Genomic DNA, 55562 nt, shown 5'->3' on the forward strand with positions numbered 1-55562 from the left:
TGTGCCTCCGACCACCCGGACAAGACGCACAGAGAGGGGCTTATTTGGGAGCTATAGGGTGTCACCCATAGCAATAAAAGTACCTCAATGTTACTGTAGTTATTATACAGTTCTGCTACAAAAAAACGCAAGGCAATGTGCCAAGATTTTTTGTATTCCTGGATGTATATTTGGGATGACATGTTTTATATAAAAAAAATATCATGAGGCGTCTTGTTCAACTCTCATTTTGTGGATAGAGATTTTTTTTCTTTTTCTATATGATATAATTTTTCTATAATAATCAGGCTAGTCTCCCCTACAGAAGGATCTCAATGGCCATCTTCTGCTGGCAAGATCACTCATGCATCCAGTTTATCATCATCCTTTTTCTGCACCTGAAAGTCTGAAATTGAGATTTAATATAGTTTAATATAGTTGTTGGAGTTGGAAACCTGCTTCCCCATCTAAATGCATGAATGAAGAATAAATAAAACGATGAATGAAATGGCATTTCTTTGTGTTTGGTGCCTTGTTAGAAAGTGGTACCGCTACTATATGTAGTTGGTGAAATACCAAATATTTCAAACCTCTAAAACTCACAACAGGATTATCCTCAATATCTTACACTAAAACATTTAAAGCAGGGCTGTCAATCGATTCAAATATTTAATCGCGATTAATTGCAAATTAATCACATTTTTTTCTCTGTTCAAAATGTACCTTAAAGGGATATTATTTTTTAAGTATTTAATACTCTTATCAACATGGGAGTGGGCAAATATGCTTGCTTTCTGCAAATGTATGTATATATTTATTATTAGATATCAATTAATAACACAAACGACGACAAATGTTGTCCAGAAACCCTCACAGGTACTGCATTTAGCATAGAATAATATGCTCAAATCATAACATGCCAAACTGCAGCCCAACAGGCAACAACAGCTGTCAGTGTGTCAGTGTGCTGACTTGACTATGACTTGCCCCAAACTGCATGTGATTATCATAAAGTGGGCATGTCTGTAAAGGGGAGACTCGGGGGTACCCATAGAACCCATTTTCATTCACATATCTTGAGGTCAGAGGTCAGGGTACCTCTTTGAAAATGGCCATGACAGTTTTTCCTCGCCAAAATCTTTACGTAAGTTTGGAGCGTTATTTAGCCTCCTTGACGACAAGCTCGTATGGTGGTTTGCAATGGATTCATTAGGTTTTGTAGTTTCATATGATACCAGTATGTTCACTCGAGCTTTAAAACTGAGCCCGCTACAACCTAAAAATCGCAAGTTGCTTTAATGCGTTAAAGAAATTAGTGGCGTTAAACTTAACTTTAACTTTGACATCCCTAATTCAAGTTTAAGAATAACTAATAAACATATATCATATCATTACAGGATGATCTGCTTGAGAACCTGTAAGTCGCGTAAGTCTGAGACCGTAATCCACATGATCTCCTTTGCCCAATCATTTTTGTTGTAACCTAGATGTTAGATTTTACCTATAACATCTGAGCAGCCGGTTCACATCCGGCTCATAATGGATGGTGAACATCACATTCACGGCCACTGACACCCACTTTTGTCACATTATTCTTCACAAGTGACAATACTTATAAAGTCCTCAGAGATAACTGCGTAATTGATGGTGTGACATTACTTACTGCAACAGAAAAGGTTATGCAACTGGTGTTACATTACTTGCGTGTGGAGGTCCCGACCTGCCGTTCAAACGTGGGATGTTGAAAAATGTCCACTTCTTCCAAAGTCATTTGGTTAGATAACACCTCATTCCAAAGTCATTTCTATTTCCACAGCAGAAAGCTCAGCTCCCTGCAAACTGACAGCTTGGGAAGTTAATGATCCAAGAATTTCAGCTTTCACACATTAAAAGACTTTACATCTGTAAACTGGTTACTCATGATATGAGAATCAGGTTGCATGTTCTGGAGAAATGCTTTCAACTTAACCGTCAAAGAGGAGATGTAAATCATTGTCAAGTGTCACTGAATCATCCCGAGGTTCAAATCTCTGACTTCCCTCTGCAGCCGCTGTGATTCCAACACACTGAAAACCCATTTACCTCAGTGATTCACAGTATGACCTGTCTTTGGAAATCACTGTGGCTTTTTTTTTTTTTTTTGATGCAAGTCATCAATTAAATAAAGTGCACATCTGGCTGTGGTTTGGGTTTCTTAAGTTTTTATGAGTGTAAAAAAGATTTTAACTCAGCATTCAGTCTCGACAAAATGCATACTAGGCATTTATCCAGAAAACACCAGAAGATCTTTAATTGCAGAATTTCCCACATTAGATCTCTTAAAACTCTTTTGGGGAATCTCATTTTCTGCAGACACACAAATCCAATGTGAACAGAGGAAGAGGAGAGTTAAGGTATGAAGGGATTCAGGCGGTGTGTGTGTGTGTGTGTGTTGGGTTACTCTGTGACCCGTCTGCTCTTCAGCCTCGGGGCAGGAAACCCCCACACTGTTAGTGTTACACCTGACAGACATCAGTGAAGCTTATGATCTCATCAATCTGTCCACTCTTTTAGTCCGGTACCATCTGTTTTGCGAATTCTGAAACACATCAAATAGTACCCGACAGGAATGATTGTGACTTCTCACAGGTTAATAAATGAATGAAAAGCACTTTATTGACGCATATTCCAGCTAAATAATTAAAAATATATACACATGTAATGACAGAGAATGAAAAAATACAGTAGCACAGGCTGATAAAAAAGGCCAAAGAACGAAAGTTCTGTCATCATTTAACTGCAACAATTAAAAAAAGTTTTAAAATGTGTTCAACGGAAACAGAATCGTTTGATGATTTAATTCCCCCGGTGAGGGAAAGTTCTTGACGAACAATTCAAATTTTCTCAATACGATCCAAACAATAAACCACCATAAAATGTGGCGCAACAGCAGTGATTACAATCAATAACAAAAATAACCCAGACAAAACGCGATCATAGCGTGACCTGTCTTTGGTTCACTGACTTCTAGCAATAGATTTAAAACCGTCGAAACTATATACATCTGTTTTTTTTTTTGGTATGACTGTCAAATTTGAATACCAGATGGTTAACAGGAAATCAGATTATTTCAAGGGATATTTCAGATGAAATTCAGATGTGCCTCTTTTATAACCGTTATCGCATAAATTAGAAAAAGTGGAAAATAAATCATATATGAGGAAATCAAATTGGATTTCATGACAGGGCGGTTCTAAATGTGTAAAACAGTATTCTGGATGTTTTTTGAGGGTAAAGCGCAGCAGCTCTACGTCAGTCAGTTCTGCTGTTCCGCTGCAGCCGATTCATTGTCCTCGTCTGTTATGTGCAAGACGTCCTGAAACATGGAGAGGACGCGACCGTAGTGAGAGCCTTCCCAGAACACCTTGCCACATCTGGTGCAGACGTAGAAGAGCGGTATCCTCGGCAGGAGGGCAGGGGGCACGGTGTGGAGCTGTACGGGCGCCCCCCCGGGAAAGGTCAGGGTGTCGGGGTCCAGCCCTGAGAGGGGGGCCCACTGACACTGAACATACCTGGGGATTTCAGGGGTCGCGCAGGGGGTCAGAATGTCACCTCGCTGTTGTTGTGTGTGGTCAGTGTTGTCCTGGTCCGGCAGAAATCCTACAAAGAAAATACAGACATTTAATGAATTTATTCTTGAAATGTCAAAATTAAGTGAGGTTAGCCATACCAAGTTCAACACTACACTAAACAGAAGTGAAAATATGAACTAATGGCATGTAGATACAGTACATCCTTATATACTCATATTCTACTCAGTATCATAATGAGTCCGCTAAAAGTGTGGTTTGACTGACCTTTCTGTTTAAGCATCCTGACCATGTCCTTCCTGGGCACCTCCGCATACTCATCACTGTTACACGCCTGGACAATAGGATAAAAACCGTCATTAGCAGCAGGGTTAAAAGAAGTGTTTTCAAGATCTTTCACTCATCAAAAATGTCATGAAGAGAAAAATATGAAGAAGAGGAATAAGAGGACATATGTTATATATACAGTATATTACAGCCTATTGAAATATAGATTAGTATGATCACTTCACAGTCGCTGGCAACTCCCATGTGCCCAACTACCAGGGCTGCAACTAATGATTATTTTCATTGTCAATTAATGTGTCAATTATTTTCTTAATTGATTAATGGATTAGTTGTTTGGTCTATAAAATGCCAAACAGTATTTTCCAAAGACCAAGATGACTTCCTTAAATGTCTCGTTTTGTCCACAACTCAAAGATATTCACCCTACTGTCATAGAGGAGTAACAAAAAACAGAAAATATTTACATTTAAGAAGCTGGAATCAGAGAACTTTTTCTTAAAAAATTACTCAAACTGATAAATTGATTATCAAAAAAAGTTGGTGATTAATTTAATAGTTGACAACTCATCGATTCATTGCTGCAGCTCTGCCAACTACGCACAAACCAAGTGTATGAAACAGGATGTTGAACACAAGTTAATTAAGCAATATTTGCATCCTAATGGTCACTGGCAAATTACTAGGGCTGCCCCCTCTTAGTTGGTCGTTTTGGTATTAGTCGACTAAAATTTCTTTAGTCTATTAGTCATTTTTTAAATGTTTTTTCATGCTGAATGACTTATTTCCAAGAAACTTAAGAGCACATCTCTGGTAAACACAAGATTTAAAGTGCTGCTTGGTGTGATTCTTTGCGAAGTTTTACAGATCTGTCGATTAAATCAACTAATCGGTTAGTCGACAAAATCATATGAGCGTTAGTCGACTAAGAATTTCTTTGGTCGAGGACAGACCTACTAATTACTTGGTTGTCAGTGTTCACACAAAGCCTGCATCTGAAACTATAGACACTAGAGATGCCGGAGTATGCTTGAAACAAACTAGTTGTGCGACGTCTGAAGGCAGAAGTGTGTATAGCTGTTCCAAGCAGCTACACCCTGAAGACAAGGTGAAAATCCCGCTGTCACAGAGAGGCGGGAGTCGTGATAAAACAGCTCAGTTAGGGACAACAGCGCACATGTTTTGACGATCTTTCCTCGAAGGCATTTCTGGCGTTGCACTTGTTTGTACATATGAAAGGTGACAGTATTAATTGTGTGAACAAAGAGCTTGAGAGAGAAATTAAAACCCTGACTAATGTCTGACTCACAGTTCTGCATACCTGTTTGTGCATGTTTGTTTTTTGAAAACTACAAAAATTGTTGGACAGCCTCCCTCCAAGTCTGACGCAAGAAGCGTGTGGGGGGGCGGTGGGTTTCTTACGTTGTTTGACAAAACACACTGAGCCCTCAATCCTAATGGAGTAGATAGAGACTTTTATCAGTCACATAGCAGAAATCAATCTCGGAACCCATCGGCGATTGATCTGACGACGGATAAGCCTCTGGGGGCAAGGGGCTATATTTCTGGGGTTTTAGTGTAGCCAGCGGAAATCCGGGCCAAGACCAATCCTTTTCCATGGTGCTCATTGTTTTCCAGTCCGATTAGCAACTTGAGATGTGTCACTGGAATTGGAGTTGAGAGATGATATGTATGATTGCTTTTTCTTCCACAAGTAGCCAGTTTACAAGCTAATTTTAAACCAATAAAAAGCGGAATCATCGTCAGACGATAGCAGGTGGGCTCCCAGATTGCATTTTGGCCCAATGCGTTCCGCCTCTTTTGCTTGCCGCACGGACGGTTTACCTGCATTCAACCAAAGCCTGCTCGAACGTGATTGGTAAATGCTACTCGGGCTACAAACGAGCTTCCGATACCAAAATATTGTCCTGTTGCCTACAGATTCTACATGTGTATTCAGAATCTGTTTATAGAGATTAAGCAGACATGTGTGTGAAACTGTAAGGCTACATCCACGTGTGAAACGTGTAAAACGATCTTTGTCCAGACAAGCTTTTTTAGGGCCGTTTCAGAATTGATCTCCGTTCATATTACCACGCCTGAAAATGCATATCACATGACCATTCACGTACACTGGGCATGCGCGTGCCGGTGTAAACAGGAAGCAGTGCTGGACACAATAATTGATGTAAAGCGCTCGAATAATAGCTTGCCTCTTGCGCATGTAGGCAGTAGTAGCATTATAAAAGGCAGAATTTAACTGCGAAACAGCTGCTAGCATAGACAACAAGGACAGCGACGCTTGTAATTAGTTATCCATGTTGAAATGAACCACTGGTGGTTTGTTTTCTTCTTGAAAAGGTTCATGTGATGGGGTGTGACGAATCAGGGAAGGACACGTCATGACTGATAATACCCAATGAAGAAGCAAATATTGGTGTCTGCATCATCGTTTTCAAAGCTCAGACTAAAACGCAACCCCGGAATTTTAAAACTTAAAGGGCGCGAAACTTTAGGGGCGCGAAAACGCTGGAGTAGTGTGGACGCTAGGCATAAACGTCGCAAAAGTTATGCGTTTTAAAACGAAAATGTAGTTTAAGTAAGTGTAACTTTACTTTAGTAACGCTATGGTATCAATAGTGACCAGAGTTCACCTTTTCAAGTCGTAAAGTGTCAGACCTTTGTTAAAACCAGGTGTAGACCGGGGTCTTAGAGCATGAAAACCTGTGTTGACCAATTCACACACAGACATTTTTCCTTAGTGGGTGCTTTGGCGTGAAAGGGGTGCTACAGAAAGATCATATCAGTGTGTGAGTGTGTGTGTCGAGAGAGCGTTTACGCCTCACTAACGTTCACATGGCCATGCTGTCCTGGCTCTTCATGGTAAAGGTGGTAACGGTCTCCCATGGTGGGACATTAGTAACCTCTTGTTTGCCGGCCCCTAACGTGCGCACACACACACACACACTCGTCTGTAGGCCGTCCTGACAGCATGTCAGTGCTAAAAGCCTTGTAAACACACCTGAGCTCCACCCAGCAAACAGCATTCCACTTAGAGGTGGGCTGTAAATCAAACCACTCCAGTCGCTCACTTAAAGCCAGTTTGTCTCTCTTTATCCAGGAAAAGTTTAGCGAAGACTGCAAAATCGGGAGCAGACACCCACCCACCCAACGCAACAGTGTGTCCTCTCCTATGTGTGCACATGCAGAGCGGTGTTTGCCTCTGCGGTAACTGAGGTCGGGACGGGAGAGAGCGGCTAGACAGTGGAGGTGTGGGAATAGCAGAGGTGTCATCTCCTGTGTTGTCTGTGGGAATGAAGCTCATCTCTCCCTCAGTACACTCTGTATTCTCCTCTTTGTATTCTGCCTTACACACACACACACACACAAATTCACCACACAGACACAACACTTTACAATTCGCACACTACAGTGCGCATAGACCGCATGCATACAAGTGCTCGCAGCGCATACACATGGCTCACGAGTGCGGCGGCAGCCAGGAAAACAGACCCAGCTATTTGCTCAGCTCAAAGTTTCCCAGAGTAGAGCAAGCCAGAACCTGCTCTGAACTCTCAAGGCTAAGCCACGGACGGGCAGGCACGACACGCACACCGTCTCGCACACACGCAAACCTGGATGGAAGCAAGTTCTATCCATAATTAATCAAAAAGCAGCTAGTTACAAATGCAAAGATCCTGCAGAGATCTAATAGACAAGTAAATAAAGCAAAGGAGTTATGAAGAAAGTGAAATACAAAATGACAAATGTCTCAGTGATATTAACAAATATGCATTCTCATGGAAATGGACACGACAAAACAAGCTTGGTCAAAATGGTGAGGTCCTGCGGTGCCTTATGTTTTTAATGAACACAGATGGTAGCTCTGAGCCTTCATTTAAGATTTGAAGACGGCTGATTTCTTGGCTTGCTGCAGGACATGAAGATTTTTCCACGGCGCCACTTAACTACTGGAGTTTTCAGTTGTCACAGAGAGCCCGAAGGAGGGCATGATGGTGCCTCCTCCGCAGCTCCTGCATGTCTAGTGACACAGAAAGCATTAGACTGACAGTGTTGTCAAACCAATCATAGCTTGGCATGTTTGCACAGGCAAAAAATATCATGTTTGTGATCATCAAGAAGCACGACATGTGGCTTCCGTCACCACAGTCTGGAGTTTCTGAAGTTTTTATAGGACCGGCGCATGCGACATGGTCCACACTGCCATGTTATTGATTATGTTTTAAAAGACCCGTCCTTTGGGTGCATGTCTTCTCGAACCGCAACGCACAAGCTTCTCCCTTTGACCAAGCTGCACGTGAGGATACTGTTTTTTCCTCCCAGTTCAACAGCATTTGCAAACAAATTATTTTTCAATACTGGCTTTAAGTCAGCGTTCTCACAAGGTGTTCTTGCAAGTTAAAGGCCACAGAAGAGCCACCAGCAAACATAAATAAAACCATTTTTCTTATAGGGCTGTCAAAGTTTACATGATAATAACATGTTAACACTAATTCGTTTTTTTCACCACCAATTTCTTTAATGCATTAATGCATAATTAAATTTACCTCTTAAAAATCCGATGGGCCACCATCGGGCCCGGCTACTATTTGATCTTTCGGAGGTTGTAGCGGGCTCAGATTTAAAGCTAGAGTGATGATAATGGAATCAAACGAAACTAGAAAAACCTAAGGAATCCATTGGTACCAACTATGTCATACTTGCTTGTCGAGATCCTTGTCGAGAAGGAGGCTAAATAACGCTCCAAACTAATGCCAAATTTTGCCGAGGTAAAACTTGCATGCCCTTTTTCAAAGGGGCTCCTTGACCTCTGACCTAAAGATATGTGAATAAAAATGGGTTCTATGGGTACCCACCAAGTCCCCAGGAAGTGTGCCGATCGCCGATCCGGACTTTCGTAGTGGCCAAACGGCGGTACTGCAACTTCCGTGTCAGTCACGTGATGCTGTTGGGCCCAAAAATACTTTTCCCCATAAATTTACATTGGGAAAGAGACGTCTGTAACTCAGCGGATAATTTTTTTTGAGTTGAATCAACTTCCCAGTACGAACACTTTAATAGCCCTTATTTAAAAAAAATAAGTTTTTAAAGTTGTAAAATGCACTAATAGCTGTATCCAGAGTTATTTCCCTTCCTCCGTTCATGTGAATGAGCGCAAGCCGTGACGGCGGCGTGACGTTGTGACCCCGTGACCGAGTCACGTGACTGAGCGGACGCAACTGTCCCAGTTGCCCAAGATCCGCCAAGATCTGGGTACTTTTCCAGACGGAAGTCGAGCCATTTATGCTTCATGCGCCAATGAGCAACTCTCATAGGAATGACCGGGGCCCCGCCTCCAACGCTGTATCCAGTTCTTTTAATACATCCATGGTACCCATGAGACATGCCTTGACAGACATGCTCACTTTATGATAATCACATGCAGTTTTGGGCAAGTCATAGTCAAGTCAGCACACTCACACACTGACAGCTTTTGTTGCCTGTTGGGCATGTTATGATTTGAGCATATTTTTATGCTAAATGCAGTACCTGTGAGGGTTTCTGGACAATGTTTGTCGTTGTTTTGTGTTGTTAATTGATTTCTAATAATACATTTATATGTACATTTGCATAAAACAAACATATTTGTCCACTCCCATGTTAATAAGAGTATTGAATACTTGACAAATCTCCCTTTAAGGTACATTTTGAACAGATAAAAAAATGTGTGATTAATTTGTGATTAACTACGGACAATAATGCGATTAATCACAATTAAATATTTGAATCGATTGACAGCCCTAGTATTTCACTCTACAAAGTTTTAGGCAGTTGCTACATTGCTGCATTTCCTTACTCCGTCTGTCTTTTGTGCTTTCTGTGTTTTTCAGGGAACCTCCTGCATTCTCACACTCCGTGTGGCCGCGCCAGAGAAAGAATGCTCCTTGCCGTGACAACAAAGGCTATCTAAAAGTGTGATACTGTGTTTCAAAGGATGGGAGGTGGTGGAAAAAAAAAAGAGGAGAAAGGGGGATAGTGGAGAGGAGGTAGGAAAGAGGGAGGGTGTGGGGTGGGAGATTTTCCCCTAACGTTCTCAAACACACACACACACACACACTGCGCTGGCTCTGTAGGCAGCTCCCATGGGAAAATCCTAGACCAATCTCAAAAGGCGGTGCTTTTAGGGCCGATGTAGGTCACATGGTCAGAGCAGCCAATTGGGAACCAGTGATTTGATTCAAATTGTGGTAAGTCAGGTAAGGGGGCAGCGTGGGAACTGGAGAGAAGACGAGCGAGAGGGGAGGAAGAACTGCACCACCGTTTCCCTTTGAAAATGTTGTCTTTTCAGTCTCAATGTGAATTTCAAGTCCAAGTTAACGTTAAAAATACTTAATTCCGCTGTCCAAGGTTGCTGTGGTCTAAAACATATACACAGTTTATAAGAAATGGACATCTTTTTCTAGAAACTGCAGTATTCCTTCCAAGGAAAGAAATTAAAAACACCAGAGATTCATTGTTTGCTCCCATCATTGCATGTCTGTGACATCCTGCCATCTTTTCTTCCCTGTCATTCTGTAAATTATGTAGGTCCATTGAAAGTGGGATGGCACGCTGAACTGGAAAAAGCAGCCTCATACTACTTCAAAAATGATGAGTAAGGTGGAGCTAACTGGCCCAAAGCATTAACCTTTTTCTCTGCTTTCCCACACAGTCCCAAGGTCGTGCTAGGTGACTTGGATACCTTCCAACAGCGATCGACAATCTCACACATGAATTTTTTACTGACGGATGCAAACTGTGGAAAAGTGACCCGTGTTAATTTTCTTTGGCCGGGCAGAAGGAAGGAGAAAGTGTGGAGAGAGTGGAAACATCTTGCTTCATTTAGCACTCTTCCACTGAAAAAGCTGACATCATTTCAGTGTTAATCATTAAATCAAGTTATCTTTGAGTGGAGAACAAAGCCGGGACAGCAGCCGTCAGTCTGCAAAGTCAAACCGGTGACCAAAGAAGTCAAAGAATTCTCTCTACTGATAAAACAGTTACTCATAAATATGTTGATTTAAAATTAAAGAGGCAATCGTGTGGTTCAGTGGCTGCAACATCCTACTATGGTTTCAAACTAGGTCAACATTTTTATTTTTTTTTACTCTGCAAACAAGCTAAAGGTGTTTCGATTTTGAAACGCAGCCAAACTGAGGTGAAGTTAGACATGTACAACCGCTCTTCTCATGTTGAAAAAAACTAAATGATAAGATGAGGGTGCATGGGTAAATAATTTAGTTTATTCAGATGGGCCATATGGGGGTTACTTGATGAGGTAAATCAAATTTATAAAATGGGTAGCTAAAAATCAAGCAATCCGATTGGTTCATAGTCGTAACACAAATACCCACATACCACTGCTATGACGTCTAAATCCTTTGCACTTTCAGTATCACTCCATGTCTGAGAAAAAAAACCCATTATCATCATTATGATCACTTCCTCCAACGCGGAACATATACAACGCACAAAGTAACAAAGTTAGCTGATAAAACCGGCTTTGAAATGGAATTTATTTATGGTTAACGTCAATGGAGGAGTGGATTGAGGTGTGTCCATCTCCGGAAAAATTCCACCTGACAAACGACATGCAGCGCTACGTAAAGAGGAGGTTCCACAATGTTGCTCAGAATATGCAAGCAAGCAGGAACACAGCAGAAATACACCAACCACTGCCTCCGCAGCGCCACGATTCAGCAACTATCTGATGTGGGTCTTGACACAAGAGAGATTATAGCCGTAAGTGGGACCCAGGGCTGGCTTAAGGCACAGGACATATAGGCGGTTGCCTAGTGTGCCACCTTCTGAGGGGCTCTAGTCGCCCTCTAAAAAATTTAAATCAAATAATAATAAAAAAAAAAAATGCAGGTGGGCATCCTTCTTCATTTTCTGCTTTGAAGCAACAAATAAATAAATACATAAATAAGAGGCGGGTTGGGGCTCCAAATCCAAATTTCGTCTCGGGCACCAAAAGAGCAAGAGCCAGCCCTGGTCGGACCAGAGAAAAGTGGAGCAACATCCTCGCCACGCCAAGCAATACATCTCCACCTAAAGAAAAAAGGCTTGCTGCAAAATTAGCATACCACGGCCTGTCGTGGCCTATTGCTTAAGTATAATGTAATGTTCAGAGAGACGGGATTCCACAAGAAACATGGGGAAATACAAATTATTAACACACATCAACAGTACAATATGATTAACACAGATTTCAAAGAAAGAACCAAGCATGTCTACAGCTACGTAAAACTTTCTTATAACTCATATTACTACTCTTGTACTGCACGTGCATTTTGTCAATTTTTAAGTAGTTTGATACATCCTTTTTAAACCTAAATTCTTCCTGTATATACTGTATGTAAACACCTGGAGTAGGGGTCACTTTTCTGCTGCAGCAGGAGGAGCATGAGGGGAAACACTGCAGTAACCTACTAAATGTACTTTCCCACAGTATCCTGAGGGTATCTGGCCAGTGTCTCAGCCCGACAGTCTGAGGTAATTACCAGCTCTGTTAACTAACCATTACCACCTGACAGCAACCTGAACTTGGACCACAGCAGAGCCTGTCTGGGCTTGACATCACACACACCTTCCTCTGACTCACACACATGCACAAACATACACACTCGCACATACTTCGCAGGCATGCAGAAGATGTAAAAACTCACAGGCAACTCTCTCTCTCTCTCTCTCTCACACACACACACACACGCACACCCTTCCCTGACTCACGTTGCACCCACTCATTTCACCTGCAAGTCACATTATTTCCTTCCTTGAATTTCCCAGGGATGCATCCAGTTGTGTTAAATAGAATGTGACTGCGAAAGTCTGCGGTTCATTTTATTTTGTGCATACGTGCTGCATATGTAAACAATATGGAAATTGGCACGCATAAAGACAATTTTACGAAACCAGCGAACTTGTTTTCAAATCACCGACCCAAGACAGATGTGCTATGGTTTTCTATGTCAAGTCGCTTTATTATTTCAACACTGCTTAATTGCTCCTTGTGCTCTACTCTTTCATTTTCTCTGAGGGTTGCGCCAACATCCATTTCTTATTGCCAATGAATAATTTCTCTGATGGAGGAGGATGAGTCCAACAAACACACGACTTTGAACCAGGAGACCGGTGATTTGTTTTGTAAGATACGTAAGTGACGTTTGTCACATTTCTAGTGACGTTTGTGACATATCCGTACTTATGATACGTTGTTTCCATATGTACTTTACTTAGTTTACATACTTATTTTAAGCCCAAACCAAATGTTTTTCCTAAACCTAACTAAGTGGTTTTGTTGCCTAAACCTAAGTGAGTGGTTTTGTACTTAAACCTAACTGCGGACATTACCGTAGTTTTGTTGCGTGGCGTACAAATGATACACGAAAAGCCTAAAATGTGTCCTCATTACTCGGAATGTCCTTGTAATGTCATGCAATTTATACGCCTTCCCGTGAGGCCGGGTTGATTTAGTTGACTGCTAAAAAACCCAAAATGTAATATGATATTCTAGTTACTACATTAGGTTATGATACATAACATTACAGGTGAAATGTATTATATAGATTGTTTCATTCTTACCACACCCTTAATATTATACGTTATGAGTTGTAACAGGTCATCAGTAGCAACGCAAGATGAGGCACAACCATGCATTCATGTCTCTGCCCGTCGATCGATAAGCCCGGCTCCCTCACTCTGTTTAACTCTTGCTCAATCCCTTTTTGTTTCTTTCTCCCGTCAACTCTGCTTTCCACTTTCGACCATTTTCTCACCCTCCACTTGGCCTCAACATTTCTGCCTTTTCTTCCGTCCCTTAGTCCCTCTTCATTGGAGCTCACTAAAAGGGGTAATGAAGAAGATAATCGTCTAGAGCCTAGCAGATAACAGTCTAGCCGTCACACAAATAGCACTAATGCTTTCCCTTGGCTTGGCACAGTCAGCTCATTCTGTTTTTCACCCACTCAACCTTCAACCTTAACCTCCATCTCACCCTCTCTCCAACTGAACCTATGTCTTCTCTCTTGTTCTATGTCTTGCTTGAAGCTCCCATCTACCCCCTTCCAGTGCTCCCTTCAATCTCCCTCTCTCCTTCTCTCTAGTTGTCTCTCACCTCTAACCTCTTTCTTTCTCTCCATCTCCAAGTACTCTTTTTTTCTCTCTCTTCAGACGCCAGATAGCTGGGGCCGGTCTGAGCCAAACAGCTGAGGAAAACAGCGTACTGAAAAGGTCCGTTGACAATGCTGCTCACTGGGCAGTGGCTTTTGAAGAGGGATAAAAACGGCTCATCTCAAAAACATAAAAAGCTGGATTAAACCGCCAGCCAGCCTCTATTGATATGTTGCTTTTTTGAGTTAAAATTAAAACAGCCAGACTAAACATTCTGAGTTGGAGGGGCAATGTGATAGGCGGCACATGACATTCAACACTTGCCCTACTGTGCTTTTCAATTGTAGTAGTTAATTCCCATGTCAGTGTCGGGCTGGGTTGGGTCACGACGGAAAATTGCTCTGTGCTTCAGACGGAGCAGACCGGCCAAAGGTGAAACAATTAGTCCAATAACTGATAAACTGAAAATTAATCTGCAACTATTTCAACTCTCGATTAATCGTTTCCATCATTTATTAAGCAAAAAATGCAAAACTACAACATGACTTTGCTCAACAGTTCACTTCATTTGTCTAGACAGCTATAAGTCTTTTAAAAAAACAAAAACAAATGAATGGGTAGAAATATTTAGAAAGCAGAGATTGCTGCTAAAAATATGTTGGTAAAGACGGCATTAAAAGAAAGCGTTGGTAGAAAAATCATAGCTAAGGGACATACAGTAAGTGATCATGTATTGTGTGTGTTACGATGAACATTTTTCATGGAAGCTGTAGTCTTTCGAAGGCTAACAAATTAATCGGTAACATCTGTTAACATCACTAAGGGATCAAATCCTAACAGCAAATGCTGTAGTAGATTGTAATTTAGTAGAATGGCAATTGACCCTTCACTAAAGCCTACAGATCACAGTGTAAAAGTGAACCACCACATCACCTTGCGATCGACACTGTTCCTGTAAAGCCGGAACACAGAAACTCCTTCCAACCTCTCCAGATAACAAGTATCACTATTACATGGCCCCAGGCACAACGTTTTAACCATGACTAGCTCGAAATCCACAAAACCAGCCTGAAAATAATGAGAGTGCATGAGAGTCTATGGAGCAAAGCCAGATAGTTGTCAGATCCTAGTCAAAGCTGGCCAACGCTAGAAACCCTTAATGAGAAATTGCATTAAGTTACAGAAGTTAGAGAAACAGTGGCGAGCCTAGGAGTGACGTAAGGACTTTGCTTCTCTATTAACTGTAACAGCAGGTCCAAGTCCATTTAAGCACTCTCTGGTTTGAGCCAGAGAAATAAAAAATAATCCTTGCTGGTAGATTCACACATGAAACAAAACCGTACTCTGAATTGTTCTCACAACTTATTGAACAAGGTTAAACTTCAAAGAAAACTTTACAAACCCTGGGACCCATCTCTGCCTGTTTCCATTTGACTGTTGAGGAGACAAATGGTGGGGTTTTTGGCACTGTCATATGTGCAATAAAGACAACTGGTTCTCTCAGATATAAAGTATCCATGCAACTGTCACTTAACATTTGTCTTTTCGAGGCAGACGTGGTGCTCCAAATGTCCCCCTCCACCCCCATTTGCCTATGCAGTGTGACGTTTACACACGCTCACACACTAAAACTGTCTAAATATGCTAATTCCTCCCGAGCCTTCACTGAACCCATTCAACCTTGATATTGTTACGACATCCGCAGCTTTCCTCGACATGCGCTAACAGTTCTCAAACTGTCATTACACACACACACACACACACACACACACCAAACTGAAATTCCACCCACTCAACCTGAATCCATCAACCTGAACTACATCTGCACACACACAGAAAGACAGAAAGACAGACAGACAGACAGACAGCGCCGTCATGGGAGAGACAGTGGCAGATTCCTTTGCTCAACGTTTATCGCTGCTGGCGCATATTTCACCCTGCAGCCCCCCCCTCTCATTTTTCCTTTTTTTTTCTCATGTCTTCCTGATGTAAAGGCATGCAGGCACGCAGGGAATGTTATTGTAATGCAGAGTGATTCATCCAGGACTGTAAATATTGACAGTGGTGATGGTGATGGCTGGTCTGGTGTGTTCTCTCCTGAAGAGCTACGAGTGAACGGAGAGGATACAACTCTCTCACATGGCTTTTTGACAGACAAGGTGTCAGGCGTCAGGTTGGGATACCGGCAAATCATTTTACACACTGATCGGCCTTCAAATTGGCTAATTCTGTGGCTTGAGGCACACACTACTGGCCAGATTCAAACAGGTGTGGGCTGGTTTATTTTCTCATCAGCAGAATCCCAATGAATCAAATATGGTCTCTCTTTTTGTTGCAATCTGAGAAGTGGGCAGGCAAGTGATACTTTCCGCGTACGTATGTGAGGGTCCGCGTGACGTAAAGTTCTTCATTAGAGGGTGTACTCGTAGGCCGGCAATTGGTTTAAGTGGTAGCGTAGCGATCTACTGTGCATGTGTGAAACGTGTCCTCCAAGCAGACAGTATAAACAGAACTACTACTCGTCTGCGGTGTCCGCAGCTGTCCATGTACGCGTCCGTTTGGGAGTATAACCGAGGCTTAAGTGAAGGATAACTTTATCCTTTCGTGTGGGCAAAAAAAATTGCATCATCTTGTACATAATAATTTCAGACACAGCAACAACACCCCAAGCAGCATGGAGCGCAATTGAGGGTCCATGTGATTTAAATTTGTGTAAGCATGGACTGTACATGCCGACAAGCATCCATGTATGCAGACACCTTATCATGTAGTATACATGGAAATGCTTGTGCATCCGCTGTCCGCGTCCCTTTTTGGACTATATCTGCAGCCATCATATACTCTATCAGTCTTAGTTGGGACTAAACCAACAGTGGGAGAGTTTGACATATTTACAATCAACAGTTACCAAAGAAAGATCAAGGAGGCCATTCATTCACATGCAAAGCAGAAGGCAAATCCTCGACCAGCAGTTACGATCTCCCCTCCAGATATGACCACCTGTTATCCTGTGACTAAAGGCCCTGAGACACCAAGCCAAGGCTGTCAAACAGTTTGAGGCCGTCGGTGAGCGTCTTCAGCCTAGTTTTTGCAGTGTGTCCCGCAATGTCGGCTCTAGTCCGCCCGTATCTGCACAACGAGTAAAGTCAAGAGGAAAAACACAGAAGGCTTTTCTCGTTTTTCATCTTCATCTCATCTGATCAATACACGACAACATGATCAATTTCCACAACAACATGGCCATCTGGAATGAAGCTAAGTGGTGAGTGAGATGGGTGTGAAAATGGTCAGCATTGGCAAACGGCACTTTATTTCATGTACGTATCATAACGACGGCTTTTATATCCGCCGTCCTCGGTCTTCCGGTTTCCCTTTTTGAATGACAAATACAGACTACCGCCGCCTGCTGGTAGGGAGAGTTATTTCATCTCATGCAGATGCAGAACGTACATGGTAGTTGGCCGTTGGCTGTAGTCTTTGCTGTGTGGTCAAGTGCAACTTTTTGGCCAAGACAAAGGCGATGTGAGGCAACGCAACTGGTGGCATTCGTCGCTGCTAGTTCTTTGATATTGAGTTGGTGTGTCTGGGCCTTCAGGTCCTCAGGCTCAACTGAGACAGCTCCATTCACTGAATGAAGACCATGAAAAGTGGTTGAGAGCTCCATAAGCTTGTAAGAGTCCTTTTAGGTTAGATTTTTTTAGTTTTGATGTATCGACTGAACTTCCATACTCACATTTTGAAATTCAATTATCGGGGTGATTAAAGAATGAACATTTGTTCAAAATTGCAAATATTTCTTTCTCCAATTAATTACGGAGTTTTATGTAAGCATGAAATTCCCAATAGGCTCCTTTAGCCGAGCACAACAACTGAGGAGGACACTAAGAACGGGTAATAGTTAGGTAATGAGGTACATTTACAACTAATTCACACCCAGAAACCCACCACATTACATTTGGATCAATACCTCAGCTGATCAATAAATGGGTTCAAGAAGAAAACATACTGTCTGTGCACACCAAAAAAGCTGGTATCTATCTCAGAAGAAAGGATAGTGAGGGTTTTTACAGGGACCACAAAATGACCAACTGGTCCATGAGACAATGGAGAGAGATGCTGAGGAAGATAGCAACATCATTACTGCTTCAAACCGTTCTCAAGCCACTGCTGAGCTGTGGAGTGAGTGGACAGGCTATGGGAGGGTGAGATAAAGGCTAAATAACAGAGGAAAAGGCCTCAGGGTTAAGTGGCAATAATGATGCAGAATGAGACATCAGTGTGTGTTCAAACTCACATCAAAGTGTCTCTGGGAGTCTTGTTCATGTCAACAGGAGACACGGAAGAGGAACCCAGCATTAAAAAAACGCAGAGAGGTAGAGGGGGAGGTAAAAAAAAAAAAAAAGAAGAAAGGGGGGGCGTGGGGGTAAAAAAGGAAGCAGTACACGATGATGAACAAAGGCTGAAGGGAAAGAGAGGACTGAGGTGGAGGAGGGTAAGGGAGGTTAAGGAGAAGTGGGTCGGAGGTGAGAGGTTGGGGTATTAGGGCAGAGGAGGGGAGGGGAGGGGGGACTCGCGGTAAAGGGGTTCACCTCTAGTGTGAATGCAATGAGGTAAAACCTAAAGAAAGGACGATGGAGAGAGTTCCTGTGTCATACACCCTCTTTAATTCCACCCTTCCTTCCCTCCCTCCCTCCGCTCCTCTGCCCCCTTCCCTTCCCTTCCCTCCCTCCACCGCTGCTCCCTCTCTGCGACCGGCCCCAGCAAATTCCCTAGGGCCAGGGGCAGTCCCCTTTCAGTCTCCAGTGACACAGTAATTAGAAGTGTGGGAACTGAATCCGTCCCTCTTTCTGAGCCCCGCACTCCCACCCGCACCCCTCCCTCGCTCGCTCCCTCCCTCCTTTCGCTGGCCCTCGCCCCCCCCTTTTACCAGGTCCCGGCTCCTACCCTTCCCCTCCACTTCCTTTGCCACCTCTCTTTTTTTGCACCCCACCTCATCTCTCAATCTCAGGAAGTAGCATCTACCCTCAGAAAGACGACTCGCACGAGGTTAGGAAGACATTATGTTGGACCTTATCTGAGGCTGATATTAAATGACTCATATTAAAAATAAAAAATAAAGTGTCTGCATCATCCACAATATGACGGATGCCTTCAAATACATACAATTTATGTTTTTAATTGACAATTTGAAGGTTATTGAAGATATGAATATCACCTAGCAGATTCAATTAAAAATCATATATAATGAGAACCCATATTGGCTTAATCCTCATGGGCCACCTGTGATGTTCATGGGAGCTACACATCACACACACTCTCAACCCCATACCCTTCATTCACCCCCCCACCCCCTCAATCCACCCCACCTCACCCCCCCGCCCCCGCCTCCTCTACAGCCACAGAGTCCCCTATCTCTTCGAACAGAGCAACGCTGTCTCTCCCGCTCTCTGTCAAGCCCACCACCACCACCCCAACCCCCCGTTCGCTATCTCCGCGGCGATAACCATGGGAACAGCAGCACTGTGGGAACGGGCCACCAGTTGACCAAAATAGACAGCAGGAAAATGGAGGGAAAGAAAGAAAGAAAGGGCTCCCTGCATCCAAGGAGGCCTGTGTGTGTGTGTGTGTGTGTGTGTGTGTGTGTGAGTAGGAGGTCCATGGGATCATCCAGACCGACAGGTACTCAGGCACTCCAGTCACCTCTGGTTTCCACCGGCAACAAAGGGGGACGCCGAGGTCGCTTGAGTCGCTACATGAATTCATTAATGGATATGCGGCTTTGGTTTGAGTCGGTGGGACGTACCGAAAGCTTTCCTTCTCACACACAAACGCACTTTTAACGGCCCTACATTTACTAGTAAGCAACGTCCCACGCAAAAAAAGGCTACGCCCTTAACCACAAACACACACACCCTTAACAGCAGACTAATGCTACATCATCACACACCCAGTCACACCCGCAACCACGCACCTCTGAAAGCACACGTGTAAACACGAGCATTCAGTCGAAAGGTTTACATAAGTCAGGAGTGAGATGACTGGAATGATTGGCACTCAAACATTAAAGATAACTCTCAAGCAATCCCAGGGGAGGGGAGGTTTGTATACTGAAATAAATGGAAAAATGATGTTTAATGATAATAAATCCTGATATGTTACAATATTATATTAGCTTTGTAATCATGGTCGCTCTTCATGTTCATCATCATATCATTGCATTTATCTTTGCAATTGGTCCAGTCTTCATTTCTTTTCTATATAAAGCACAAGGCAATTTTGTTTTATGAATTAATGTTATTATTATTATTATTTGATTATCTGTATTTGGATACCATAAGATATTTATTATTTTGTATGTACCACAGCCTTACTGGGCCCTTAGTCATAGGACAATATGGTAGGATGTCATAGATGTGATTCCCCCCAATGATATCATCACAATTTGAATACACATTCCTGTAGATATCAGGATTAAAAAAAAAACGACCATAGCTGACTTATGTATCAAAACTGCTCATACTTATTTGTTTGGTATGTTTGTATTGGTGGAGATGCTGCTGGTCTCCAGAGAGTACACACAAGAATACATGCATGCAAACACGCTTGTCAGACTTCATGGCATCAGTTAAAATGCCGGGCTGCAGTTCCTATGAGAAACATTAGATACTGGTTTTCCTTGGCCTGAAAGCGGAGGAGGAGGAGGAAGAGGAGGAGGAGGAGGAAATGGGGGAAAAGACGCAAGTTGCGCATCATCATCATCATCATTTTTTTTTTTTTTTTTTTACCTACTGCGGGTCTAATTTTCCATCCCATTTATATCCTGTGTGTCTCTCAGTAGCTTAGAAGTACAAGAAATCCAAAGTCTTGGCTTACACCAGGGATACTGAACTTGCTTTGCCCTGGGGCTACTTTTGCTAAATGACAGGAGGAGAAACAAACATAAATAACATTATCGATAAAATGAATAAACCTTAAAAGACCCATAACTCATCTTTGTTTGAAACTCTTTATTGTCAAATTAACTGACTTATTAACTTTACTTTAACTACATTCATCCCATTAAATTGGATATTTTAGTTCATTTAATAGCTGCTACTGTATTTTAGTTGTAAATGCAGGCGTTTCTGGGATTTAAGGACATCCGGGGCTGTCTCCCCTGACACTTTTTTTTTTTAATAAACAAGCTTTATTGGTCTATTTTTATGCTTTTTATGCACTCTGGCACCTTATTTACAAAAAAATTCCCATTGTGAATTGGGACATGTGGGCCATAAGATGTGTATCACTGGCTCCATTCTTATTTTCTCTCTCTCTCTCTCTCTCTCTCTCTCTCTCTCTCTCTCTCTCTCTCTCTCTCTCTCTCTCTCCCAAACTTCCAGTATTCATCTATATTCAGTCTATTTCCCTCTTTCCCTCTGTTCATCTCTCTCTCTCTCTCTCTTTGCTCTTTTCTATTCTGATTTCTATCAATCCATCTACTATCTCTATCTATCCACACTGCCCCCCCTTTGCTCTCTCAGGCCTTTCCCAGGCCAAGCAGCCTGACCTCTTCAGCCTTCTACCTCTTTTTTTCCCCGGAGGGGGTGGGGTGGGGGTCTGCCTGTGACCATTCCCAACCCGCAAGGACTTTCACTTTAATCTGACTCTGAGTAACAGAGGAGAAAGAGAGAACAAAACACAGAAACTGTGTGTGAGTGAGTGTGTGTGTGTCTGCCAAGCCTGCAGCTCCCAAAGCAAACAGACTTCTAACCTCCTGATAGCATCACATCACGCAAACTGCCGGCTTTGGGAAGAACCACGGCAAGACTCAGTTTAAAGTTTTAAGACTGAGCCGGCCTCGCATTCCCAAGACCTACACATGCACGTACAAGCAGCGCAATACGCCACAAACGCAGGTCAGACATTTGAAGAATGTTCATAGAATGTACAGACCTACACCCAGAACATAAACTGTGAAAACACACTGTCGCAGTGATGATGTACACGACTTCACACATCAGAGAAGTGCGAAAACAGCAATGTATCACAGCAGCAACTATTCAAAACACAACACACACACACACACAGACACAAAGTACAGTGGTTGAGTTCACAAACCACAAACTATGTGGGGGGTTACCATCTATTATCTCTGTCTCCACGAGGTTTAAATTTAATTGTTGACACAACTCATTCTCGGAAACTGCATGCACACACAGGCTTGCACTAACACACAGCGTGCACATACACAGGGGTGTCGAAAAAAATAAACTCAGCCCACAATGGATGGGGTTATTGTTGTAAAGCTACATAGGTCAGAGGTTCCCAGCCTTGCTGGTTCTCTATTCCATTTAACCACATTCACGTGACACTCAAGGTGTAAATCAGTTCTTGATTGATGCTAGAATAAAAACCTACAGGGCTCTCGCTCCTATGGACCAGGATCTGAGTTACTTTTCAGAGAGTAAATGGCTTGCACATACTAGTGTTTCCCACACATAGACTATAGGTGTGTATTAAGAACCACAAAAGTATATTTGGCAACTAATTTTAGAATTATTATTATTTTTTTTTTATCCGTCCGAGAGAACATCGCTATCCGTGATCGGTTAACTAAGGGACCATCTCCCCTCGCTCTACCCCTCCCGCACCTGTTCATTCTGCTATCGCGAGAAGGATCTTCTGACAATCGCACATGCAGTGAAACACAGCGAAGACGGCTGGCCGAATTCCTGAACAGAATCAATCTAGTGTTCATGAATGGTTAGTATCACGAACACCTCTGCACAAATTTGTCCAAAAATGATGCATTCAAATTTAATCTGATAATGCCGGGTACACACTACACGAGAATCAAGACGATTTTGGGCCAGATTCCCATTTAACAGTGTTTTTTTACATCCCTGGATCGGCTCGGATCAATTTCAAATCGTAAATATAAACGTGTTCAACATTTACGATGGGCTATCCTGTTGTGTGTGGGGAAACCTGAGTACAGACGATGACGCAGTCATGTGGGAAAGAACGATAGCCAGTTGGGACCCAAGCTGACGGAAGCAGAAGGACAACCACTGCCGTCACATTGCGGTTGCAGCTAATGCATGAGCTAATGCAAAAACACGAAGCATGAAGTAGTGGTAAGACAGACCTCAGAAGTGGAGGACCAACTTCTTGATTTGTGGCAACAACACAAGGGTTCATTTAAATTGTCTCAATGACTTCATTCATCCATCCTTTGTGAATGTTCAGTACAAAGTAGTGCAAGAACTGTCTGTTAAAATCTGTTAGTGTGTGGTGTGCTGTATTGGCCAAATTGTTGCTCACCGCACACTACGTCGTTAAATGTGGGATCTGTGACATTTTCAAAGTCTGTTACGATTTGAAAAATCTTTTTAGTGTGGGCCAGCCATAAGTCTGATCTATGTTCTTTACACAACACTGTCAATCTCAGAGACCCAACTCTTCAAATGAGTTATTAGCAAGTATGTAAGGAGCCCTAGCTAGTAAGGATAGCTTCAAGTTAATGTTAGAACTCAGCCGGGTTGTCAAGGTTCGCACGCTGTATGCTGGGTGTGCCTCCTCCGACGCGCACACGCCTTATCTTAACGTCCCGAAACACTATAAACAGTAGACAGGAAGACACATACAACCGCAGAATTTCAATACCCCTACTCTTGTGTGACTCTGAGCACACAAACAACAGACCACACACATTCATCACACAGAGAGGCAGCAATCATGAGCTGAAAGGTAGCTAAAATTATACAGTTAATAACCTAACATTAGCAAAACACAGCAGGGAAGGATAACATGATTCCTCAAACTCTTCCAAGGGATGTTATTATAAGCACAAACCTGCCTAGGACGAGGTATCTTTGCCTCTCAAATATTGTTTCTTATAACTGTCAAATGTCTACCTGAGCTTATACCGGTGTCCTAAACAAATATGTCACCACATATCTAACCATACACTTTTAGTTTTGCATTCTAGAGCTGGGATGCAGTTTGGTCATGACATAAAATCCTACAAACTTCAAATTTGGTAGAATGACAACAACAGGGTAATAAGCAGTCTTGAATCAATCAGTAAACAAAAGACTGGCTCCATGTTAGCCTGTTAAGTTGTTTGCCTCCAGACAAACTGATGTAACCCTCATATTCCTGGCTTAAACCTACAATCAAGTTATTCTCTCTCCTCACAGTCCCAAAAAACCTTCAAATAGAAGGTTAAAAAAAATTGGGTTTCTGCCAAAAGGGCTCATTTGTAATATCACATGTGAGCAGGCATGGTTGCCTCCAAAGCATGACTGCATGTGGAGGAGTTACCCCAAGCTACTAAAGTGGGCCCGTGTGCCACAGGGTTGCGATAATACCGACCCTAAACCTCTCAGCTATATCTCACTGGCAGGTATTAGCGTGGTTGACAACAGTTCTTCATCATCCCGTGTTGTGTGCAGCGCAGGCAGAGTGAGTTTGGATCGGTTTTGCTGTGTTGCGCTGCGTGTTGAGTGTGGGAGAATGATCTATGATGCACTAAGCTGCAAAGACCGAAGATCACATTTCACTATCGCAAGGGAAACCATTATACCATGACCACAGACACAAAGACAGTCATACCAAGCAGTATCTGGGAGAGGAAAACACAATTGCCGGGGCTAGTTCTCACAACATTTTTCTAAAGTTACCTACTTCATTTCCATTTCATTGACGGAAGCACGTCTTGTGGGTAACCTTTAAGTACGTAAATCTAGACAGGATAGTTGCGCATGCTTTAGTGCTTTAATCCAATTGTTCACAAATATTTTTAAATTTCCAATGAACCAATTTTGACCTACTTTTGCAATTGGTTTCATTTAGTCAAGCTCTCAGAATGCCCTTATGTTCTCAACCACAAAAAAATGCACAGATTTTAAAGTTTACAGTGAATAATAATGCATTTTTAACGGCTTCATATCTGTTTTTCTGTGTGGTACTGTTGTCATGTGCCGACCCAAGCTTTGTTATTATACTGCAAAAGAATTCTGCCTCCCTTAGGAGACTATTTAGACGCAGAGGGCAATCACTCAAAGCAGCGCAGTCTGGCTGCGCGGCTACTGTACTCCGAAAAACATGAGAAACTTCCTCTTTCTCTGTGTATGTTTGAGAGGAAGGCATCAGTAAGTGGTTCCCTCTCCCTGAGCGGCAGGGGAAAGTAGACCCTCTCGAGTGCCTCTCGGCTTCCCCACCTCCCCCATGAGCCAATAACGCAGTCAGACAGACACACACATTCATGCTCACACACACACACACACACACACTCAGACACACACAGTGTGGTTTCTCCTCTGGAGGGGAACATAAACAGGGCTGTCTGTCTGCGAGCGGAGAGCTAGTTCTCATGACATCACCACCCAGCAGGAATGCTCTGCTCTGCCCCGTCAAAACCCCTCCACCGGCCAGCAACTCACACACACACACACAGACACACACACAAACGCACACACACACACATACACAAAAACACATGTTGAATGATTTATGCACGTCCACATTTTCACAGGGAAATGCACCGCATACACAACATGCACCCAAATGGCATTTCGAGCTATTTTCTCCCCTCCGGACTTTTCTAACTTTCAAAACTGTTCTTCATTTTCTCACTGCATACACATACATCTTCTTCCTCTGCAGCTCTTCCCTTATCTTTATCACACTGTTTTGTTCATTCTTCCCCCCATAACTTCTCATCCTCTCTCTCTATCTGTATTGCCTGGGCTGTATATAGTGTCAGACCACACACAGACCGCAGAAACAGAGAGCAAGCATGAGAGAAGTGAGAAGTACAACTGCATGAATATAGAGAATAAAGCGATAACACCTATGAGAAACTGTGTGTGTGTGTGTGTGTGTGTGTGTGTGTGTGTGTGTGTGTGTGTATGTGTGGGTGGGTGTGGGGGACATGGGAAATTACGCACTACTTCATTGTATTGGTGTTTGGAGGAAAAGCCCTATTGAAGCTCTCCCTCCTTCCTTCTCACCTCTCTTCCTCCCTCTCTAACTCTCTCCTCCCTTTTCCATCCCTCCATCACTTCCTGCCTCATCTTTCTCTTCCCAGCCCCCCCATCTCCCCTCCACCATCTCCCCCCTTTCTATTTTTCATCCTACTTATTCCACCTTCTCTCTCTCTCTCCATCTCAACCTGTCACCGCTATGTTTCCTCGCAATTTCTCTCTCCCTTCTCTTTTTTCCTCCTCTCTGTTTCTCTCAGGCTTTTGGGGAAAGCAGGGGCAGGAAGCAGCTTGGCTCTCAGACAATGGAACACATCAAAAAGCAGCACCAGCCTCACCAACCTCACACACACACGCACACATACACATACATATGCACACGCGCACACAGGCACACACACACACACACACACACACAAACAGAGCAAGACAAACAGGACATTCCAGCTGCCGGCTGCACCGGATTCCTCGCCTTGGCTAATCTGAAACGGAGGAGAGTGAGACTGGGAGTGGAGTGGAGCGGAGGGGGGAGGCAGGGTGAGAACAGAGGGGTGAGGGAGAGCAGGGGAGATGGAGAGAGAGAGAGAGAGAGAGAGAGGGCCAAGCAGAGGGTAAGAAGGAGAAACAGATACAGGGAGGGAGCAATGTTGGGGTGCAAAAAAGGGGAAATTGGAAAGGAGAAGGTGAAGCACGACTGGAAAGGGATTTGGGAATAGCAAAATGTAGTTTTCAAACAATGTGTTACTGTAGAATCTGTGTTTGCATACAATTATGTCCACATGCTGTCTAAGAAGCTTATTGTGGTATGTATACAAATTGTGATATGATATTATACTGCGAGTACCTGCCAAGAGAGAGCAGATGGAAACTCTATTCTTTTTGTTTGACATTAATGTTGATTTGTACATCGTCTCTGATTAGCGGTGGAGCGGTATATTTTGCGTGGCAATATTGTATCGATACACAGACGTCAAGTATCGATCTTTTATCATATAAATTATTAACCTCTTAACAATCCGACGGCCGGCTGATATTCTGTCTTTCAGAGGTTTTAGCGGGCTGAGTGGAGTAACTGGTATCATATGAAACTAGAAAACTTAAAGGCTGGCCGTCGACTGTAGTCTTTGCAGTGTGTTCGAGTGTAACTTGTCAGCCAAGACGAAGGTGACGTGAGGCGACGCAACAGTCGGCCTTCATCGCTGCTACTTCTTTGATGTCGGCTTGGTGTGTCTGGGCCTTAAGGTATCGATTGCCAACCGTGTCATGTGAACTTGTTGAGAAGACCGCTAAATAATGCTCAAAATTTACACAAAATTTTTGGCGACAAAAAACTGGCATGGCCCTTTTAAAAGAGGTCCCTTGACCTCTCACCTCAAGATATGTGAATGAAAACTCTGAGATGACTAGAGTGAAAACTGTATCTTGTTATATAAAACAAAATGTTGACAAACTGCATAATTTGCAGTTGAAAAAAAGGTAATATATCGCAATATATCTTATCGCAATACTCAGCATATCGCAAAATGTTTAAAATTACAATAAGATCGTATCGTGACTTAAGTATAATATCGTATTGTGGGGCCACTGGTTGACTTTGTGTCATCAGTGATTAAATCATCAAGAAGGGACAAATGTGTTGGCATGAATGCTGTGTATATCCCAAAGAAACCAAACAGGGGAGAAACAATGTGTCACAACAAAGTGGGGAGGTGAAATAAGGTAGAGAGAATAAGAGACGGGCAGAAGGAGAGAAAATGGGAGAGGAAACAGAGAGAGAAATACTACAGGCCACGTCTACAGTGCTGCAGGTCAATTCTAAAAACACCATTTACAGTGTATTCAAATGGTGACGTTTTTTTGTAGTTACTGAAAGGTTTTCATCCATCTTGGACAAACAAACTAGTTTAAAGGCTATTTGAACATATAGACCGTTTTGACAAACATGGGTGGATACACGCTCCGACAGAGATAAGTTCTCCCTGTGATCACTTATTTTCTGTTGCAATATACATATTGCACAACACAAGTGCTCACATTGACCTATATTTCCACCTCTTGTATACACAACTGCAAAAAAAAAAAAATATGATTGACAGTAACAGATGCGTCCTGCTTATCTAGGCTAATCAACTGAATCTTCTTTAAAATCGCAAATAGAAAACTATGTCAGTGACAACACCTGTATGTGATCGGCTATACGCACACACATATTAAGCCGTCACAGGAAACGCCGAAAACAGCTGGCTTCTTAACAAATGATTACCTCTTGAATGATCCCTAGATCTGTAATTACGTGTCCTAAAAAACAAAACAAACCTGACACACATCCATCCGCCCCTCTGAGCGCTAGGAGAAACCTCAGTAGCGTCTGAGTAACTATAAATTCACACAGAAGCATGCACGTAGACACACAGATACATGTCATGCATGCACCCGCACTCACACAGGTGTCATTGCATTGCTATGCTATCCTGGGGCCAACTAGACTGTGGGAAAAAAAAAACGAGAGCAGGCATGATTTCTAAAAAGACCAGATGCTTGGTGAGTGATGGCTCATCTTCTTCCTTATCTATCCGTGTGTGTGTGTGTGCGTGTGTGTGTGTGTGTGTGTGTGTGTGCGTGTATTGTGTCTGCTCAGACAGCCATGAGAATCAACTTCAAAATGAGTCAGGGACACTAAAGACACGTCTCACAGGTTACAAACTGCCGGTTCTCCTGTGGGATTTTCACACCACTTCCAAAAACACTGCCTGCTTCTCACAATTTACACATTTAACCGCTACAGCAGATTAAGTATATGTGGCAGGCAGCCATCAATCATCTATACTTTTAGCTGAACAGGGATCCTCAACCATTAAGTGTGATCTCAGCATTTCTCTTCCTAAAAAGGCCTTTACACAAAATGCGAAATACCCACATGCGAAAATTACGCATCACAACTATATTCATACCAGCAGTGATGCGAATTTGCAACACTTTTTCAATAACAGATTCGCATAGATTAGCGCAGGCAGAGGACCAACTACCGGGAGGAGCACCCAGAGAGAGACCCAGAGCGCCTGGCAGTCTGTCTAAGTTGAATTGTTGCACAGCCAAAACTACTGTAAGATATTTTATTGAGTTTTCTTTAAGCGAAATGCTCGGAGTGAATTTTCCTCTTGTAAACAGTTATGCAGTGTATATGTCTAGGGCTTATATTGTGAAAGGTTAAGAACGGAAAGAGGGGATCTGGTATGCGCTGCCTTTCTGAATAATAAAGTTTGCCGTCTTGGTTCAGACTATAGAGCCTCTGTGTTGTTGTACACTATAGTGTAAGTTTTGAATAGGTCCGTTCCGCAGAGCCCGATTGGTTGATGCCTTTAGTCGGGAGTGCGAAAACTCAGAAAACAATCGAATAAAAGATCGATATAGTAACAATATTAAACATGCGTACACATTAGTTATCAAAGGTTTTCATTGACACATACAAAGCGTTTGGGCTCATGTAAGGTATAACACTGAAAAACAGCTTCAACACAGTTTCAGTTGACTGCTTTGTATCCTTATCCTTATTAATATCGTGATAGAGATTTAAATTAGAGATGTCACTATAACAATATTAATAAGGATATTTTCTGATAGAGAGATATCATAAGCAAAGTCAACTGAAACTGTGTTGAAACTGTTTCAGTTGACTGCTTTGCTTATGATATCTCCATCGGAAAATATCTTTATTAATATTGTGATAGTGACATCCCTAACTGGAATCACTATCACTAATATTAATAGGGATATTTCATTGATATTGTGATAGTGATTTCAACTAGAGATGTTACGAGAACCGATACTTTGGTACCAAGTCAATGCCAAAATTCTGAAAACATGATTGTACTAGTTTTTCTACAGTACTGCAGGTACTGGCCGGGGGGCTCGAGACTAACAGCGTCTAAAATCTGAAAAGACAGTTAACCCACTATCGACGCATCCAGGGGACGCACCCTATTTCTCACCTGATAACGCTCCATTGTGAACAACAAACCTGTGTTGAAATTGACAGGAGTAAAGCTAGTTAACGTTTGCTGTAAGCAGCCGGTGGGCAGCACAGTCTTGCGGAGCTAACAGCTAACGTTAACGGAGGTTGCTCCTGTAACCTTGTAAAATTCAGTTTTTGGTGAATTAACTTGACAAAAATACAGTTGTTTGAAGGAGATGTTTTCACAGCAATGTAAAATAGATATTAGAGAGGGAATTATGTCCTATTTAACTTCCAAAAACTAGCTCAAAATCTTTATTGTTTTGTTTTTTACTGTGGTATCGAATTGGGTATCAAGAGTTGTGGAATTCCACTGGCATTGGTATCGACTACTAAATTTATGGTATCGTGACATCTCTAATTTCCACCACATCGTCCAGGCCAAATGATTTGCTTTTTTCTTATTATCAATCCATTACCAAAACATCTGTACTGCACACATTATAATAAATGTCACTTAGATTTACCCTTGCATAGGACTTTTTCATTAGTGTGAGCCACTGTTTCTTCTTTCATTGACTTGTTTATGTGTTCCGGTGTTTTCCAGTGCAGTACAAAGGAATACTTTCATATTTATGATTAAATGAGTCAACATCAATGAGTCGACATCTAATTCCCCATAAAAAAGTCATCGCCACAGAAAACGTTACACCCCGGAGGTGAAAAGTGAAAGCTTATTATTTGTGGTCATGTCTTACTTGCTTGCTCATTCATAAACTGACACATATGAGTGACACAACGATCACAATGGCGTTTTCCTGATTTGGCTCCTCTACACACAGACGGCACGTCGCCCTCCGGACAAAGGAGACATACAGGCTGTCACTCATAACTGCACCCACTAACTATCCACATGTGTGTATCCCAGAGCGAGTGATTGTGAGGGCGACCTTTGTTACGTGTGAGCGACACTTTCTCCCAATGTGTGTATTCGCTTTTAGCGCTTTCTCAAACCGTATGTGTGTAACAGGAGACGCGAAGCCCTCGCCACACACAGTGGGAAATATTTGGGATGGTTTCCCTCGGAATGTCTTGGCGTGCCTATGGAATGCCCCCCCCATACCCCTCGCCACCGCCTCCTCCTCCCCTTTCTCGCTGTCGCTCCCCTCTCTCGCCTCCGGAGAGAGAGGGGAGGAGGAGAGTGGGAAAACGGCGGGACACACAAAACCTATTTTGTCACCACGAAAAAAAACGGTACATGCACAGAGACGGCACACGCATGCAAAACGAAGCCATGGAGCACTTGCAAAGAAAATTGTGAGAATTTGTATTTGAGTTTCACAGCTTGTATGTAACCAAAGTGTGACACTGTGCATATTTGTGGTTAATCTATTAACGCTGCGTGCAAGTGCATTTAAAAATAACAAATTAAGGTGTGAGAACATAAAAGTCTATAATTCATCTACTGCAACTTTAACACATACGTACATCCTGATACTGACCAACCCTATCTCACTCACATGCACAAATATACACACATGCAGACACACAGCCGGTGAAGGGTAACTTTAAACGTGTCTCAACCTCTCACATTCCTCCTGTTTCTCAGCCCGCGGCTCTCTTTGTAGATCAAAAGGACAGACAACAAGTCTTTCTATCGCCTCACCCTCCTCCTCCTCCTCCACCACCCCTCCTCTTCCTTCAATGCCACCTTTCTCAGACACTCTCTCTTCCTCTCGCTCTTCCTCACTCAACAGACACTCATCTCGCTTGCACACACACACACACACGCTGATTATTTCGGACTTTCTCACACAATCTCTCTGTAATTCCGTCTCAATGACTCCCGTGTTATTTTTGTCTCTCTCCCTATCTCTGACTGACTTGCTCGTTCCCATTTGCTTTCACTGCCGTTCCCTTTCTGTCAGTCTTTTTTACCTCCCTGCCATCACCTCTGTTCTCACTTCTCTCCCTCCCTCCCCTTTTCCTCTTCCTAGCACCCCCCCCACCCCCCACCCCCCTCCTCATCTCTCCCACCCCTCCCTCTCACGGTGTGGCGGTTCCTGTTGCTCTTGTTTTCACTTCCCCAGTAGTCTGGTGCGTGGGAACCAGCGTTTGTGCTGCAATAGCGTCTACGACTGAGTGTGTGTGCATCTGTGACAGAGTCGGTGTGTGTGTGTGTGTGTGTGTGTGTGTAAAGGTGCTGAGGTGACTGTGTGAGCGTGTGTATGATGGTGTCTTGATGTGTTTTTATCAGTTTGGGGTTTGGAGAGAGTATGCTTATCACTGTATATGTGTGTGTGTGTGCGTGTTTGGCCGGCTTCATGTCTATCTCTCTATCTCTGCTATCTCAACATGTCTATAAAAGGCCAGTATGGGACATCTGATGGAACTGCACAGCCCAACGGAAGTGCGTGTGTGTGTGTGTGTGTGTTTGTTTGTGTGTGTGCATGGGAAGTATAGACGCAGCAGGCATTAGTGGTAGGGATAGGATATAGCTGGATAAGGAAACTGTAATGGACCAATAGGGAACTCCTTACCCAACCCTGTGCAGGAATCCACAAAGATGAAATTTAAGGATTACAGATTAAGTTAAATACAGCAACACGTGTCAACATCTTGAATAAAAACAGTAAAATGTAACTTTCTCAAAATATTTTTGGGGGAATTTTCGGGCTCCTAAAACATGGAAATGAGTTAGTATTTTAGCACTTCCGGTTCCCTTGTCTGGAAGTCAGTGGGTTTTTGAGTTGGTTTTTAATTAGACGCCTGAAATAAGGTCTGCGGTTAACACAAGCTTAAGAGATTTTAACGTTTTGTTCTACGAAATAAAATACGTCAGTAAATATCCCACTCGTGAATTTTGAAGCCTTTACATGTCTTAAAAGTGGCTAAATGAGACTACTAAATGTCATCACGCCGACTCATCCGTCTTTACAGCCTCGTTGTGTAGACTTGACTGTGGGTGTAGTTCGTTTGTAGCCTAGCGTTAGCTTTTTACTTCTGGCAATTGCATTTACACTTCAAAAACCATAAAAGTGATATTCATTCGTGAGGATTATCTTGCTGAACAAAATGTGTAAGTATCATAAAACGTGTGTTCACCACAGAGCTTCTTTTCTGCAATAATCCAAAACCCAATGGAAAAATCCCATTGGCTTTTTGTTGAGGGAACCCAGGGCGACTTCCTGGTTGGCCTACAAAAATACGTCAAACCTGGAGCGCTCTATAGTGTTCACATCCTGTAGTTTTCATTTGTGCCAGAGGGGAGTGACAAAGCTATACTCTTCTGAGCTGAAAAATGATCTGTTAGTCATGTGAAACTGTCTTCTTTGAACAGCAATGGTTTTAACACGTTACTGGCTTTAGGAGGAACCAAACATGGTAATTTTCTATCAACTGAAAAATATTATAAATGTGGCTACAAACCAGAAACAGGTGCATCCAAATGTTGGCATACAAAATATATATCATGTGTCGTGGGCCTCTGCCATGTTTATTTATTTTTATATGGACAAGTACAGTATATGGCACAGACCAATGCCATATACCACAGCACTTACAGCCTAAACTAGTTTACAATGGGCCTTTAAATGCGTGACAGAATCCTGTTTTACAGGCAGACGTGACTTTAAAGTTAACATGATTCTTCCTCTTTTAGAGTAAATACACAAATAAATATGTCTTTAAAGTTAGTTAACATAACTTGAGTTCTCGCAGAGCCAAACTGATGATAAACCAATTGCAGATAAATCCATCAAACACCATAAACGGAGAGTGAAGCATTGATCGAATCATAAAAACTGCTGCGCTTTTTTCGGTTTTTACCACTTCATTCTACACGAGTACACGTTAAGTATGCAGACAAGGACACACTTACACAGGAGGCCCTTCTCCATCTTCCTTTCCCTCTTGGGGTCTCCATAATGGACACACATTCCTATGCCTCCAAAATCTCTGTTGGGCCTATTGATACACTGAGACAAACATTAACCCTTTCCCTGCAGATGTACACAAGTCTGCAGTTAATCTCCTCTTCTCTGTCTTTTTTTTTTTTTTTTTTTACCTCTCTTTCCTCATGACATTGATCAGTGGTGTATGTGCATGAGGGAGAAACACAGAGAGACAAAGGGCGAGAAACTAACCCATCCATTGCTAATCAGAGAGCTTTACAATCAGATAACAAAGGGGTTAACTTCGCCTGGGTGGGCCACGGAGCAGCCCCCAGGGTGAAACGCTCTCGCTACAATCAACTACATTTTAATATGAACTGCATTTAATGTTTTATAACCTGTCTCTTTAAGGTAAGGTGCTTGAATAAGAGCTGCAATGATTAATCAATTAATCAATTAATCAATTAGTTGTCAACTATTAAATTAATCGTAAATTACTTTGATAATCGATTAATCAGTTTGAGTATTATTTTAAGAAACAAAAGTCACAATTCTCTGATTCCAGCTTCTTAAATGTGAATATTTTCTGGTGTCTTTACTCCTCTGTGACAGTAAACTGAATGTCTTTGAGTTGTGGACAAAACAAGACATTTGAGGACGTCATCTTGGGCTTTTGGAAACACTGATTGACAGTTTTATAGACCAAATAACAAATTGATTAATTGCTTTGAGTAATTAAAAAAAAGAGTCAAAATTCTCTCTGGGCTTTGGGAACCACTGATCGACATTTTCAAGCATTTTCTGACATTTTATAGACCAAACAACTAATCGATTAATCAATAAAATAATCGACAGATTAATCGCCAATGAAAATAATCGTTAGTTGCAACCATAGCTTGAATACACTCATTTATCGTTGTCTTCAATTTTAGATATGACATTTTTAGATAACAATCATCAAAAATTCTATTCCAGAAAATGATCAAGGATTAATTGAAAAGGCAAACGGTAAGTCATTTTTTAGTTAACTGTCATTTCCATTTATTTCCTTTTAAAAACAGATTTTAAATTAGACCTGGTTGAGTTTGTAAAAAATCACCTACATGCTAGGACAAAAGAAATGATGGGGAAAGATCTGAGGCAGAGCTGTTACTGGTGGTGTGTAACACTATAGTCACATTTGGCCTCCCTTTAGTCATAATATATCAAAGTGACTTTGCCTTAAAGTGGCGTCAGGACCAATAAATAAGAAGGGTAGGCGGATGACCATTTGGCCACTGTATGTGTGTGTGTGTGTGTGTGTGTGTGTGTGTGTGTGTGTGTTTGCGTCATCATCGCATCACCAAGACAGGAGGTAGCATCAAGGTGGTCCAGGTTTTTTTTACATCTTGAGTCTGAGACAAATGCACCCAGTGGCGTATCTCGACACATTTAGGGCCCCCTACCAGGAGCAGGCCAGAACACCCAAGTTTAAAAACTCTCCTGCAAAGATACCCCTCCCAATCACAACCGCCACTACAGACACACAAACACAAACACAGGTTTCCCTAAACAGCCACCCACCGAGATATCTACAGGTCAGGTACCGTAAATCCGACAATGATCGACAGCAACAAGCTGGCTAACAAACATCTTTTCCAAGCCCCACAAACATGAAGAATAATGAAGTGCATTGTACCTTTATGCGTATGCACGTAAGCAATGTTTCTGTACTTGATGAAAGAAGAATATGATACTGAAAGGTTTTTAATCCAGTTTCATTTCTCCTCCAGGTTTAACTTGTTTCCATCCTGGTTCCCTATTGGTTAAAATAGAGAAATACCTCATTCTATTAATTTTCTCATGATCCATCCATCTATCGTTCCTTTTTCCACCACTTTCCACCACCAGGTAGTGATGGCAGCGGGCTGCAAACAATGTAACCCAGACATCCTTCTCCTCAGCTACATCCTCCAGCTCCTCCTGGCGTCCCCGGAGGCATTATTCTAAGACCATATGGGATATGCAATCCCTTTCAGTCCTCTCCTGGGTCAGCCCCAGGGTCTGGACGTGCCTAGAATACCTCACAGCCTCAACAGGCCACCTTCAACGTGAAGGTGCCTCGGTTCAACTTCAAGCTCCTTCCTGCTTGTATCTGAAATCTCATTCTCTCGGTCGCTATCACCAAAACAACCCAGAACAACACTACTTACATCTTCTCAAAAAAGTGAAATAAAGCTTTTTTTTTTAAAGCTCCTCTTCTCCATTTCCCAGTATCATATATTTATTTCTTCCCCTTTCTCTCAGTATAACACAGAACACCACAACATTTGTTCTCGTAATTCAGGAACTTAACCAGTTCCGCAGTGTTTTATAACCACAGAAATATTGCCTGGGTTATCATATTGCTTGTACTTCTCACTGATATAGGAACTCAAGCTTTTTCCTCTTTCTCATTGAAAGCTGTTGTGTATAAAAGCACCTGCTAAATGCCTGAAACAGAAATGTAGTCTGTGGTATGTAAAATGCTGGAATTAATGTGTTATTGTATGTCTGCGCTGTTTTGTCTTAGACCTCGGCTGGTGAACTTAGGACTCTCTGTGCTCACTGTACTCACTATGTCCCCTTTTGTATGTATTGATAATCATTGGCATTATTTCAATTAGTAGAACGACACAGAGCTCAGTCGATGCTCACGTTTCTACACAGTTAATTTCAAAAATACATTCAGAACCAGCATGAATTTCCTTACCTGGCAGCGGCTGAATATATCGCTGGGAGTGAGCTGGATATTGAAGTGTTTGAGGACTCGAACAGCCTGGTCTCTAGCCTTTTCTGAACAGTCTAAGGACAGACAGCGACCCTCGCCTACCTGGGACCGCAGCTAAGTGGGGAAACGGAGGCAACACGTGTAAACAAGCGAACAAGGAACATACACACACGAGTGCATCATGATTTTGTAGATTTGAGATTTGTTCACGAGTTCACATTTGTGAGTACTTACACTTTGGAACGGTTGTCCACATGTGAGTATGAAACGGCCTTCAGCTTGTGCTAACTGACACACAAAATGCAGTAATGTTATTATTGGTTTATCTTAAATATGGCTGTATTGTGTGAGTTCTTCTTGTAAGTGTATATTGTAACTGCTAACTAACCTTTGCCGCTACTCTGTGATCATCAGTGTTCTCCAGCATGACCACATCGACTCCTAAACAGCGCAGGTACCTCCCGAGTCCCTGCAGCATGTTGTCACACACCACCCGCAACTGCTGGGGGGGCTGGGGGAGCTGAGGGAGCCGAGGGGGGGCGTCTTCAGAGGGCTTCTCGCCACACAGGAGGCCTTTCTCTGTGTCGGAGCGAGGGGGACTGACCCTTTGAGCTCCCTGACATTCCTAAATGGACAGAGACAATAATGTGATACTTAACTGATCCCCACAGGGGGATTTTCTTTTCACTTGCACCACAGTGCCGGGAGGTCAAAGCACAGGGGGAGCTATACAACTGCACCCCTGGAGCTGATAGGAACTGCTGAAGTGTCTTGGTCAAACACAGATTGTCCCTCCCTGCAGGTTGGATGCTCCCAACCCAGGTTCTTTAGTTTTTCTGTATTTATTGTGTCACATGGAAGCTCTAAGCTCTAAGATTTGTTAAATGTAGTAGCGCAATAGTTATTGAAATAAAAATGTGTTGGATCTTGCAGTTTGTGAAGTTAAACACACATCAGAAATAACCTTGCCAATATTCTGCTGACTGACATGTGCAGAAATGTACTTAAAATTTGGCATTTATATGAAAAATCTTATATAAACTGTCTCCTTAATTTGCAGGAGTAGCTTTTAATAAAAATACCATTCTGATACTAAAGTTACCTGCTTGTTTTTCTTCAAGTTTCTTGTTTATTCACAACAAAGTCCCACAAAATGGGACAGAAATCTCACAGAAATGTGAGAGGTCGACCATATTATACACTTATTCAGAGTCAAACGTGAGAATGTCAAGGTCGGGGTCAAGAACAGGTCAAGTAGTTAATGGATTCTGGCTTCCACAATCTCATTCATGAAACATCCCCCTCTTGATTTCAACACATCTGTATCTAAAAGTCTTGGAGAATTGATATACTGTATCTTAACATCTTAGACCTCAAGGCATTTGGTATCAATTAAAACCTCATAAAAATGAAACACTATCAATAACAGCAATTGCTGGAGAAATGATAATTGACCCCTGACCTCTTTGCCATGGGCCTGTTTCTCCTTCTGCTTCTTGTCGCTCTTTTCTGATTTGCTCGACGAGATGCTGCGCAGGTCTGCTGGTAGCCCAAAGTAAGTTGGGTTACCGGAGAGGACGGAGTACACATCCAGCAAACAGTAGGCATCTGCCACTAGAAAGAGGTTAGGAAACAAGAGAGAGAGAGAGAGAGAGAGGAAAAAGGGGTGAATTTATTGGTTTGCAATTCGTCAGGGGATAACAAAATAATCTGTGATATTCTATAGCGACCATCTGTCTCCCTGTCATTGTCTGTGTGTGCATGCATAATACCATACCTGCATATCTAATTTGGCTGATGCGCAGTGGCCGTTTCTCCCAGTTGGACATCTGCTCCGTCTTGTCTAGGGGCCGTCCCAGGACCTGTTGTACCAGCAGACTGAGGCCTTTCTCTGCAGAGTCCTCTCCTACCATAACCTCTTTGGATCCATTTTGAGTCCTATAGACCTTTCGACGCTGGATCTGTAAAAAGGCATTACATGCATTAAAGTGAGAACAACATGGTATGGTCCAGTGTTGGAATATTCCTCCGCTAAAGACCTCTTTCCATGGTTGGAATTACAGCATCTTTATTAATTTAAAAGGTGCAGTGTGTAGGATTTGGTGGCATCTAGCGGTGTGCTTGTAAATTGCAACCAACTGAGTAACGCTCTGCTCACTCTGGTAACGACGCTCGCCTCGCTCAGAGGCCATCCTTACCATAATAACACTACTTTAGGAGCAACGGAAGTCAGACGGCAGCTGGTGGTACCACGGTTTTGATCTCTGCAGCTCCCGTTAACGCAGTTTCTCAAGCGTGTCGGGAAACTATGGTGGGCTTCAGGTAATGTAAAACGTGAAAGGTTCTCTCTAGAGCCAGTGTTCGGTTTGTCCGTTCTGGGCTACTGTAGAAACATGGCCGGATTCTGTTCGGAGGATCTGCTATATTTGCTAACGAAAACATAATGATTCTTCTTCGACCCCCCGAAATGTTACACATTGTTCCTTTAAAATGATCTAGAATTTGTGACAATGCAAGGCTCCAGGCAATACATTTTTCAACTTTTAAACTGTTTCCAATTTAATGTCCTGCCACAACATCCTCTTTCTACCAGACATTCCTTATGATTTTCAAAAACATTTCTCGGATTCCTCACATCCTGCAACACGCGGCCTACTCCAGCAGATGGTGAAGCAACCTCATTGGTTACAGACCCATGTTGCCATTTCCACATTCCTGTCCACCTTAGAGACTACAAGCATAGCTACATATGTCCCCGGCAGACTACTGGACCACAGCTGCAGTACAGTATGTACCTGAGTTATGACCATGCAATGAAACACAGACCCAAATGTTATGATGCTCTGGTCCTTTTACCCTGGTTGAATGTAGGACTAGTAGGACTAACTAGTGGACATTAAGTGGCAATGCCAACACTGTTGCTTGCTGAGCTGAACCAGACTAAGGCTGCATTCACACAAGATAAGGTGGTGCGGTGAAAACGCGGGTTATCCCATTAATTTTGAATCGGGGGGTGCTGAAAAAACCCTGCAGCGGCGGAAAAGTAGAAACAGAATCAACCTTTGGAGAAACGCAATCACGCATCACATCAGCGGCGGTCCAGAGCTTTACAACCCAGCCATAAGGGAACAGAAGACAGTAAGCCTCGCAGTTAATGAGCCAATAAAGTGACTCTCCCACAACCGTGCGGCGAAATTGCTTTGAACACATCAAAACACAGGTCCTCCTCCTGTACTGTACACATGCTGCTCTGAAAGTACTTTCCTGACTACCTGCCTGACCCATTTTCCTTGCCTAAGAATTTTGCCTGACCACTTCTATAGTTACAAATTACACATTTATATGCTGAATGTTATAATAAATTGAAAATAAAGGAAATGTAAAGCCAATTCTCAAGCACACATTTTTGCTGTTATGAAAACGTATTTGAATGTGACACACATTAAAGAAGCATGAAGCTCTAATACCTTCTTTTCTATTGTCACTATAAGATCAACTACAGGATTAAACTAATAAGTCATTTATATGAAGTTATGTGAATGTTACCTTTTGGTGTACATTAAGAAGATCAAGCATCCCCTCCATCTTCAATGGCTCCTCTAAAAGCTGCTGCCAGGTGGCCAAGAGACACTTGAGATCCCCTGACATACCATAACCTGAATGGGAAGAAAGGAGAAATGTTAGAAGTATAAACTCAGTATAAACTGTCATACTCGGATGAATTCGATTTAACCTTAGTCAAGTCTGTTTCTTACCCAGTTTAAGGAGGCTTCCATCGGAGAACAAGCTCCTGATGAAGCTAATAGTGTCTGGGTGTTCACAGAATCCGTTGGCACAAAGGTCTAATAAGAAAACCTGGTCCAAAACTGCAAGCTGTATCAGGGCAACTTGCTGAGTTGAGATACAGCCAAACGTGGGCTGCCACTCCATGTCAACTCCTACTATTCCACCCTCCTAAGAAAGGGGTGGATAAGACAGCAGCATAAAATAAATAAATAAAAAATACTGACAATACAGACTTTAAATAGTAACCCAATTTTCCTACGCGTAGACATTTTAATTAATGGTTGATTTTTATGGACACAAAACCTTCTTTGGTTCTCTGTACCTTCAGCACAAAGTTTCGACATCTCTGAAGAGCTTCCGGCGAGTCCACAAAATTAACCTTGTCTTTGGTGAGCGGCACCTGGTAGAACTTCTTACAGTGAGACCGAGATGGTATCCACTGCTCAGTTCTTGCTGAGCCACTCGGACCTATCTGTCTGAGCAGAGGCGACAAATGTGTGCACATTAAAAGGAGATAAGAGTGGGGTGAAAAAAAGCAGCCAATGCAGAATGACAGATAACATTAGAGATACAGAGAAAGACACCAGAGTGACATGCCAGATTGCACTTCAGGGATAAAAACTCGGAGGCTGCAACAATTCCTCTCTTTATAAAAGAAGTACCGCCTGTGCATACCACTGGCCAACTCACTGTAGATCAGGCGGTAGACTCTGCTGCGTATCCCATACCCCACAGGGAAGTCGATTTCTGGGGAGGTTGTATCTCAGTGACCACTGAGAGGCTTTCTGGAGACCGCCGTACTTCACCAACATCTCCACCAAATGGATCTGCAGCTCAAGGTCATCTGCCACGACGTACTATACAGTACATTCATAATAAAATCACTTAAAACACATCCTAAACATCTTATTGATACTAATATATATATATATACATGCAGTACAGTATATCTCTACACACTGTCATCTGCATACACAACTATAACACCTACCTGTACGTGGTCACTCCAGTTCTCCTCTGTCATGCCTTTCTAAAAGAAAATAGAGTACAAAATACAAATAAATAAATACACAATACGTATCATTAATTAATTATTAATGAATTCTGTAACTGGGTAATCTGACTCCAATTTTTTAATGCAGTTGAAATAAAAAACACATTTTGTATTAGTATATCATATTATACAACAGACACTGTCAGTTCTTTCAAGCAGTTCTCATGTTTGACGGTGACAGTAAGACTTTTATTACATCATCTTCTTTGATAGCGAACTCTTGTGAAAATGCCTGCAGTATGTATTTACCGATAAAGTTAGGTGTTGTCATAGTTAATCATATATTTTTTCTCTGGTTCCCACAAGCCTGGGCCAAAAAAGAAATTCTTTAGAAAACCTCTGATGTTGTCATCTGCTCATGTTTTCAGGAACTGAATCTAGCCTTCGTTCCGTAATTCAATTCCACTGAGATCTGTTACCAGCTTTTATTGGCTACAAAGGCAGAATTACAACAATTTTCATCAGTGATTGAAGTTGACATATGTGTAACTAAAACAGAAACAAGAGGGCTGTACATACTTTGGCTTCCCTTATTTTGTAACCTAATAACCTAATAAAATAAATAACTCTAGTAATGCTTTAGTATGTTAAAATGCTGCATTTATCACTGTATCAAAGTTCATACAGCTAATTTAATTTTTAAATGATTTTGTGGTTAAATAACTAGAGCAAAAATCCCATGGGCTATACATATTTCATAGCAGTGTATATGAGCCAGCTAGGCTTGTCTTAACCCGTAGAGATTTAAAAACATTTCTGAGAAAGTCTCCTCATATGCATATCACACTCATTCACAAGTCCCCACTCCTCTTTCACCTACATTTTGTAATTCCTCCCAAGGAATTATAGGTTGACAGGTCATTCAGTGCTTTTAAAGCTAAGAGTATAATCTTGAAATTAAATTAGGACTGCAACTAACGATTATTTTCATTGTTGATTGATCTGTCGATTATTTCTTGATTAATCGATTAGTTGTTTTTGATCTATAAAATGTCAGAAAATTAGTGAAAAATGTTGATCAGTGTTTCCCAAAGCCTAAGATGACGTCCTCAAATGTCTTGTTTTGTCCACAACTCAAAGATATTCAGTTTATTGTTATAAAAGAGTAAAGAAACCAGAAAATAGTCACATTTAAGAAGCTGAAATCAGATAATTGTGACTTTTTTTTTTCTTAAAAAAGTACTCAAACCGATTATCCAAAAATAGTTGGCGATTAATTGAATAGCTGACAACTAATCGATTAATTGTTGCAGTTCTTTATTACATTAAAAAGGCATATAGGTGTAGTATAAAAAAAAAATTAATCTTCAAATTTTCTTTCAACTAAAGGAATCCAAAACTGAACTGCACACCTGATAAAGAAAATTTGAAAAATGTGTATTTTGGACACCACAAAAAGAAAGAACATCTGTCTTCCATCTCAAAAGTATTACTGTGCCATTATTGTCATTAAGCCTACTTGATTACCTGGTATATACTATGATGGTTGAATGAAATAGAAAAGCCTGCTGCATCACTTACCTCCACAAACCTCTTGTACATGAGGTAACGTAATGAGTCCAATCTCCTCTTGTGCAGAGCATTGGGACACAGTCCTGAGTCAAAAAGATGAGATCACAATCATTTCTGCCTGAGGTGCACACACACCCACACACCCATAAATGAACAACTACACACATGCCCAGTCACACACCTTGATCAATGTTGAATTTCTCCACGAGTCTGAAGACATGTTTGGTGAGCATCTTGGGCTGGATCAGGCTCAAGCACTGTTTGGTCAGAGAGAAGCGCGGGAACCGCCTGTGGGAAAAACACACATGCAGACACAACCATATGAGTTCATGCATTCATACATTCATAGGCACACTGACGCCTACATACAGTACATACTTATACATACATGCTTATCTCTTCCACACTGAAGCTGGGGTGGCACCACGAGTCCAGCAATGTGACCAGTCTTTGTTCTAGATGATTGTGGCCTGTGACGAAGGACTCTGCCAATGCCATCTTATTCTGCAAGATTAGTGGTACACACATCTGCAGAAGAAGATCGTAGATGGCAATTTTGTAAGTTTGTTAGAGATTTTAGAGAACCTAAAAGGTACAGTGTGTAACATCTGGTGGAATCTAGCGGTGAGCCCCTCCCGTGTGCGGAAACGTGTAGAAAATCTACGGTGGTCGACGTGAAAATGCAAGTGGCCCTCTCGAGAGCTGTTGTAAGAGTAGCGTACGTCATTTGGAGAAGCAAGAGAGAGAGAGAGCGGCGGCAAATATGTGAGCGAACAAGTGAGCTAATGGAGCAGAAGACAGCGTTAGCTTAGCTTTTAGAATATCAAGTGAATGTTCAGTGGAAGTTGCAGTTTGTGTAGAAATAAATGCTGCAGCTCCTCAAGATAAACAGAGGATACTCGTGTCTTGTTTCGCGGCGGGTGAGTGAAGTGACGGGGTTAACCTCCGGAGCGAGTGACCTTATCGACTCCGGCCCAAGCAAGAAAAGTTAACACAGTGGTTTGTCCGTTCTGGGCTACTGTAGAAACATGGCAGCCTGCTCCGTGAACAGGGCCCACTCCCTATGTAAATATAAACGGCTCATTCTAAGGTAACGAAAACACAACGACTCTTATTTTCAGGTGATTATACACTAAAAAAAAAACATACTCATTAATATTATATTCCATTTCTGTCAATACATAGATCCCCCTTAATGTTACACACTGGTCCTTTAAGTATGCTTATGTATTCACAGCTTATGAATAAGGGTTACACAGACATATCTGCTGAAAATGTTTTGTCTCACCTCCTCCATATCCAGCTCTTTCTGTAAGTTCAGCTTTATGCTGAGCACTGCTGCCTGTGAAAAACAGAAAGTATAAATCAGTGTCAGATTCTTTAGTCTGAAATCTTTCTGGCCTAAAAAAATAATGTTAACATCAATTGAGGAACTTGCCTCTTTGTAGCAGTGAAGAGCCTGCAGACTGATAATGTACGGTCGGAGTACAGCTGGATCCAGGGAATTGAGCTGGTAGATGTTTAAGAGACCATCTACAAAGTTGGACTGGGTATCTGTTAGTAAGCTCAGAGCCCGCTGTTGAAGCGCCATCGCTTGCTGCTCTGAGAGTGAGCTCAGGGTCACCTGATCGAGGGACAAAAACAATATATACAGACAATATCTCAAAAAAGTAGGAAAAAATGATCCTGCTCTATACTGAGATTGAAAACAGTAATTGTTGCTGATACAGAATTTTTCTCATGAGACAACATTGGAACTATTGGAGCTGATCTCACTGTCGTAGAGAAAGTGGGAAAAAGAGTGTGGCCATGAAGGGGGATCATCGGGATGTCAGTGATAAAAAAATGTACAATATACAGGACCACTTTAGATGATCCATAGGCTCCAGTATTCTCTCTTTAGATGCAAGGCACCTCATAAAACTGGCTTTTAACTCACTTACTTCACCCTATAAATTCCCTGGCTACTCAACATGTTGCCATCATGTTTGCAAAAGACAAAAATTGCTTTTCTGTAAATGTGGTTCAAGTAATCTGCCACCGAAGGCACGAGTAGCATTTTTGTATTTCTTTGCCCGTGGCTCAAGTCTGAATTCTGTGAAGTCAATGTTATGGTTTAAATATCCAGGTATGTGCACATATTATCCAGTATGATGCATGTCTTCTGCCAGTTTAAACAAAATGGCAATGTAATACATTTTATATTTGTTATATTAATTATTCAATATGTACACACAAAAAAGTACATGCTCTTTTAGCTACTTATTAAAAAGATACCTGTAACAACCATTGTGTGCAGGTGGCACAAGTGGGTACTTTTTTCTGCCTAGAATGATTTCAACTAAATGGTTTTAAAGCCAAATGCCTTATCATTATGGTATTATTGTTATTATATTAAATCTTTCTAGAGATGGTGCACATTGACATGTACTGCTGAAGGTGAAGCCGGTTAGACTTGCAATGTAGAAGTGCTGAATTGTCCAGAAGTGCAGGTCTAAACTGATGGAACTGCCACTCTGCAGTACATTTCTTTAGTTTAAAAAAAGGTTTGTTTGATAAATCTCGTCTACCTGAGGACGTTCCTTCATCCATGTCTGGAATTCCATGAGGATGTGATTGCCGAGGGTGTGGCTCCGGCCCTTCTGTTTGCCTGGACAGCCCTCCAGGATTGTTAGTAAAGCCTCCAGAGGCTCAGACAGCTTTGAAAATCCCTGGAGGGCTGCCAAATGTAGCTGTAGGGGGGGAGAAAAGGGAGGGAGTAGTGTGAATTAAAACTAAAATGTTTAAGAAGAAAAGGCACATGTATAAAACATTTCAGCTTAATCGTCTTGTTTTTCGTTGGATTAATTAAAAGCTGAACCCTATGTGCATCATTCATATTACAGCCACACAGTATTCATTGACAAATACACACAACCTTTGCAGGCATGTTAAAGGGAATGTCCTTCATTTGTGTGCAAAACGCAGTTGTTTTAGTTTCGAACTAAACTAAACTAAACTTTTACATAATATGATTTGTGTGTAAATTGTGAATTTCTAAAAACATTTTAGTGATTATAGGAGTGAGTTACCCCTTTTGAAATAATAAAAGTCTTTAGAGTGGAGTATTCAAGGATGAACCAACTGTAGAAAATTTTGCAATAAATATTATTAGTAAATGAGCCAAAGTTGTTGTTAAAATGAGGTAAGTGACAAGTGCATTTTTATAATAGCTGAAACACAGTAGCCGGTGAAGACAAACAGCTAACTTCCCTCCCGGGCTTGTGACACATTTTAGGCTTCAGCTAAAGAATGCAAACTCTGGCATTAGAAACTTCCTACACAAGAAAATAATATCTGTGTGAGAATGGCTTGCGCTGCGTCTTAATTTGCAAAACAGATGTCATCCACTCAATATCCTCCTCACACAGATCTCAAGTTCATCCAGTGCAACGCAAATTCCTTCCTTCCTACTGACAGACACTCTGGTTTCCTCATTAACAAACACACAGAGTCACACACACACTGGTGAGCTTCATTTAAACATGCCGGTATCCAAGCTCTCTCTCTCTCTCTCTCTCTCTCTCTCTCTCTCTCTCACGCTCTTGTGTTCCTTCCTGTGCAAGTGCTTCTTGCAGACACACAAAGACTCAATCTCTCTACCTTTGTAAACACATACACACACTCACACTCACACACACACACACACACTCACACACACACACACACACACACTCACACTCACACTCACACTCAATATTGCATGTGTGGAACTGACACGCTGTGAAAGTGACTCTCACCGTCTGCAGATCTTTCCGGTTCCATAGTTCGAAGAGTTGGTCTCTCAGCACGTCAGGGTCAAGACCTGAGGGGATCACACACACGCACGCACACACACGCATAGATGAGATGGGATTTCACTCTGACCTTTGACCTCTGTCAAGCCTTTATAGTTGTTGTTTTTTAACTATATGAGGCACCTGATGGCTTTCTATTCGGCTCTTTTGGGCCTTAAAGTAAAAAGGTTTTTGGAAAATGGAACTTTTGCAAAATCACAAGGCCGTAATTCAATAAAAATAAGAAGAGGCTATGCAGGTGGGTCATTTTGTTGACGATTAAAAACCCATCTAATTTATCTACTAAAGCCTCCAATGACAAGATATTTATTTTTTTCCAGTTACCACAACTACCTGCTTGGACAAATGTTGTTGCCTGGTTATAATGGCCCATTACCCCTGCTATGCAAATAGAAGTTTGGTACAGGAAAAAACGCAATGCTGATTTGCCTTTACTCAGTACTAATTACTGAGCTGGTCATTGTTGTGAAATAAACCCAGACAGGTCTCTCATCGCCCTGAAGGGGTTTATTTCACAACAATGACCTGCTAGCTGTACATTATCCCGCTTATTACACAAAGTAATCAATAATTTGACACAAAAACTGTCCACCAGAGTCTGATATCAGAACTGCGCCCATAGTAACGGTCTCTTATACATAGCACCGGTCTGCTATAAAGAAATAACACACCGTAGAATGCCGGGATTGACCAATCAGAATCGAGTATTCAACAGAGCCGTGTAATAATAAAAGATAAAACTTTGTCTCGAAATAGCCTGTTTTGTATCCAACCTAAATCTTATCTTACAGGTAATGTGATATACTGGAAATATTGTTAGTTAAAACAGGCATAGCCGAGTAGCCATAATGCCAAATATTATTTCTATAACAGGCATAGCAGAGCAGCCATAACATCGGATTAACAGCTGAGGCTGGTTGGATGGTAGAGGAACCCGGCATTAGCTCTGCATTCCAGCTCAATCTGCAGCCAAAATACTCAAGAGGAGACTCTCAGCAGGGCACAGTTTTCTGGAAGGCCGTGGTGAGGAAAAGAGCCCAGAAACAAGAGGAGATGTAAGCATGCATGCACGTTTTGTGTCCGTCTGCCTGTGCGTGTGTTCCACTTAGACTTCCCAAAAGCTCCAGCTCTTTCTCTGTCGCTCATGCTGTGTGGGCTTTACCATACCTGCCCCCTCCGCCCCACCTCCCTCCCTCTTCCCAGGGCTAGTTTTCCTGTTCTCCCCTCCCTCCCTGCAGCAGCCTCTCTCGATTTTGTCTCGGATTTCCCCAGGAAAGGGCTATGCGGTGGTCATGGTGTAAAAAATACAACCTTCCTGATGCACAGCCTGGGAAAGCAGACCAAAAGGCCTCTCCCTCTCTCTGTGTTGGCCTCTTTCTTTACTGCATCTACTCCTGTTCCTGACACTTTTTGTCTCTTTCATGTTGCCTTTTAAACATGAACTTTACCTGCCTGAGAGTCTTTTTTATATATATATTTATCTTCCAGCTGCACCCTCTCTACTTCAGCTTGTTTTTTTCAGTCACTATGCTTCTCTTTTCTTTGAGTCACCCATTTAATCTCACTTCCATGCTCATTATTTATCACTTGTTTCTGAGTTTGCTCTCCTTGTTGGACATTTCTCTGGTATTTGTGTCTCATTTTAAAACAGCAGAGTGAGTCAAAAAAATAATCTCCTCTTTGCCAAAACAAAAACCAGAATCATTTCCACGGTCACTTAAATCATTGGTTCAATCCTGCTTTCATCATCTCAGAAACATTTCAAGGATTAGACCATGTCTTTCTCCAAAAAAATTTGGAAACTGTTATCCACGCCTTCATAACTACTAGATTAGATGACTGTAATTCTTTGCTCTCTGGCATCCGGACTAGGAAACATGACCACATCTCACCGATCCTGGCTTCCTTACACTGGCTACCTGTTGCTTTAAGAATTGATTTTTAAAACATTTCTGATTACTTACAAAGCCTTAAGAGGCCTCGCCCCAAGTTATTTAGCAGATCTATATTACTGCCCTATGTCCCTTCCCGAACTCTGAGATCCTCGGATGCGTCATTCCTTGCGGTTCCAAGGTCCAGATTTATACATAAAGGTGAGAGCCGTTGCAGTCAGGGCACCTAGACTATGGAACGGCCTGCCTGAGGAGATCGGGGCTGTGGACTCTGTCGCGTCTTTGAAATCATTTTTAAAAACTGACTTGTTTAGAATTGCTTTTCTGTGATTTTATTTATGTTTTATGACATTTTAGTTGTTTTACTCTTTGGGTTTTTATGTGTTTAGTTATGGGCTTTTAGTACTTTTCGTTATCCTTGTGTTTTAAATGTGTTCTGTTTTTATTGTAAAGCACTTTGTTACTGTGTTTTGAAAGGTGTTATATAAATAAATATTATTATTATAAGGATTATTACTTGATGCAGCGTTTTTTTTTTTTGTCGTGCCATGCTTTTTGCATGTTCTGGCCCATTCAGTACAAATTATGCATTTTCTACATCAATGCCAGTCACACTCTGATTTTTGTAAATGCATTTCCTACCTGATATAAAAATCTATTTCCAGTTACTTAGAGGTTGCTTGAGAAGTTGCTTTCTAATCCATCTCAATGACTATAATATCTGCTTTTATTTGTGTAGAATATGCTTAACTGTTGCATGCTAATGCAGCACAGGCTTTTAAAATGAACCTACACTTCAGTATATCACCATGGGGCCACAGCTTTGACAGCAACATGACAGCATGCTATGGAAAACGATCAACAGCAAAGTAGACTGGATATGTAGTAAATGGGCTAAGACGTGCAAAAACACTGCAATGGTCCACTGAAAGGTCCTTTAATTTCAAGCGTTTGAATAGCCACAGAGTTTCCTTTGCTGTTCTCCGTGGTCCTCTGCTGTTATACATCCCACTCCAGCCCATTCATCCCACTGACGAACATGCGTACGTGCACGGGGACTCACACAAACACAAACAGCACAACCCACTTCACTTCAGTCTCACTGTTTGTGTGAGGAGAGGTGAGGAGAGGAGAGGAGAGGAGAGGAGAGGAGAGGAGAGGAATGTGGAGCATGTAGCTTCTTTAGAGTCTTGGCTGGCGGATGAATGACAGAGCTGGAGGCTCCCCATTCAATGCAACATAATAGCCTCCGTCATCATCACATACAAATACACGGACACACATACAGTACATGCACTCATTCACCTTTGGGGGGGACGATTGGTTTTCTTTATCATGTTCATTTGAAATATGAGAAAACACTGTATTCACACCAAGTGGATTTTAAAGTAATGAGACACTATCCTAACCTCCCACTCTTACAAAACAATAAAAGTCGCACTTAAATTTCAGGAAAATTAGACAGAGATTACATCTACAGGCAGGTCTAACTGCCTGTTGCCAGGCAGCTGCCAAAATAAAGGAAACACAAAGATCAAGTGTCTAAATGCGGCATTTGGTGTCCACAGCCACCAGAACAGCTTCAGTGTGACTTGGCAGAGGTTGTGCAAGTGGCTCAACTCCACTGGAAGGATGCCACAACATTCTCCTAACAGTACTTCTCTCTTTTTGTGTTTTATTGTAGGAGCTGAAAAAAAAAACCTTTCAACAGGTGCTATGACCGAATCTTGAAAATGAGGAGAGTACAAGCACTTGCAGAATCTGATGCTTGTTAAAGCAGTGTTGGCATGCTATGTTACCTCTCCAGAATTGACTACAACTTGGTTTCTATCCAAATGTGGAATGACACATACCTACAGACTGAAAAAAAGAGTGATGATGATGAGTGATGAGTGATGATGCTGATATCATTGTACACCCCGTGAGCTCCTTGTGTTCAGCAAAATAATGTTGCTAAGAAACGCAAGTAAACAAAGCTACAAATCAAAGATGAGTCAAAGTTAGTGACTACACGGTGGCAAGATGTGTATCTACGCTACAAGAGAGAAAAAACAGTAAATAGTAGGGCTCACCCGAATGCTTCAAAGCGATCTAATCAACCTCCAAATCATGTAACACATAATGTTTTTTATATATATAAGTATGTAATAATAATGTATAAATCCCCAAATAGCCAAAGGAATAAGGAATACTTCCACAATATTATTCATTATTCATATTCAACATGAATTATTATTAGTTATTCTCAGAAGAATGTAGCTGCTTGTTATGTGTAGAGGTCCGTGCGTGTACAGTAGTATGGCAGCGGCGCTCACCCGAAGCTTCGAATATTTATCACCGAAGCTTCGAAGCCCAAAAAATGCTATCGGGACAGCCCTTGTAATTAGTTAGTTAAAATTCTGAATTCCAACTATCAAAAACACTGGGATTTTTTTTCATAATAAAGTACATTTTTAGTTAATCTTAAAATAACAATCAAATAATACAGGACAAAGGAGTGATAACATAGTCACATAGTGGTTTCAGCACAGCAAACTGCTGGCCAACACTTTATCAAACAGGTCTGATATGCTTATAGTGTTGCTTTATTAATTGTTATGTTAAATCCTGGGATAATCAGATTGAACTCATTTTGTTTTCTCCTGACTTATTTTTCACCAAACGTAAAATTGTTTGGATAAAATGTATGTGAATACAAGTACCTTTTATAACACTGTAAAATGTTATGTTACCTTTGGAGTCTGTATACCCATCATGACTCTACATTTAACCCTCATGTGTGTTGTTTCTATACTACATATTGGAAGACAACAGTGTGTTGTAAAACTGTGATACATACCCACTGCCACAGGAGTCGTATGATCCATTTCTGTCCACAGGATGGTGTGCTGCTGTCACTCTATTGAGGAAGGCACACAAAACAACACTGCTTTAAGTAAGACCACAGCAATTGCTCAAATATATTACTATCACAACATGAAAGGAGAGATTATTTTCATAAATGTATTATTAATATTAATATTTCAGAGGCTGTAACAGGCAGTTATGTTGGGCAACAACAACTTTGCAATGTCTTGAATTATGTCACTGTACCAGATAAACAACAACAACAAAAACTGATGCTTGCTGATATTATCATTCCCACACACACACACACACACACACACACACACACACACACACACACAGGTGGGAACAACAGCCTGAGAAAGGGCAAGATGCCAGCTGGCTATGAGACTTGATTTCAGGCTGAGGATGTTTTTTTTTAGGCCTGAAGTCTGGTTGTATCCCCTGAAGGAGCACGTTTTCATGGGATGGAGGAAACAGAGAGGAGAGAGAGGAGAGAGAGAGAGAGAGAGAGACGAGAGAGGGAGAGAAGAGAGAGGAGAGGGAGAGAGGAGAGAGAGAGGGAGAGAGAGAGGAGGGGGAGAGAGGAGAGAGAGATAGAGGTAGAGAGAGGAGAGGTGAGAGAGAAGGTGAGGAGAGAGAGAGGAGAGGAGCGGGAGAGAAAGAGAGAGAGAGAGGGAGAGAGAGAGGTGAGGAGAGAGGAGAGAGAGAGGTGAGGAGAGGTGAGGAGAGAGAGGAGAGAGAGAGACAGGATAGAGAGGAGAGGAGAGAGAGAGGAGAGAGATAGGAGAGAGGAGAGAGATAGGAGAGAGAGAGAGATGAGAGAGGAGAGAAGAGAGAGAGAGAGAGAGAGAGAGGGAGAGAGAAGAGAGGAGAGAGAGGAGAGAGAGAGCAGAGAGAGGGGGGGAGAGGAGAGAGAGGGAGAGAGAAGAGAGGAGAGAGGAGAGAGAGGGCGAGAGAAGAGAAGATGAGAGAGGAGAGGTGAGAGAGGAGGTGAGGAGAGAGAGAGGAGAGGAGCGGGAGAGAAAGAGAGAGAGAGAGGGAGAGAGAGAGGTGAGGAGAGAGGAGAGAGAGAGGTGAGGAGAGAGAGGAGAGGAGAGAGAGAGACAGGATAGAGAGGAGAGGAGAGAGAGAAGAGAGAGATAGGAGAGAGGAGAGAGATAGGAGAGAGAGAGAGATGAGAGAGGAGAGAAGAGAGAGAGGAGAGAGAGAGCAGAGAGAGAGGAGAGAGAGGGCGAGAGAAGAGAAGATGAGAGAGAGGAGAGAAAAGGAGAGAGAGGAGAGAAGAGGAGAGAGAGAGAGGGAGAGAGAAGAGAGGAGAGAGAGGAGAGAGAGGAGAGAGAGTGAGAGAGAGAGAGGAGAGAGAGGGAGAGAGAGGAGAGAGAGAGAGGAGAGAGAGAGGAGAGAGAGGGAGAGAGAGGAGAGAGAGAGGAGAGAGAGGAGAGAGAGGAAAGAGAGAGAGGGAGAGAGGAGAGAGAGAGGGAGAGAGAGGAGAGAAAGGAGAGAGAGAGGAGAGAGAGGAGAGAGAGGAGAGAGAGTGAGAGAGAGAGAGGAGAGAGAGGGAGAGAGAGGAGAGAGAGAGGAGAGAGAGGAGAGAGAGGAAAGAGAGAGAGGGAGAGAGGAGAGAGAGAGGGAGAGAGAGGAGAGAAAGGAGAGAGAGAGGAGAGAGAGGAGAGAGAGGAGAGAGAGAGGAGAGAGAGGGAGAGAGGAGAGAGAGAGAGAGAGGAGAGGGATAGAGGAAGAGGAGAGAGAGAGAGAGGAGAGAGAGAGAGGAGAGAGGGATAGAGGAAGAGGAGAGGGAGAGAGAGGAGAGAGAGAGGGAGAGGAGAGAGAGGAGAGAGGGATAGAGGAAGAGGAGAGGGAGAGAGAGAGAAGAGAGGAGAGAGGAGAGAGAGGAGAGAGGAGAGAGGAGAGAGAGAGAGAGAGGAGAGAGGAGAGAGAGAGAGAGAGGAGAGAGGAGAGAGAGAGAGGAGAGAGAAGAGAGAGAGAGCAGAGAGAGAGAGGAGAGAGAGAGAGAGAGAGAGAGAGGAGAGAGCAGAGAGAGAGAGCAGAGAGAGAGAGGAGAGAGAGAGAGAGGGAGAGAGAGGAGAGAGGGATAGAGGAAGAGGAGAGGGAGAGAGAGAGAGAGAGGAGACACCTGTAGCTAGCTAAAGGTCTTTTGTATTATCTTCTATCTCCACCTAGTGGTGATAAAACACATCACACTTTCTGTTAGCAAAACATTAGCTTGTCTGGCACACACAAATGAAGCTCCCTTTCTCATTTCAGCAGCTGATAATCATAACTACTGTGTGTTTCTGCTGGAAGAGCTCATTAACAAGCCATCACGATGCTGGTAGAGTTGCCAGGGTTACCTATTACTGGTTAGCTCCAGCCTCAGTGCTAGGCTGACATGTTACTCTCCAATTACATTAGACGAATTTATTTATTCGTCAGTGTGTTGACAAGCGACATATACTCAATAAAACACATTTAATGTCACGTTATCGAAGCTAATGGACTCACCATGTGCTTGTTTCTTCACAGTTAGCTTAGCTTTCCTCAGGTAGACTGACGTCACCAGCTAGTTGCATCAGTACAGTTTTAGGGAACAGTGGACCAGTGTGTTATTTGCCCTGCAGCAAACATCCAAGGCAGCCCTTTGCCCTCACAATGTACACAAATCCAGCTTTATTCGCCAGGATTTGCAGATTTTGATCCCTGTATTATGTCATATTTTTGACGGTAAACATCATTATCTACAATGTGAGATATTTGATTGAGGGAGTTTATCAGGAGGGATAAACACACTGTAGGTAAAGTTGCCTGTAATGCTAAATTTAGGGTAAATTAAACCTCGATAGTTTCTTGATCTACGACTCACTGGAGGCTGATCATGCAGGCTCAAAGTGCACTACTGCCATCTTCTGGTCAAGAAACAAGGAGCAGGACACTTTTTTTAAAATTGTATTTTTATGTTCAAATTTTGTATTGGCACAAAAGGTACAATGAAACAGTACAACTATAAAGAAATTAATGTTTTACATGTTTGAAACAGTTTTATCCTATTTCCTAACCCCCCCTGTTCCTCTTTGTAGTGATGGAGATAATGTGGTATACAAGGAAAGTGCGGAAGTGTACACATGGAATTACATTAAATAATCCCAGAGAAGGGAAAACAATTTTTTTTTTAAATAAATAGATGGATAAAAGAAATAACATTAATTATAGTAAATAGATTGGGAAGGAATATGTATACCTACACACACCTACATATACCCGCATACTGTACATATGTATGCATACACACATAAATAATAATAAACCGTACTACATAAACCAAAATAAAAATATGCATTAAAGGAAAGAGTTTAATTGTATTTTTTAAAACATATTTAGTTTTTTTCCCCACATAACCCCGAATAGAATAATTGAATTGAAAATACAGTTTAACCCCCATCCTATCAACATATTTTTATCATACATTGACAACCAGCTGGGGTCCCTGGGGAGTCAAAGAATACTTTAAGAAACAACCATCATAGCAAAATGTTAACTTATTTCTTCTCAAAACATTATCAGTCATGTAATTAATGTAATCTGAAAAAACAAACAAACAGATTATAATCATTTTAGAAAAGCTGCAGTTAATTGGTATATTGTGTATATCTGTATAACGAAAATAGACAGAGCACATGAGGAAATCTGTGCCTTCTGTGTCTGTTAAAACTAAAAAAAAATCATTGTGGCCACATCTACAGATAAAACATTAACGGTATTAATAGGGCCCTGATTTATTTAATAATGACCGATCCAAATCAATCCATATTCTAACAGTTTATCTTTTTATTATATTGTGAATTTTTACTCAATTTTTCTTCCTACACTTAACTACAGAGTTAGACTGTGTCCCTTCCTTACAGAACAATTAACTGTGAGTTCTGACACAAAATCATAATTTATTCTATTTTATTTTTAGCGTACTTTTAGTTTATTTATTAGTGCTCTTAATTATTAATTAATATAGTATATATATATATATATAGTTTTCACCAATTGTTTTGCACTGAATTTCTGAGTGGTGGATGTAAGAAACACAATTTCTTTTTTA

At 42.0% G+C, this 55562-nt stretch overlaps 1 protein-coding gene across 5 annotated transcripts; it reads right to left on the reverse strand.

Moving 5' to 3' along the window:
• Positions 1–3182: 3182 nt before the first annotated feature.
• Positions 3183–54305, reverse strand: exd3 (exonuclease 3'-5' domain containing 3). Of its 5 annotated transcripts, none has more exons than XM_037752979.1 (21): positions 53978–54302; positions 51465–51524; positions 46677–46741; positions 45468–45629; positions 44336–44521; positions 44186–44239; positions 43286–43425; positions 43079–43185; positions 42907–42980; positions 41323–41361; positions 41022–41188; positions 40654–40807; positions 40301–40499; positions 40092–40201; positions 38323–38506; positions 38008–38159; positions 36934–37170; positions 36780–36833; positions 36528–36659; positions 3816–3882; positions 3183–3618 (listed from the first exon to the last, which is right to left on the reverse strand). In XM_037752979.1, exons 2-21 carry the CDS (start codon positions 51490–51492, stop codon positions 3275–3277), a joined length of 2655 nt encoding a protein of 884 aa, XP_037608907.1. In that variant the 5' UTR covers positions 51493–51524; positions 53978–54302; the 3' UTR covers positions 3183–3274. The 5 variants fall into 5 exon arrangements, 3 of the variants coding, with proteins under 3 accessions (XP_037608907.1, XP_037608908.1, XP_037608909.1); XR_005204421.1 differs by lacking the exons at positions 3183–3618; positions 3816–3882 and adding exons at positions 20175–20666; positions 20775–20899 and having other exon boundaries at positions 53978–54304; XR_005204420.1 differs by lacking the exons at positions 3183–3618; positions 3816–3882 and adding exons at positions 20176–20666; positions 20771–20899 and having other exon boundaries at positions 53978–54304.
• Positions 54306–55562: the final 1257 nt, after the last annotated feature.

Source organism: Sebastes umbrosus, chromosome 19 (assembly GCF_015220745.1).
Source record: "Sebastes umbrosus isolate fSebUmb1 chromosome 19, fSebUmb1.pri, whole genome shotgun sequence".
Classification (NCBI taxonomy): domain Eukaryota; kingdom Metazoa; phylum Chordata; class Actinopteri; order Perciformes; family Sebastidae; genus Sebastes; species Sebastes umbrosus.

Bases quoted from the DNA above. Each gene is read 5' to 3' on its own strand.
- exd3 (XM_037752979.1), bottom strand. From the start codon at position 51,492: ATGGATCATACGACTCCTGTGGCAGTGG. The intron at 38,507-40,091 runs GTAACATTCACA...GCCTTTTTACAG, and splicing joins TTCTTAATGTACACCAAAAG to ATCCAGCGTCGAAAGGTCTA. The intron at 3,883-36,527 runs GTAAGGAAATTC...CCTATTGTCCAG, and splicing joins ATATATTCAGCCGCTGCCAG to GCGTGTAACAGTGATGAGTA.